Source organism: Chenopodium album, chromosome 7 (assembly GCF_948465745.1).
Source record: "Chenopodium album chromosome 7, dcCheAlbu1.1, whole genome shotgun sequence".
NCBI classification, from domain to species: domain Eukaryota; kingdom Viridiplantae; phylum Streptophyta; class Magnoliopsida; order Caryophyllales; family Amaranthaceae; genus Chenopodium; species Chenopodium album.
The window spans coordinates 59,613,611-59,685,433 of record NC_137840.1 but is presented as its reverse complement, the minus strand read 5'-3'; the positions used below and the strand labels follow the sequence as shown (position 1 = coordinate 59,685,433).

At 35.5% G+C, this 71,823-nt stretch overlaps 5 protein-coding genes and 2 non-coding genes across 11 annotated transcripts in view; 5 read left to right on the top strand and 2 right to left on the bottom strand.

Moving 5' to 3' along the window:
• Positions 1–5,277, top strand: part of LOC145639114 (type IV inositol polyphosphate 5-phosphatase 3-like) — a 19,077-nt gene extending 13,800 nt beyond the window's left edge. For all 4 annotated transcript variants that reach the window (XM_081690277.1, XM_081690275.1, XM_081690274.1 and 1 more), the window contains 5 exons: positions 1–42; positions 220–328; positions 2,398–2,540; positions 3,763–3,997; positions 4,838–5,277. The exon at positions 1–42 is cut by the window's left edge and continues 143 nt beyond it. In XM_081690277.1, coding sequence (XP_081546403.1) covers positions 1–42; positions 220–328; positions 2,398–2,540; positions 3,763–3,997; positions 4,838–4,864 — 556 coding nt within the window. In that variant the 3' untranslated portion in view covers positions 4,865–5,277. The remainder of the gene's footprint in view (positions 43–219; positions 329–2,397; positions 2,541–3,762; positions 3,998–4,837) is intronic.
• Positions 5,278–5,728: 451 nt separating this feature from the next.
• Positions 5,729–10,364, bottom strand: LOC145639116 (uncharacterized). Its single transcript, XM_081690278.1, has 10 exons — positions 10,221–10,364; positions 10,046–10,107; positions 7,807–7,926; positions 7,587–7,686; positions 7,323–7,403; positions 7,134–7,183; positions 6,889–7,039; positions 6,748–6,804; positions 6,360–6,481; positions 5,729–6,114 (listed from the first exon to the last, which is right to left on the bottom strand). The coding sequence occupies exons 1-10, from the start codon at positions 10,275–10,277 to the stop codon at positions 5,904–5,906; spliced, it is 1,011 nt and encodes a 336-aa protein (XP_081546404.1). The 5' UTR covers positions 10,278–10,364; the 3' UTR covers positions 5,729–5,903.
• Positions 10,365–17,423: 7,059 nt separating this feature from the next.
• LOC145639113 (putative choline kinase 1) lies at positions 17,424–21,351 on the top strand. The gene is made up of 8 exons (XM_081690273.1): positions 17,424–17,527; positions 18,395–18,814; positions 19,387–19,508; positions 19,641–19,836; positions 19,932–20,049; positions 20,201–20,248; positions 20,603–20,703; positions 20,847–21,351. The coding sequence occupies exons 2-8, from the start codon at positions 18,467–18,469 to the stop codon at positions 20,976–20,978; spliced, it is 1,065 nt and encodes a 354-aa protein (XP_081546399.1). The 5' UTR covers positions 17,424–17,527; positions 18,395–18,466; the 3' UTR covers positions 20,979–21,351.
• Positions 21,352–25,067: 3,716 nt separating this feature from the next.
• Positions 25,068–25,746, top strand: LOC145637996 (uncharacterized). Its single transcript, XM_081688980.1, has one exon. It carries the CDS (start codon positions 25,120–25,122, stop codon positions 25,633–25,635), a length of 516 nt encoding a protein of 171 aa, XP_081545106.1. The 5' UTR covers positions 25,068–25,119; the 3' UTR covers positions 25,636–25,746.
• Positions 25,747–27,485: 1,739 nt separating this feature from the next.
• Positions 27,486–54,750, top strand: LOC145637995 (S-adenosylmethionine carrier 1, chloroplastic/mitochondrial-like). Of its 2 annotated transcripts, XM_081688978.1 has the most exons (12): positions 27,487–27,751; positions 29,392–29,496; positions 32,204–32,290; positions 49,273–49,345; positions 49,925–50,015; positions 51,466–51,519; positions 51,603–51,698; positions 51,861–51,950; positions 52,977–53,028; positions 53,980–54,041; positions 54,149–54,229; positions 54,387–54,750. In XM_081688978.1, the coding sequence occupies exons 1-12, from the start codon at positions 27,718–27,720 to the stop codon at positions 54,489–54,491; spliced, it is 930 nt and encodes a 309-aa protein (XP_081545104.1). In that variant the 5' UTR covers positions 27,487–27,717; the 3' UTR covers positions 54,492–54,750. The 2 variants fall into 2 exon arrangements, with proteins under 2 accessions (XP_081545105.1, XP_081545104.1); XM_081688979.1 differs by lacking the exons at positions 49,273–49,345; positions 49,925–50,015 and having other exon boundaries at positions 27,486–27,751; positions 51,473–51,519.
• Positions 37,417–37,522, bottom strand: LOC145641420 (small nucleolar RNA R71). Its single transcript, XR_014115446.1, has one exon. It is a non-coding gene; the product is annotated as a small nucleolar RNA R71 (small nucleolar RNA).
• LOC145641171 (small nucleolar RNA R71) lies at positions 41,884–41,989 on the top strand. Its single transcript, XR_014115234.1, has one exon. It is a non-coding gene; the product is annotated as a small nucleolar RNA R71 (small nucleolar RNA).
• Positions 54,751–71,823: the final 17,073 nt, after the last annotated feature.

The window sequence follows — 71,823 nt, the reverse complement described above, 5'->3', positions numbered from 1 at the left end:
AGGTTCAGGTCTTGGAGTTCCTAAAAGCATTTATGATCACGAGTAAGTTCAGTTTATTCACACTTCTTGTTCTCAATTTTCTGCAAGTGAATTTTTTCATTACCTATAGTTGTATGTTGGTGCACAAATTTGGAGATCTGGGGAGTTGGGGTAAAAGTGCTGCTAAAACTATATTGCTTCATCTGATACATGGCATTTCTTATGTGTTCGTCTTTACAGAAGAATAATTTGGCTTGGGGATTTGAACTATCGCATCAGTATGTCATATGATGACACACGGAAGCTAATATCTGAAAAAGAATGGTCCAAATTGGTCGAATGTGATCAGGTATGAGCTAAGATAAATTACTCTCTGAAAAGAATCAAATAAAAATTTCTCTCAATCACTAGCAAAGTTTAATCTGTTTGAAACTTCCATATTTTTAAAATCACTTGGAATTTGAACTTAGTCTTCACCTGGCATGATTTGACATAATTGTTTTGAACTTTTCTAGCTCTAGTTTCCAGTGCTTGCATCTGCAAGAACATGATTTATGAAGTCAAGCTTTTTAATTTTTTGTATTTGCAAGTGTTTTTGATCCTGATGAGAATGTCCATGCATTGCATTGACTGTGACTCAGTGAGTGTGTCAAATGCTGACTTTATAGATTTATTTTGGGCTGGTAGGGTTCTATGTTTTAGCTTGATTTGAAGATTGGTTATGGCATCTGATAGTGCCTCATTTGTGAATGGTTTAATGCTGACCTGTTGGTAACATTAGCTATGTAAACTAATCAGCTTACAACTGTTGGAGGATTCGGATGGTTGAGCATATATTAAAAGTTAAAATGGGAACCCAATTTTCTTCAACTATCTGAATTGGTGGCATTATCATTTTGGTAATTTTGAATCTGCATAACCATAAGTTTGTAGCTTTGGCTCCAGGCAGAAGAACTTGTTCTGTCACACCATGTTACATCAGTCAAGAAGAATAATCATTGTAATTAATGTTTTTTTGTTGGTGATGTTTATCATTAGGAATATGTGAAAACATAAATGATGAGAGAACATTGGGACTACCTTGAAAAGAATGAGAGGGAAACTTAAGCTATGTAGACTTCTCTTCAGCTTCCTTTGGGGGGGGGGGGGGGGGGGGGGGGGTGGGAATTAGGCCCCATTTGGTTTGATGTAAAATGTTTTCATGGAAAATGATTTTTTCATTTTTTTTTCCCCCATTTTCCTTTGTTTGGTTTGTGAAAGGGTGGAAAACAGTTTTCCCAATGGTGGAGAATTGCGTCCTTAATGATGGAAAACATTTTCCTTTACTAAACAAGGGAAGCCACATTTTCCTCCCTCCTTAATCCTTTTTACTTCCGTCTCATCCATCCTCTCATCAAAATTCAAGTTCTTTTGACTGGCACTATAATAAAGTGAACTACTATAGCTGCTACTGTCAATCATAACATGTAATCACTCACTTTTGGAGACGTTAATGCTCACTTAATTCCAAACTAAGAAATTAGAAGAAAAAAAAAAGAGAGAAAAGGGCACAAGTATAATTTTTATAAATCCAATGAACCAATCACATTACTGCTATTCTTCTAAGTATTGGAGGTACACCTCTGAGGCTCTGATCATGATGGATGAGTGAGGGTTTGGAGCGGATTCATGCAGATTACTCCCTGTGACAATGGAGGGGATATTTTTTTTTGTTGAACCTTAGTTTGATTTTGACATGAAATGGTTGTCTGCTGCTTTGCAGGGACTGAATATTAGTTTCCTATTTGTCTGAATAATTTTCATGTGAAGTGCATGCTTATTCATGTTTTCCCAACTACAGTAGATTGTTGTAACATTTCTAGAAGAGAATTAAAGAGGGGGGAAACCCCTCTAGCAAAATGTTAAGCATTTGAGGTGCTGAAGTAATATCATCCCAATAATAAGATGCTGATAGTTGCAAATATTAGATAGGAGTAATGATTATAGATGTTAATGTTATTGTCTCATTAATTTTTGCATATGCATTTCGTGAATATGAATTCATATGCATATGCACTTCATGAATAGAGTTGTAGATTCTATCGAGTAATAGTTCGATCTTCTCTTGTTTGATAGAAGATGCGAGCTTCTAACTAAGCTAAAAATAGTTAGTCATTGCCTTTTTGTCAACTTTCACATGTTGCATACCTGTATCATCAAGAAAACGAAATATATTGAGTGGCAATTTGTAGTTCTAAGTTACAGAACCTGATTGATGTAAATTAGTATTCATCACGTAGTGTTCAAAAGAAAACACATGTAATTCCAAAGACGAAGTACTACTTAGGATAAGATAACTTTCTTCGAATAACTTATTTTGTTGACAGGTTGTTCATTATGGTCTCATTATTATTAACTTGGTGACACTTATAACTGCAGCTTGTGAAAGAGTTCAGAAAAGGTCATGTATTTGATGGATGGTCTGAAGGTATATTAAAATTTCCACCGACTTACAAATATGAGATGAATTCTGACAATTATTATGGAGAAGATCTGAAAGTGGGGAGACGTACCCCAGCATGGTACGAAATTATATCATCTTTTACTAAATAAGTTGGTGCCTTGTACAATCTTGCTGATTTTAGCTTTATATTTTCAATTCCGCTTTACTTTCTTTTTTTGTGTCTTCCCCATTTTATGCGGGTTTTTTTTTTTTTTTTCTCTCCAAATCTTCTCAGGTTCTTCTATTACCTTTCCAATTGTCTTGAATGGTCATCTAATATTGTAAAAGCTCATCCAGTACCCACCCCCCCCCCCCCCCCGGTTATTTCTTTTTTCCTTCTATATTGCTTTGTTACATGTTATCTGTTAGTGTTTGCATATGTATGTATTCTAGTGATTTGTTCAATTAGTTATTCAAGAAATCATGTCTTAACAAATTTGGAAATATAATTAGTTGAACTAATCTATACAAATTGTAAAATTACTGCTTCAAAATAGTAAAAGAAGTACAATCTAGTATGGTGCTATAATTTGTAGTCTGCACTCTGTAGGATGTATCTCAAGCAGACATATGTCAGTGTTTCTACTGTGATGTTTTAGGTCGTGGTAAAAATAAATGGTGTTTCAATTCAGACAAGAGTGCTATAAATAAATCTTACAGATTTTATTTTATAAAAGAGAAGATTGTGGTGAAGAAATATAGGGTAAAAAAACCAGTGAATAATTTACTACACATTACGTCTGCACACTCATAATGAATGTGTACCCGAATTTCTGCCTAGGCTAATGTAATATAAGTTCCTAATTTGTTACTTCGTATATTGTAGTATTTCATGATTTTTTTTTTTAAAAAAAAAAGGTTGGGTAACCAATTCTCTCAAATGAGTAATCATTCTAGGAAATGAGGAAGTAAAATTTTTCTGTTCACTTTTCATATAAGATCAAGTACCCCTCTTCCTTCAGAGTGGTTTTGAGGAGGAACTTTTCACGCAATTGTACGTGATTTGTTCTTCAGAAGATCAACGAAAATTATTTTCCATCAAGCATAACAGAGCCTAAATGTATCATTTTTTCTTAATGAAGTCATCAGTAGCATGTAGATTGTGCTACATATTGATTCTATGAATGTGTTACTATTTTCTGCACCTTTACTGTTAAACATGCGTGCCTTTAGGCAGGCTCTTAGCGGTAAGTTCTAAATGCCAACAGTGATATATCCTATATTGCCTTGCAACATCACTAGTATTGTCCAAGAAAGATACCTTAGCTTGGAAGTACTGTATTGACTTGTATGCTTTTCAGGTGTGATCGTGTCCTCTCATTCGGAAAAGGAATAAAGCAGCTCGATTATAGAAGATGTGAACTTATTTTTTCTGATCATCGACCTGTCACTGCAATATATGATATTGAGGTGGAGGTGTTCTCTCCTAGAAAGTTACAGCGGGCCCTTACATTTACTAATGCAGAAGTGGAAAATGAAGATATTGTGTTTGACCACAGAATGAATGCGGCATTGAGCCACTTGAGACCGAAAGAGGCAAGTAACAAATCTTTGTTTCTAATGTAGTGATCTTCCTTGGATATGTAGTGGCCTGATAGGTTGTCAGTGTGATTCTTAGCTCTTTGTTTTTATTGTGTGTTTCAAGTAGAGAAAAGTAGAGAAATATTCATAGCGTAGAGTTATCGCTGATGTTACACTTTAATGTTTAACAACACAGCATTCATTAAGTACCTATTTACCAAATGTTAGGTCTGTTGTGGTGGCAGCCGCACCTTGATATCAGGAGGAATAAAACTCTAATCTGTTGTATATTCTGTAACACTGGAAAATAGAAAGAAAATGCTGCATCTTCTTGAGTGTCGGAAGATGGTCAAGAGTGTGTTTTACATTGTATTGTCCACCACTCTTCACTTGCCCCTTTTCTCTTTTTTTAGATGCTCAAAGTGCATGAGAAAATTCAATGTATAGACAGGGTGATATAGTACTTTAATAGTATTTTTTCCCCTTAGTAGTTTTTTTTGGACATAGGCAAGGCAAATCAATTGATACAAATTATTAGAAAAGGAAATTGTAGTACAGCAACATCCTTTCACAACGTCATAACCCCCTCCCCCTGTTGAACTTGTGCTCAATCCACATTTAGGAGATTTGGACAGTGTGCTATTGAAGTAGCTTGGCTAGGTTATTTCCGTGATTGCACACATATATGGATGTCTCTTTTGTGCTTCCTTGCAACATATGAACTATATTGCACGAGTCCATGGAAGAAGTAGTATGTAATATCATAAAATTGAGACCCTTAATTTATGTACAGTATAAATCAACATAATAATATTTCAGATTATTAATGTTTATTATTGTTTCGATCTATTGCAGCAGGACATGCCTGGCTTGGTCCATTGACTTGGCGGGCAGCACTTGAACTGGATCCAGTGACTCGGTCTGTCTCGTGTGTACCATTCGAGTGTTCAGCAAGCCTCGATGGTATAGTACATTGCAGGTTGTTTCCTCCATCGATCTGTGATACTTGTACAGGTTTTGACAAATAGGCAAAAGCATGAATTCGAGAGCATCATCATTCATTAGACATTGATATAATTGTACATTGATGAAACAACCATATTATGTGTAAATTTTTGTCTAAATCTAGGATTCCATATATTGTAATCATAGTTCACACTATCATTATGCGGCTCTAGTTTTCTATGTTCCTTAACAGCTCAGAGTTCAGATGAAATTTGCTCTTGCAGTTGGATGAATTGTGTAACTTGTATGCCTATGATGTTCTATGAATAAGCAATAAATGCTATCTTCAACTCTTCGTTGTCCCCAAAGGTGAATCATATATCACTTTTGTTGTCAAACTGTATTAACTCGAGTTACCGGCTTTTCATTTATAATCAGGGCAATGATATGTGCATCTCTTACCCACAAATTTATTCCCTCGGTTCCTTGTTATTTGTTGTGTATACTGTTTTGGGTATTTCCATTCAGTACACAAGGAATTTGTTCTATTCATATTATAAATTTTGACAGGTATCTTCAACAAAAGTTATTAAGCCAACAATGTTCTTACTTTACTTTCAGAAAATTATACTCAAGTCATTGTTGTATTCATTTGAAAATGAAATTAATAAACCTTCCAATAAGCAATCAATGTTTGATTTTTATTTTAATGTAAAAAATGTACTGGAGAAACACAATGAGTAAAAATTTAAGGGAAATAGCATTTTTAATTATCAAAAAGTTATTGAATACAACCAAACGTAACAAATAAAAGGAACAAAGGGAGTAACATTTTCTCATTATAATTCAATATCTTTACTCCATTATTATGGTTTTAATATTTGTTAGTCTATAAACCTACACAGACCAAGCGTACAGAGAGCCAATTATGAAAAAGAGAGATGAAGGTGCATTCTCGCACGCATAATTATTTGAATTATGATGGAATTCCGGACAAAGAGCGAAGGTCCTCAACGATTGAATCAATTATAGAATGAGATCCAGCAGTAGCTGCAAATGGCAAGTGCTTAGCTGCTGCAGCTCTGTCAAAGTAGAATCCACCAGAGACCAATTTCTCTTTGGGTTGTAAAGCCAACCATATTATGGTATCAGCACCTTCTTCCCATGTTCGAAGTTTCCCAGAAAATCTAGCAATTATCAGTAAATATTACCAAGTCATTCAATCAGATGTCAAACAACTAAAATTTTCTGATGATCCACATTTATCAGGATATAGCCTTGTATAAAACATTAATGGTCTATTAAACTGGACTTTAGTTTCCCAAACATATCATTATTTTATCATAACTCATGATATATTTTAATAGGCCAACTAATCTAAAGATGAATGTGTTACCAAGGTAATCAAAATACAGCAAACTTCAGCTCTTACCTTTCTGAAAAACTTGGCAAACTTTTTGCAACTCCAGGTGTCTCGGCCCAACCTGGATGCATTGCATAGAATGCAATGTTCTTATCCTTGTACTTTTCAGCCCACTTTTCTGTTAAAGCAACCTGAGACAAACACATGGTGCACATACTGATTTAAAAATATAGCCTGTTCAAAACAAAAATGAAGAGATCTGTACGCATGAATGTATATTGTCTTAGTTGAAGGACAGGCATTTTAGAGAATCTAAGAATATGTATACGATACCCTACACCACAATGTTTTGGTATTTGACAGAAATTACTTTGATCAGTTCACTACGGTGAGGATGATTATACAAATGGTGAAATCAGAAAATAGATAAAATGTGAGCATGAATACTTTTACTGACCTGAACACGCTTGTTTCGAGCATACTGCATCACCCCATCAAATTTTCCCTCGCTGAACTTCATTAGAAAGAAACAGTCACAAATTACACCTGCCTCTTATCTATACAAATGAAGCTAATCTTTTACTCAAAGATAAGTCACCTGCAAATCTTTTGTCAAAGGAGAAGTGTACATCCCACCAGAAGAAACTGTAATTACTCGTGCATCAGGGGCAGCCTTCTCTAATAGAGGCAACATCAACTCTGTCATGGCATAAGTTCCCAATACGTTCACAGCAAAATTTAGCTCAAAGCTGAAAGGATACCAATTGAAAAAGCTCTATTAGCAATGCAACTAAAAATGAATGTTGTAGCATTTCTCTTAACCAAAAGAAGCATAATTTTTACCCTTCAGAAGTTGTGATACGATTATTTTCAAGAATGCCAGCATTGTTGACCTGTAGCAGTTAAGCAAATTAGATGAGTAGCATTTAGAGTCATATGAAGAAAGCGAAAAGGTTATAGTGCAATAAAACCCAAATGGTGTAAGATCTTAAAAACTAAAAGAGATCCTAGTTCACATGAAATTGAGCTTACCAAAACGTGAAGAAGGGTACCCTTTGAAGCAAATTTTGCACTGACCGACTTTATTTCACTCAAAGAAGATAGATCACATATCTACGCATGTAATTTAGAAGACAATTGCAATCAGCAGATTGAGCAACAACTATTGTCTTATAAACAGTTAATAATCAAGAGATCCCAAGGAGTTCATGGAAATAACAGAAAATATATCTGAAACCAGATCAATAATTGACCCTACAGTCTCTAAATAACACTTTTATAGAGAGTGACCTACACCTCCAAGTAAACATTCTGGTTTCCGGTTTCAGTTTGGATTTTAGAAAGAGCAGCTTCTCCTCTCTCTTTACTACGGCACAGCAAGTAGACAGATGCTCCTCTGTTGACAATTATAGATATAACATGACCAAAAGACCTCTTAGTTTCCATATAATCAAGAACTCGGCTTTCTGGATTAATTATTGAGATAAGCACAAAGTTCTGAAAGCATAGGGAATACCTTGAAGCAAGGTCCTGAGCAGTTGCAAACCCAATGCCAGTATTTGCTCCAGTAACAATACAGTTCTTTCCATCCAATCTCACCTTCATATCTTCGGCTTTAAAGTTTTTAGAATGTTCCCTAAATGATAAACAAGTATTTTAGAACTTTAAGAAGAACCAAATCACTAGGATGATCATAAGAATAATATTATCAATTTTAGAACATAAAGTATGAAATTTCTAAAAGTAAAAATTGATTATACAACATAAAATTTCTTTTCTTTTCATATAAGAGGAAGGAAGAACAGGAATTGAGTAAATAAGCTCAGCTATACACAGATGAAGTTCAAAAGTTCAAGAGAAACTCTAACTGCAGATAAACAATCAGATATTCAATTAGCTAAACATTAGATGAGAGTTATTTTTCAGAGTTCACACTTCACTCATCAATGCAGGCCTTTATATTAATTAACATTCTCTGATGGTAGCTAATGAAACAAATCAAAAATTGACTTGACTTTTATAGCTTAGATGGGTAATATCTCTCTACTGTGTGATCAATTTCGGTTATTATCATCTTATGAATTTCATGCTTGTAAGTTGTATTGATGATAATACTGCATTTGGGGACAGTGAGAGGTCTAATGAAACAACTTACAAGCATGAAATACATCAAATACATTCTGAAATTGATACAAATACTACTGCATTTGGGGATAGTGAGAGGTCTAATGAATCGATCAGTTAAAAAAAAAAAAGAATAACCGGAAAACCCTGTATATCGAAGTATCAAACCTTAGAATGATGATGCAAGTACACTCCCACTATCAGCCCAGGACATCCCAAAGATTAAGTGCAAATACTTCCCCCTCGTAAAATTATTATCATCTCCCTCATGCATGTATCCTTTCTTGTCCATTGCAAGTTCTTAACTACACAGCTTTTGATCGAGTATATTGGACAACAGTGAAGAACCCTCAGACACTCCCATGGATTCTTACGCCTGTCATCCCACCTTACTTCATTTTATCATTGGTTTCACGGTATAAAACAAGATTAGTGACAAAAAAATTAAATTGATCCCACAAGACTAAATAAATCATCTAGGAAGCCTGGAAACATTTGGGACATGAAGATTTCCCGTTTACGAAAACCCACTGCTTTCGTGCTAATGCAGCCTATAAATGGGCAAAGGTTGAGGTTTCCTGTTTTTTAAAACATTAATGTTACTGAAGCTCAAGTCGTTTCCATGCTACACAGTAAACATTAGGTCCGCAGTCCGCAGTCCGCACCAGATTATAGCCAACAAATTGGTGACCAATTGGTTGAACATAGGAAGTGTCATTTCTTAGAAATTCATAGGAATTTTTTTTAAGGTAGAAATTCTTAGGAATTTCAATTTGTATGGTTGATCATGATACGTCCGATTTCCCAAGGGAAGTTGCTTACCTAGGTACAGAAGTTTTACTTACCTATGGTACCTTGGTAAACAACTTCCTCCATTTTGTGGGAAGAAAAAAATTCCTATGAATATGTGAAATGAACAATTTCTCATGCTTACACTTCCTAGGGGAACTCCCACTTCCCATATTGCTATGTCAACCACATAAACAACTAAACAAGCATATAGGAAAAAAAAAAGCTTCAGCACCACTTACTGTTCAATGACAAGAAAATTCAATATGTATTTTTAATAAGATGATTGTTCATCTACAAGATAAATTAAATTATTAGCTTAGGCTAGACAACCAACGATTATATATCTAAAAACCAACAGCATTTCAAAATTAAGCTTTTATGACATCCCCAAATTACTATCAACCACACAACAAAATAACCAAAAGCTTCTATCAAAATCAAAATAAAAATAAATTATTGCTACTTAGTAGCTTAGGTAGCTAGGTCCTAAATTATCAGTCACATTTTCCTATGTAAGAACTTAAGCTCTCAAACCCATGTATTACTTCCGTTTTATATAATTTGCAATAATGAGACATTTTTTTCCTCTCTACTTTATGTCAAATCGTTGCAAGTAGCATTTAATAATATAGCATAATTTAACAAAAAGAACCTCTCCTAGTCTACCCATCCATAACTTAATAACGGCATATTAGAAAATTCAATAGATTATGACTTACATACAGTATAGCAGATCACAGTAAAAACACAATTTCTACCAATGTATGACAACTAATTCATGCAACAATATCAGGGAAACACACTGACAAATGGAGGTCAACATTTAAATTTTTACTTACATGAAACCAGCCTTGGTGAAGTTTAGGTATCCATACATCCCAAAAGCTGCTGATCTCCAAGCCTTCATTTCCCAAAAAAAAAAAAAAAAAAAACTAAACTAAATCAGTTGATTAATTAAAATTTGAACAATTAAAGCCAAATAGGAAAATAATTGCACATTTAAAAAGAAATTACCTTGAGGAGAAACATGATGCAATGCGTAAGAGAAATATGAATATGAATTTGTATCATACTCTTTTACAGTACTTTTATTTACATCAAATTGTGTACATTCATTAACTCATCAATCAATAAAAATGTACGAATTTATAAGGGGCTTGAGAAAATGCCACGTAACAAGTATTGCCACCATTATCCTATTTTGGGTTACCAAGCATATGGGCCAGTCAGGCCCGTTACTGAACACTTCAGAATTTTTGGAGCAGCCCATCATTGTTAACAAGTAGTTTTGATTATACTAAGGCCTATTTTTGATAAGGTGTCCAATAATAGGATGATAAAGGCATACGCATAGTGCACTTCAAGCATCCAATGAATATTGAGCATAAAATCAAAGAACATAAAAAAAAAAAAAAAAAAAAAGTAAGGGTCTGTTTATATTTACTGAACTGAGCTGAACTTATTGGAGCTGAATTGAATTGAAATGAATATTTTACGAGAGAAGGAAATTGGGAGCTGAACTGAACTACTGACCTAATTGAAGCTGAACTGAACTGAAATTAAGCTGAAGTGAACATACCCTAAATGGAAAGAACAAACTCTAATTAATATACCATCATCTTAGTTATAACTCTTATGTTAATTAGACTTTATATTCATGTTATTTGGTACATAGTATTAGGCTTGATATTCAACACATGCATACACTAGTAGAAAAATACAAATAGGCAACCCCCTAATGGCACCGGTTCAGGCCAAATCGGTGCCAAAAACCGGCCTAAAAATGAGTAGGTTTTTAAACGAGAAATGGCACCGGTTCAGCTCAAACCGGTGCCAAAAATAAAAAGGGCACCGGTTTGAACCGGTGCCTAACCGAACCGGTTTTTAATTATTAAAAAAAACCCGCCCATTTAAATACCCCCAAACCCTAAATGAGCCTATTCTCTCTCCTCTCCTCTCCTCTTTCTCTCTCCTCCGCCTCTTTCTCTCTCCTCTCCTCCTCTTTCCTTCTTGCTCACCAATTCACCATCGATCTTCTTCATTTCGATGTATTTCTGAAACTCCTCCTCCTTTCTATCACTCGAAGACGAAAAAGAAATCACAGACAACAACAAATCGAAGACCAAAAACCGCGGTTTTGGGGTTTTATTTTCGTTTTTCGATTTTGATGTTGTTTTCGACTTTGATGTTTTTCGATTTCAATTTCGATTTTGATTTTGTTTTTCAAGTTGCATGCGGTTTTGGGGTTTTATTTTCGTGATTTTTAGGTTTTTTTTCGATTTTCAAGTAATTTCGATTTCTGGGTTTCTTTTTTCGATTTTGTTTTTTTTTTTTTTCTATTTCTGGGTTTTGTTTTTCGATTTCAATTTTGATTGTGTTGTTTTCGATTTTGATTTTGTTTTTCGATTTCAATTTCAATTTCGATTTTGATTTTGTTTTTCAAGTTGCATGTGGTTTTGGGGTTTTATTTTCGTGATTTTTAGGTTTTTTCGATTTTCATTTTTTTTTTCAATCTCTGGGTTTATTTTATTTTTGTTTTCAAGTTTGTTTTAATCAAATTTTTAATCAATTTCGATTTTGATTTTTTTTTTCAGATTTTGATTTTTTTTCGATTACAATTTTTTTTTGTTTTCTGGGTTTTTGTTCGATTTTAATTTTTTTTTCGATTTCTAATTTTTTTTCTGGGTTTATTCGAATGTTGTTATATTTATTTTTTGGGTTTTTTTTAATCGAATTAAATTTTATTTATTTTCTAGGTTTTTTTAAATCGAATTTAATTTTATTTATTTTGTGGGTTTAATTCTTTTTAAACTGTTCTGGGTTTTTTTTTCTTTTAATTTCAACTCATTTTCTTTTTTATTTTTCTATTTTCTGGAATTTTTTTCGCAGTTTAATTAAACCATTTTTATCGATTTATTTTGGTTGTTTTAATTGGTGCAGGTACATGAATTTAGATCTTAAATTGAAGAATCAAGATGCAAGTATATTGATTTAGATGTTGTAAATTTTTATTTTGATTTATATTGTAATTTTTTTTATTTATGTTGTAATTTTTTTATTTTGATTTAAATGTTGTAGTTTTTTTTATTAATCTATACTGGAATTTTTTTTTTATTATATATTTATTGAACAGATTTGATTATATTGATTGTGATGTTCTATTTATATTTTGTATTCTCATTTAATTATAGTTTATTTAATTTTTAAGTTTAAAAAAAAAATTAATTTTTTTTGCACTTTTGGCACCGGTTAACCGGTGCCAAAAGTGGTGAATTAATTTTTTTTGGTACTTTTTGGCACCGGTTAACCGGTGCCAATTTCAAGTTTTGGCACCGGTTTGAACCGGTGCCTTTTAAAACCCCTTTTTGGCACCCCCCACTTTGGCACCGGTTCAAACCGGTGCCAAAGTCATTTTTTCACGTAGTGATAGTGAGCACTGTATATACACCTCCACCATCATACTTGCAAATAATGTCAATTCTCTTAACTTGAATTTTACCAAATAAAAAATTGTTTTAATAAATTATAATCATTTTGACAGTGTCTAATTTTACTTCATAAATTATTTTTATTTCAAATTTAAACTTATCTAAGTCCCAAAAACTTGAATAACCCTTATTTTTCTTGAACTTTATATCTTTTCCTAGACTAGAGTAGAACTTAGAGCTTACACAAACTTTTAAAAAAATCGGGCGTACAATAATTATTGTACATCCATTTTAAATCTCTCTTAAAGTGATCAAAAGTTACCCCTAAAATGAATAAAAGTTACCCTAATATGTATAAAAGTAACTCAATACAAAAAAAAATAATCTACATTTTATTGGTAAAGAATCACATTTTAAATGACTAAAATTCAATTATTAGTGATTGAAAGTAATTTTATCACCCTTATAAAACTTTTCTTGTTCGATTTATAAAAAAAAAAAAAAAAAATCATATTATGTTCAAAGTTACCCAAAAAAAGGCTTAAAGTTACCCTAAATTGGCTTAAAGTTACCCCTATACTGCTCGATGTACACTAATATTAGTGTAAACCGGATGTATACAAAATTTTTTGTAGATCTTATTGTGCACACCTTATTTCCATTTTCAAAATTGTCTAGAGTATAATAAGTAATGATGAAGGTCAAGACATACATTTGGTTTATCCATTTCAAAAATTAACATTAAGAAGAAAAACATCATGTATAAGGTTTACTTTTTAATGTTAGATTTTATTTGAGTTTAATACTACAATGTTGTTATGTTAGAGACATTCAGAGAAAATTAACAAAGACATAAAATTAAATATAAAAGACGAATTGTATGATGGTATATAATATTTTCGACATATTATATAGCAGTCGTCAAAATATAAGTTATTAAAAAAGATATTAATGGATAGAGAGAAATTAATTGGACTACCTTAAACACAGACTCTACTCTCTCTATCCTCTTCTTCTCGTCTTAACTTGATTTCTTTATTGACCATCACTACTTGTTACATGATAAGTCAAAAAGATATCCAACATTAAAGCATGAGTTTGGACTTGAGATACTCTTAGCTGTAGACTTATCATCAATTCACCAGTCAAGTTTGGTTTGCTCATTAAATTCATACCACTTTTCAAACTTAGTAGCAAGCTGTGAGCATGACACAAACATCAAGTCAAAGCACATTCTATTAAAATAAATTATCTAAAAAGAGCCTAAGAGGCTAAGAGAAATACAGTACTCAAACTTTTATTTATTTATTTTTTTTAACAAAGGGTAAAGAACAAATTAAGGATTAGAAAACGAAACTAGATTAACTCTACAGAAATTAGCTACTTGGTGTGCCTGATGGACTTGCTGTCTATCCACCTTCCTGATGCAGCAAACATCAAAGCGCTTTCCCTTACTCTTGATTCCCTGCAGAGTCCAAAAGTTGGCCATGTTAATTACCATCTGCTCTTGACACCAACTGTGTAACCAAAGCCGCACTATCTGTAAACATCTCGACCCTCTTGAAACCCTTTGTTTGAGCCCAAGTAAGAGCTCCTAGGCAAGCTCTTGCCTCTGCACAGAAAGCTGACTCCACCATTCCATAGCTTCCTCCTCCATCATATATAACATCCCTATTGTTGTGAGTAAAGGTCCAACCAATACCCATTTTCTTTGTATGTTTCTCCCACGATCCATCAATTTGGATATGAACATCATAAGTTCCATGGTTAAAATTACCCAGATTAGCAGCCAGAAAACCAGGTGGGTAAAGAGGTTCATGATTTCCCAAAACCACATTCTCTTTACTTTCAAAACATTGTAGTTGCTCCCTGCACAGTTGTATATTTCTTCTTACCATTGCAGGACCACCAGCTTCATTTCTAAAGACTCTACCATTTCTAGTAACCCATAAACTCCAAAGAGTAATAATAAGAGTCTTAATATTTACACTATTAATTCCATCCTTGCTATATAACAGCAGGATTTGGGTCTGAATCCATTCCTTTAGAGGAGTGTCATCAATTAAATTCACAGTTGGGTTAATAATACTATCACCCCATGAATCACTCAAACTTTTATGGAGCACGTAATTCTATTATCAATAAAGAATATACACACCATCCAATTGTCATATCTTACACTCATTTTAGTTATTATGTCGGGTAACAATACACGTAAAACACACCTAAATGTGTTAAACAATCTAAAAATAGTGTTTAATATATGTGTTTTTAGACACTCGGATACTAGACTTGTCCTACTTTGACACAATTATCTTTACAATAACTATACACGCCACAACAATGATGTTTCTTATATTATTTTCACATTATAAATTAAAGTTTAAATTAAAATGATATTTAAAAACCATTTTTATTTTATAATCTAATTATTAAATTGTTAATTTCTTTCCTATAATATATTTTATAATTTGTACTTTGATATATGCCCCTCAATTTTTGACCAACATCTTACAATATGTCAATATCCGTTTGTAAATTACACACTATTCTCTTTACCAAATATTTGCATGTACATAATACTAACTTTAATTGATTTAGATATGTTTTTTTTTTTTTTAACGGAATTAATTAAGACATGTTAATAATGCACTGGACTAATAAAATCAAGCATTATAAATATAAGATAAGAAAAGATATTAAAGATTTAAAATGTAATGCTCCATATTCCATAATTAAATTCAAATTAGATAAGATAGAATTAATAAATTCAAACTTAACTATTTATAAGTGCAACCGTGCAGGTGATGAAAATTGATCAGAATTGATTGTAATCGAGAAGGAAGCTTTAACCATTTGAGCTAGCCATCACTCTCTCTCAAATAACTTAACTTAAAAAAAAAAATTAAATACGGAGTATTTAATTCAATCAGTCAAAGTTTTAATCCCATAAGTGAAGCATTTAATTATTTTTAAAAACAATTCTTTATAGGGTAATGTCTAAATCTATATTTAATTTGTCAACTAACTCAACTTAAAAACAAATTAAACATAGATTTACACATTACCTTATAATGTTAGTTTCATATATTATTTTGGGTGTTTCAAAAAAATCTACCCCATATTGAATATGTTCCATTTTTAACTTATTTTTTTTGGAATTAATTGGTTGTGAATTGATCTGATGACATGACTCTAAGGGCCTGTTCCGATTTAAACAATTGAATTGAATTGAGCTGCACTGAACTGATTAGAGCTGCACTGAACTGAATTGAAATATTTGACTATGGATTAATAATTATTTACAATGGATTAGTAATGATATTAATCCACTAATAATTATGAAAAATAAAATGAAGTTCAAAATTAATCCACTAATAGTTTTTTTTTTGTTTGTTTAAATTTTTTATTTTCATGTTAATAAATGCCTTGAAATTAATCTACTGTAATAGTTTGTATGATAAAAAATGAAAAAAAAAAAACGAATAAAATATCCAAAAAAAAGACAAAAAAGGAAACAAAGACCCAAAAGTTCAAAACTACGCATTTCCATTCCAAACTATAAAAAATAAACACATCACACTTCCATTTTTTTCTTCAATTCTCACTTCGCTATTACACATCGCACTGCATGCCCTTCATCTCCGTTCTCCGACCACCCTAAACCTAAAAAAACTCCTTCATCTTCGGCTATTATATGCAGCTAACTTTTAATATAAACTAAAAACTATGAAAGTTAACTTTAATTATCATTAGCAATATCATTAGACATAATGATGAATTTAAAAACATCGGCTCAAAGGCATGCATAAACTAAATGTCATTAACAATATCATTTGCTAAATCACATAAACACAAATAAATTAGCAAAAAAACTGAACTAAACTGAACTGAACTAAAATTAAACTGAATAAAACATGCCCTAAATAAGGATTTCTCTACCTTGAATTATGCAATTATGATTTATGCTTTTCAAAAAAAATAAAAATAAAAATAAAAAAGGTAAATTAATTATGAATTATTTTATACTTTAATGTTAGATTTTAAATATTCTTTTTCTTATTTTATGTGATTGATTACATATGTGACTAAGGCCCCGTTCACTTCACCTTATTTTTGCTAAACTGAAATTATTTTTACCGAATTGAAATTATTTTTGCTGAACTTGAATTATTTTTACGGAACTAAAATTAATTTTACTGAACTGAAATTAGGTTATTGTTCTCTGTTGTACTTCTTCTTTAAAATTACTGATTTTTACTGAATTGAAATTATTTTTGCTGAATTGAAATTATTTTTACCGAACTAAAATTAATTTTATTGAATATTATTTTTTTAAGGTGAAGTGAACCGGGCATAATTTTATAAAACAGAAGAAGTATTTTTCTTTTAAAAAAAATAAAATAATACGAGTATTACAAGCTTAACGGATAAGGAAAAACTAGAAAAGGTAGACAGAACCATTTTGGTAATTCGTTAACCGACACCCTCACTGCTCTCTACCGTCATAACCGCCAACTGGGAGACAACCTACACGTGTCAATCACCCACTTGCACTATTCATTTCCATCCTTTAATTAATTTTATTATTTTTTATTTTTTTCTCTCACGTTAAGCCGAGCAGGACCTTTTCAGCTCATTTTCTCTCTCCTAGTCAGATATTAAATCCTATCAAATCCATCCACGTGTCCAAATTCCATTCGCCCCCACCTTTCACGCGTTTTAAACACGCGTGCCACAAATCTTCAATAATAAAAAAATGAAAAAAAAAATCTAAATTGGTTGATTTTCAAGAATAAATAGTCCAACTTCCCGCAATTGTTTCCTCTGTTATTGCAAGTTTGCAACTATCTAACCTGCATTTTCTCTCTCCTCTCATTTTTCTTCTTATTGGTAAGTGAAAATTTCTTCAATTTTCAGGGAAATTTTTTTAAAATTTTGGGTTTTTCTGTTTTGATTAATGGGTTCAATAAAAACCGGCTAAAATTGTCAAGAATCCTTAATTTTGTTCGTAACGTTTACATGTGAATTCATTTGTTTTTGGCGTATAAAGGGCGATGATGTAGACGGGATTTCAATCCCGAGAATTTTATAAGATAGAAGAAAGAAAAGATCTGAATGTTTGTTCTCCAACCAAAAGATTTCTCACTTTCTGGGGTTCTTATGATTTTTGGAAAACTTTTTTTAATTTTCATTTGATTTGATTATTCAATTGCCAACTTGAGAAAGAGATGGATGGATAGAAGTATTGAACATTAAAGCAACGGTTATAATTGAAAGAAAGATTTTGATTCTTTACTTTGTATTTTATTTTGGTTCAGTCAACCAATTCATCTTCCACTTTGATTGATGCAAAATTGCTTGTATTTGATGATTTTGATTAGTACAAGAATCAAATTTTTTGTTCTGATTTCTTACTTTATTATAATGATTCTCTTAAAGGCTTGCATTTTAAGTTAATTGGTCACTATTCTATGTACTTTCAGTTTTAGTAAAATATCACAGCATATTGCAAAAAGTTGATGATAATAATATCGTCCTTTCGTGTTAGAGATTGTCAGCTTTAGATTCGGTCGAATTACTTGTACAATTAGACTGAAAATAAGTCTTTGTTATACCCACTAAAGTTTGCTTGCATTATTTTTTATAGTCAAATATTAGTTGTATCCTTATAATATTAGTATAATATTCTTACACCTTTTATTTTACTTCATTTCTATATAACACCCATTCCTAATGTTCTGTTTCCCCTGTCTTAAGGTACAAGAACCTCCAAAACAAGCCTAAATACACCCTATTCTCATCACCCGAAATTCGATATCTAGTACAAGGATGGCGATCAAGACTAACGGATTCGTAGACGGTTCGCTACCCGAGGAATTGATGCAGATTTTGGTGACATTGGCATCAACATGGGAAGATGTCAATGACCCTAATTACATACAAGTAAAACGTTTAAGTGGTGCCATGACTAATGAAGTGTTTCAAATTCTTTGGCCTAACGATAAAAATGATCTTAATAGAAAAGTTTTGGTCAGAATTTACGGTGAAGGTGTTGAGGTCTTCTTCAATCGAGACGATGAAATTCGTACGTTCGAAAACTTGTCACACCACGGTCAAGGCCCTCGGCTTCTTGGCCGGTTCTCCGATGGCCGTGTTGAAGAGTTCCTCCATGCCAGGGTATGTATGGTTGTATGAACACATTCTTTGTTTTTTATTTGTTCATTTAATTCTCATGCTATAAATATTATTAAATCAAATCTTTTACAAACAATATCATAATTATTTTATTTTAGTGTGAATGTCATTATGTCAATTGTGAATGGAGTGAATGCTTGTTTAGAATTTTGTTACGTATTGTATACGCCATGGTAAACATGAACACGTTCATTTCTTAATATCCTAGCAAAGATATAATTATATTTGGATAACACCCTTTTTTTTTAAAAAAAAAAATCATATTAAGTATACATGTGGACGAACATTGAAGATAAATTATTGTTTTATGCACCCGAACATGTCCTTTTGGGATTAAAATACGATTGTTTTTTTCCATTGTTGCAAAATCGGCTAGTTGAGTTCATATCTTTTGAGTAGGTTAATGTAGCAATCATGTTTTTATTAGAAACTTATTAATGTAGATTACCTACTATTTACAATTCAATTATAACAATTAATCACATTAATTCTTAATAATTACGGAATTATTCCTTAATCTAATTATTTATTTTTCTTTATTGGGTGATTTACAGACTTTAACAGCAGAGGATTTACGTGATCCTGAAATATCATCACTGATTGCTGGCAAGATGAGAGAATTTCATGGCCTTGATATGCCTGGCACTAAAACTGTCATCCTGTGGAACAGATTAAGGTACTGAACTCGAGTTAAAAAATGATTTATCGAGTGTTAGGTGACTAACAGTTAACCAATTAGCCCCGAAAATTGAACTGATTGTTTTAGCAGCTACCTAATATTGTTCATTTTTTTCGTGGCGTTACATAGGCGTTGGCTGAGGAAGGCAAAGAGTTTATGCTCACTTGCAGACATCAAGGAGTATGGATTAGATACTTTAGACGACGAAATTCAGCTCCTAGAAAAGGAACTCACACAAGATGATCAAGAGATTGGATTTTGTCACAATGACCTTCAATATGGCAACATAATGATGGACGAACAGACTAAATTAGTCACTCTAATTGTAAATTCCAATGACTTTGTTTGATTAAAAACATCAGATTTTCTTTAGCTTATGCTCATAATTTGTTATCTGACTGAATTAATAACCTTCTGCAGGACTATGAGTACGCGAGTTATAATCCTATTGCCTATGATCTTGCTAATCACTTCTCTGAAATGGCTGCCAATTATCATACTGATCAACCTCATATTTTGGACTACACTAAATATCCAGGTAATTTGTTGGTCATGTAACTAATGTGTACTACTTTTATCCGGGTTTAGTTCAAATTATACTATTTACCTGACTATCAAATCTGAATGGATGGACTAGGGAAATACTTGTGACAGTTGAAGCTAACAATTTCTGTTGCATTTTATGACAGATGAGGAAGAACGTCGAAGATTTGTTGTTGCATATTTGAACTCATCAGGTTAGTGTTAATCAGTAAAATTTCAGTGATTTTTACCCTTTTCAAGCAGTTGAGAAATCTTTTTCAGAAATAATTTCTTTCAAAGTCTAAGCTTAATGAAATGTCGAAAAATTGGCCAGTTGTTTAGTGAGAACAAAATAAGTTATCTGGAGCTGACTCGGAATCTAATCGACTTGTATTAACTTAGATTCTTCATGTTGATATTTTATGTTTGTTTCTGCTGAGCCATCCAAATCGATATTTTGGAAATTTGCATATATTCTAATGTTGTACAACTTTCGTAATCAATTGATTCAATTTGTGTTTTCAATTCAAACAGCTTGATAATGTTTTTTTCATATGGTCCACATACAGGTGATGACATTTGTGATAGTGAAGTGGAAAATTTGCTCCAAAATGCTGAAAAATACTCACTAGCAAATCATATATTTTGGGGCTTGTGGGGAATCATCTCGGTAAGCATCTTTTGTTTACATTCGCGCTATCTCTTATCTTTGTTTCGTGATATAGGATTTGACAGTAGAATTGTAGGACATAATGTTTGGTTAAAAAAAAAAAATTCAGTTTTTGGTAACGAGTATTTAATTTGTCACGGCAGGCCTATGTGAACAATATCGACTTTGATTACAAGGAGTATGCGCGACAGAGGTTCCAGCAGTACTGGCTAAGGAAGCCTCAACTTCTCGGTCCCTTTGCAGTACCTCGTGATGACTGTGAAAATGGTTTCTGAAACTTGCAGAACATCAGAATACAGGATCGGCTTATTCATGATGCCAAAGTTTTGTAAATTAAGCGCAGTGTAAAATCGAAATGTAATGATCTTCAAAATGTTATCAGATCACTTAAGCATTGTGAATTTGTGATGCTGCTGCTGTAAATTGTAAACGGCAAGTACTTGTTTGTACCTTGTCAAGAGTTTTAGAATGTATCTTCTAATGACCCTGATTATGAGGAAACAGTACTTATCTGGTTCGCCGAAGGATCTGTGTTCTTGCATTGCTGTATACTTCCGAAATCTACTAGTTTAACAATCATATGTAATTCATTTTTAGTCTGCTATAACATAGCTACTCAAATTAATGAAGAAAACTCAAGTTATACAACATTATTGGCCTTTTACTACTATCTTGAAATATATTTACAGGCTTACAGTTAAGTAGCAGTAGTAGAACAATAGTACTCCGTAGATTTCTAACCAAAATTTTTCTAACACTATACAAAAACCTCAATACTAGTCCAATCCACAAAATTGTGTTACTTGAAATTCATAAGAAGGTAACAACTTATGAATGTTTGTACAATAAACTTCTTGAAAACCCGATCAATGCAAGAATGCTTAAGAGATAAATGCAAGAACGCTTAAGAAAGATAGGTACAGTATAATTGCCTATGAAATTAAAATCTTGTCACTACTTACACCTATAAATATCCATATACCTATAAAACCATACATATATATGAATATCAATATTTTTTCTGGTATACCTAATGACCATGCTTTACATACTTTTCTAATTTAAAATACTTTCTAAATAAAGTGTCAAGATTTCTCTTTGATTTGTTTCATACAATATTTTTAAAGGCAAGCTTACTTGGTCGTCAAAAGTCCATTAAACTCCGACTTAACCGGATTATTTAAGCCGAATTAGGCCTAAGCCAATAGAAGGGAAAGATCTCCCTAGCTACAAATGATGTTGTGTTATTATACCAAGTCACTAACTCGACACTTGGTTAAGTTAGAACAACTCTTTTACCAGCTGATCTAAGCACTTATTGGTTTGTTTCACGCTACATTATCAATAGAGGTATATAGAAAGTTAGATTCACATAGAAGTATTTCATAAAAAACTACTACCTCGTTCACTTTGTTCTACATAATATCATGGTTCAAGAATCAAGATGACTTTATGTAATCTATTAACCCATTATTAATATTCTTGTAACTTGTCTCTTTTCCATTATTTATACCCTTCTATTCAATTCACAATTAGGCTACGAAATTGCACTATATACTTTTTATGATACTCCACAAGTCTACATACATAATGCTTTGTCTAATTAATCTATTATCTTTTATGATCTATTTGGTAGCCAGTTAAAAATCACAATAGTAAAAGAGGAAATCTAAGTTCATCAGCCTGATTTACATGAGATGTAAATCAGGGGTATTAATGTCATTTCAATTATTTAATTTGGGGTATATTTGTATTTGCATCTCTTTCTTCCTCCACTCTCCAATTCCCATCCACCTACTTCCTCCAAGCCAGTAAATCTGCACACCAATGACACCACCACCTGTGGCGGTTCAAAATGCTGCTACGATGGTAAGGCTTTCCCCTAAGGGGTTGATATGGCCCTAATTTACACCGTTTGCTACTAAGGTGTCTTTTTGTAACCGCCGCGAAGCGACGTTGGGGTCGTCGTTGCAAAGAGAATCACAAGGCTGTGATGGTGATAATGGACGCGAAGAAGGTAGTGGTTGCGATGGACTGTGATGGTGATGGCGGCTGAGAAGAAGATGGTGGTGGTGGTTGTTCTGTTACTTGCCACCGTCACTAACAGGAATTTTGCATATGTTAAAAAAACCGTACAAATGAATATAATATTAATTGCAAGTACAATGTTTGGCCCACATCAGCGGCTGATTGACAAAATTTCGTCAATCAGGCTGATTGCCTGAGTGTGCCTCATAGTAAAAATAAATTAAAGTGTAATTTGAAAGCCAAATAACATCCCAGTGTCCATAGAAATGCAATCTCATCCTCATACTTTAGTTTTTCAATGTATAACTACTCTACATTAGACAATACAAAATACATTTGAAATTATTAAAAATTCAAGTATGATGTCATTGTCATCTTGCAACTATAAGAATCCAGAGGTATACAAATTCTTCAAAAAATACTAATAAACTTATCAAATAATACCTAATGATAATGACTTACACACTTTGTAACTTAGAATATCAAGATACTTTTTTTATATGTTTCACTTTATTATGGAAAGAGGTATAGGGAAAGCTTAGTCATAGTATGCTACAGCTAGTACATGTTCTTTCCATGACCCTTACTAGAATAATTTGATCATTGACCTTCTAATCTAATTCAATTGTCCCTTACTCTTTAAATTGGCTCTTGGCAAATTAAAATGTAAACGAAACCATGCATTTTGGTTCTGTTTAAAGATACTCATTTTTCAAGTGCACCATTTTTCCTTATGATAGACATGGATGAGAGATTGTTATATACACTCGGGTGTATCGTAAACCCATGGCTCCATTATGAGTATTTTATTCTCATTTTGATGATTATTTTTCATTTAATTATCAAATGATTTATCTTGGGTGTACGGTGCACCTGAGTGTATAAAATAAATTCTAGATAGGAGATGATGAACAACCTTCATGTATGAATGTTTTTTTTTTTTTTTTTTTTTTTTTTTTTTTTTTTTTTTTATTATAGGTTTGGGTTTTCCAAACCTACATGGACACTTCTTATATACTCGTATATTCTCACATAAATAAAACATTAAGATTGGGACGATTCCAGCATTATGTATCCACAAGACTATATTTTTTTCTTACATAGAAATCACTAATAAAAGTTATGATGAATTAGGTTAATAATACAAAAATTCAAAAAGTTACACTTAAAACAACCAGAGGGAGTACATACTATTTTTCCTTTTTGGTTTTGGATCGATGATTGATGACAAAATCATAAAATAGCTAGTACTTTGTAGTCTATACAAATATACTAATTAATTACTAAGGGTCGAGCCTGTTCACATTTACTAAACTGAGCTGAACTGAACTGAACTGATTGGAGGTGAATTGAATTGAACTGAACTGAATTGATTGAAGCTAAATTGAACTGAACTGAGGTAAATAGAGCTGAAATGAATATTTTATGAGTAGAAGGAACTTAAGAGTTGAACTGAATTGAACAGAACTGAAATGATTGGAGTTGAACTGAACTGATTAGAGTTGAACTGAACTGAAATTAAGCTAAAGTGAACAGATCCTAAGTATTCATTTTTATAATATAATACTCACATTCATATGAGAAAATAAAATTTGAATGATTTCAATATTTCTATAAATTTTAATTAAGAAAACAAATATTATTGTGAGGGATCATGTAAGATTCTTTTCAATTTGTATGAAGTTGAATAAAATAAATCAAGAAATTAGCAATGACAAAGTTTGTTAAACGTTGTTATACTCTCAATCATGGACTCATGGTAAATTAAACCTAACATTTAAATCATTGATTGGAATGACTCTTTGTACTTAAATCTCATGTTCACCTACTTTGTTTTCGTTTTCCACTTCACATGTAGGCTACGAAATGGCTCTATATTATACTTTGTCCAATTTATGTATATCCTTCTAATGCAATAAATGGTCACATGAGATTAATTAAGTTATGATATAACTCAATTACGTGTTTAGTTGCTCTATATAAAATTGTATTAAATTGTACAAGTTTATACAAAGTATACTATTAAGTGTACGATAATAAGTTCTTTAAAAGCACAAGTCATTTTTATTCCACAATAAGTTATATTAAGTTCTTTAAAAGCACAAGTCATTTTTATTCCACGATAAGTTATATTAAGACCGTCTCACGCGTTTTAAAAAAAAACAAAAAAACCATCTCACGCAAATACTTGCCTATTGAGAATATTAAAAAATTTTGGGAAAAGAAAAGTCATATACTCTAAGTCAAGATCACGAGGCACGTAAGTCAAATATGGATAGCCATGAGGTGAAAGTCTTTCTCCACCACTTGTAAAAAAAGTTCAGACTAATAGACTTGTAATAACTCCATAATTTTTTATTTATTTATCAAGCTTTTTAATTTTTATAGATGGATCTATCAACAATTTCCATCCGTCCATTTACACATTCGGACGTGGATGATTTCTTTAAATGGGCAAGTGATGATGAAGTAACTAGGTACCTTAGATGGAACACAATCCTCTCTAAGGAGGAAGCATTCACGTACCTTAAGAACGTTGTTATACCCCATCGTTTCCGATGGTCCGTGTGCCTCGACAACCATTCAATAGGATATGTTTCAGTCCGGCCCGGTTCGGACAATGATAATTTTAGAGCTCATTTGAGTTATGCCGTGGCCTCTGAGTACTGGGGCCACGGTATTTGCACAAGTGCTTTGCGGAAGGCTATACCCGTGATCTTTACGGAATTTCCTAATCTTGTAAGAATTGAAGCTTTGGTGGAGGTTGAGAATATTGGGTCTCAAAAAGTATTGGAAAAAGTTGGTTTTCTGAAGGAAGGATTGTTAAGGAAGTATGGGTTTAATAAAGGAGAGATTCGAGATATGTACATCTATAGTTTTTTATCTAGTGATAAGATTAATTAACTAATGTTTAAAAGTTCTATTTGGTTTTGTGTATCTTTTTTACATGCTTTCTGTGTAAGAGTTCAAATTTTATTTATGTATACAATTCAAGAAGAAACTTGTTTTGGATTATGATGGATAGCTAATTAGCTATGGCTCTGAAATGCTTTAATTTGCATATTTATTAAATTATTCAAGAAATAAGTTGGTATCTCATAATTATTGTTATTGCTCAAGTTGTCAAAGCATTGATAAATCCAGTTTCAATTATCTTCTATCTTTAGTAGCGTAGACTCTTGGGTGATGATGATGTGATAATTGGAGTACGTCGTAGGACTGATTTGACGAGTATATTTTTTTGGTGTTCCCATCTGATCTAGTATACCCTTTGTGCTAATTTAGATTTGGAGTTCAATTTTAGATGGTTAGCTTCCACTCTTCTCTCAATTGTTGTTACGAGAATCGAACACGCAATCCTCCCTATCAAATGTAGCTCCAATCACCAAATACTAATAGCCAATTGGCACGAGTATATGAGATATGCTGTATCGTTTCAATAACTACTGTACCATTAAACTTTTTTATTTTGAAATTATTTTCTTATAATTTGTTTGACTTAATATCTATAATATTTATAATACGGAGCTTCTAGTCCGGATCCGACCCTACTCCGCCCCGATCCGAAGTAAAATATCCGCTCCAAGTCCAAGAAAAAAGTAATCCAAGTTCGACTCTGTTAAAATATAATCCGACTCCGAGTCGGAGTCGGATCCTACAAAAAATCCGACTCTGACAAATGTCCGACTCTGACTCCAATAGATAGTGGATTTTTGTGTGTGTCATGTACTCATGGTGGCATTGGGTGTAGGTTGTAAAGCCCAAATAGCCCAACATCTCAAAGTATATTGAATACTGAAAAAAAAATTCGGAGTCGGGTCGGATCGGAGTCGGAGGTCGGATATTGAAGTCGGAGTCGGAGTCGGATGTCTGATTTAACCTCTGATTCCTGTCGGGTCGGAGTCGGATTTAGCATAATCCGCTCCGAGTCCGACCCGTTGCCATCCCTAATCACGCTTGCCAACGAATGTTTTTAACGATGCATATCTCTAATTATTGACATTGTAAAATTATAAAAAGTGGATATTAATAAAATATACATTAAAATGATTGATCACACATTAATATGTTTTATATCGTATTTATAAACCACAAAAGCGAGTCAAAGCGTGTTGTGTAAATATTGTAAAAGTCAAACAGTGTCAATTAAAAAAAACGGAGGAAATATTTAATAAGGTTTATCTTGCCATGTGAGTATGTCGCACTTTTTCTCAACCCACAACTAGTTCATGATGATTCTATCCAAAACAAAACAAAATCAAATAAATGTAAATTGAGAATGAAATGTTAAGCGCATGTGATAAGGTAGGTATTGCCTAAGCCCAAAACTAATTAACGATTAAAATTTAAAAACATGCAATAATAATTGTCATAAATGAATGGTCAAGTAAAGCTAAGCATGGTTTAGGTATTTAAGTTGGCACGAAAAATGATCTAACCTAGCACGAATCCACTACAGGTCCAATAAGATATGTCGGTGGACTATAAGCCGTGTATGAACATTATTTTTAAGATTTGGTACATGCCTTGCAACTTATTGGGGTAAGATTTAAGAATATTACATGATGATGTCGTAGGTGTAGCCATGTCACGTTTTGTTCCCCCGTAGTTTTCTATCTTTATTGTTTGCTTTCCGGGGCTTTGCCCCTCTTTTGCAACAAAAAAAAAAAAAACTTATTGGGGTAATTCTTTTAAACTCATTTAAAATCCTAATCAAATAGTAATAGATTGTCATGAGTCTCATGACAAGCTTTCTCAAATTCAGTCCAAACAAGGCTCACTTGAGCACGAGAAACATTTTACGAAGTATCTATAGCGGAATAGCCTGTGCATGATATTTTTCTTTCTCAATACTTGTTGAAGTGGTGAACCAAACAGTTAGAGGTTGGATAGAATTTCAATTAGAAAATTACAATTGACAACAGACCAACAGTATCCTCCTCATTTTTGGGTTAAACAGAGAAATTGCAGCAGCAGGCAGCTATAATGAAGACAGAAACCTCTACTATTGTTCCCTCAAGTAATCACTCTCTTCCTTTCTTAAAATTTCTAGGGTTCATTTTAATTTTAATTCTCGTACACCTTCATTGGTTGAAATGTTGATTGTTTAATCATAGTAATTCAATTACATTGTATTTTCCAATTGCATTGTATTATCTGTATAATTCAAATATCTTATACTTTATTGTTTACTTTAATCTGAGTGGCGTTTAAATTTTAGTATGAATTGTTAAGTATCGAACTCTCTTGTATGGTTTGGTTCAGAAATTCCTCAATTATCTTCAATTACATTGTCAAATGATTGTTGATTTGAGTTTTACTTTTATGATTTCCGATTTTGACTTCGCTGCACAATTTAGATTTCTCGATTTCGCTGGAAGTAGTTGTAAGTAAGATGATTGTAGGAATTTAAGTGAATTCAATTGTTGAATTGAACTGTATTAGACTGAAATGTACAGAAATAAGTGAATTTCAGTTGAAAAGAAGTACATCCTTGTAAGATAGTTGATGCTCAAACATAGCACTATTAAGTGTTACATGTCAAAATCTGCTTCATTCTATGTTAATTTTGAAATGTTCTGCTACACATTATCCTTAAATTGAACTTAAGCTGTTTTTGGACGCGTGTTAACCACGCGTTATTTGCCCTTTTTATTGTGAATAATGTTAAATTGTTAGTTCTAGTTGCTGCTCTATTATACTAATGGTCCGCTTCTACAATGTGTCCTATTTGTGTTTCATTAGTATATGCTCTATTCTTTCAGTCATTACTCTTTCATGCAAGTTATACTTATAGTAGGTTATATTAGAGCCTTAAAGCAACTTTTTGTGATGGAATGTTGTGCTGCTAGTTTCATTATACCAAAATTAGTTTGCTTCTCAAATCATTCACACTACCCAGTTTATGAAATGGCGCATCTGAGGCTAGGATTGGCACTGAGGTATAAGGCGATATGGGCATGCACCTTTATTGGTCAAGGAGAAGGGGTTTTGGTGTGGCACACTAAAAGGGGCAATAATGCTCACCAAAAGGCGCACAACAATATTTCCTGTTTTTTTTTTTTTTTTTTTTTTTTTTTTTTTTTTTTTTCCCACTTTTGATATGTGCACCTCACTTAAATGAGGCGCACTATTTCCATGAGCCTTTCTATGCATTGAGACTATTGTTATAAGGGAAGTGAAAAAAGAAACCAGAAGGTGCAAGTGAATTGAATGATGTCATCATATTATGTTTAGAATATAAATATTTAAGTGAGTGAATGTTATTCATGATCCAAATTGATACCTTACACATTCTCTTCAATTTTTCTTGGTTTGACTTACATCCAATTAACTTGTTGAGGTGCTTAGCATGGAGATTAAACTCTCTTTGATTTTTCTTTGTGTTGCCACTCCAATATCCCCAAAGCCGTTATGTAAAGAGATATTTTAACTTCTTTTTTGTGTTTTTTTTTGGGTGAATGATGTCTAAATGTCATTGTAATAATATCATATTCTTAAACACTATCGTCCAAGCTCTGTCCAGGTGTCATTGATTTGGGCATACCCTGTGTTTTATTACTCACTTTCTCTTACCTTATGCAACCTTTTTATTTATATACTGTTACTCTTTCTGCGCTGAGAACATTGGTTGTTTGTATGACATGTTACATCTTGCAGGTGCTTTGGATTATCAATTGCGATCTTCCAAAGATCAAGAGAAGAATTTTGCATCTGGCATTATCATGGAAGAAAATCCATTGAATTTGCTGCAATCCCTATATGGTATGTTGCTTTGTTATTATAAAAACTTTTGTTGTGATAAATGTTGTACCTTATGTTACTGAAACCACTTTTTCTTGGATGCAATAAACAGTATTTAGTAATTTTACTGACCAACATGCTATAATAAGTTAATAACTTCCTAAAGAAGGCTACTTTATGTGAGAATATTATATGTTAGTTGCATCTCTAGATGGAAACACCTTTATCGATTGTAGGAGAAAATTCAAGTGGCTAACATGCAAGCAGCCTAATACTTTCTCAAAGAGCATTAATATCTTCTCATGAATTGGTCAATTGGATATATATTCTAGAGATCTTAATTTTATTTGAAGTTCTCATTCAGATATTAATGACAAATCATTCAGTGCTTAAATAGAACGATTGCAGCATATTCTAATAGAGTAATAGACTCGTGCTTTTTTCCTTTTTCCATTGAGTAGTGGGATTAATAAAAAATCTAGGACAGGTAGTTATCTCAAAGTTGGAAGTAAGAAAGCCCACATGAATTGGAGGAAGTATATGTCAATGAAATTCTGCTTCTCAAAAGTAGGGCTGTTTTAATAAAATATTGTTCATCGATGGAAGTGATATGTTTGAATACTTAACTTTATTAAAGTATATAAAAAATAACATAATGAGTACATCAACAAAAGACCTATAACCTCTTTAGAAGTTAATGAAAACAAATGTGTTCCTTTCATGCTGATTTAGGTTGTCTCCAAGCCTAAAATGCACCATAGAGTAACATCATAACGAAACATGGTAAGAAATTCTGTATTACAAAGTTATTCAACTTGCATATCTAAGAGTCTTGTCGTTTTTTTTTTTTAGCCGTAACACCCCTACCATTGTAATTCATATTCACATGGAATTTGAAGAAAGGCCATTCCATTACATAAAGGACACTATGTTATGGATTTTCAATTTATTCCACCAAAAGTCATCTTCAAAAAGTCATAAAAATGGTATCGGTATGCTTTGTGAAATTGATTAAAGAATCCGATTTAATTGGTCAAAAGAGAATTAGTGAAGTTCAATTTGATGAAGGGGATAGGGTCATAAGGGCTTTGGATTTAGCATCAAACCCTTTATTGCGGAGATATACAAAGCTAAGTTTGATGCTAAAGGTTACAAACCAAGCAAATCATTGCTTTTTGAATTTGTGGCAAAATAAAGGGTTTTAAAAATGCATTTACAAGGTTGCCACTCATATTTTTGTATTTGGGTTGATGATGGCACATTCATTAAAGATATAGGATATTGGATTCATGTCCTAGTATGCAGGCATCAAAGTTGTACAATGTAATGATGACATTTGCATAGCCATTAATATTCTATATTAAATAGATACTAGAAAAATGTCAATCAAGTTAATATTCCAATAGAATATGGCATGGAATTGTCTAAAAAAGATACAAACCTAGAAAAATGTGAATAGTAGTATGCCTATACTTGAGTTATAAGAGGCCTCAGGCACTGTGCTCTTCCACTGAATTTCATTTATTTTATTTTATTAGCTTACAATTTATTTTATTCGAACTTGTATACTTATGAACCATGATCTTATATAAACTTGTTAGCCCTTATTTATCTAAATTTATAAATCCTTATCTTTTTTGAACTTATTAGCCGTTATCTTATTTGAGCTTATTAGTCTTTATTGAATTTGAACTTATTAGATCTTATCATGGACCTTATTTGACTAAATGGTAAGTCTTGTATGTGGCTAGCCACACGATGTGGCCACATTAGTTTATAAGAGTAATCTTCATTTATATGTATGGGTAACCTCAATTTTTCATAAGAGTAACCTCATGTTTTCCATAAAAGCAACCCAAATTCATTATACAAGCGATTTCAAGTAATTTAGAAATAAGTAACTCCATTTGTTCATTCGAGTAACCTCCATTCTTTTGTTTAAAAAAAATGAAAGAATAATTCCACTTATTTAAGAGAGTAACCCCTATTTCTCATTTAAGTAACCTGCATACACGTTAAAGTAAACCCTATTTACTCATCACCGTAACCCTCTATTACTTAATTAATTGTCTTGTATGTGATTATGTGAAGTGGCCACACCATGTGGCTAGCCACATATAAGATTTTGTGTTGACTAAATCAGAACTTATTAACCCTTATTTTATCGTTTTTAAAATTATCAAACCTTATTTTAACTTATCCGAAATTAATGGCCCTTATATTATCTTATCTGAACTTAATATACCTTATCTTATATGAACTTATTAGACATGAAATAAAGGAGCTTATTATACCTTATTTGAACTATTTTATCTTATTATCTTAACCGATTTGAATTTATTGGCCCTTATCTTATCTCATCTCATCTTATTTTATCTAAAATTGTTAGACATGAAATAAGTGAAATAAGGTAGTGGAACCTAAGTTGTTTCAAGAAGAACCCATCTACATTATGTTCTTGGGCCTTTGGGCGGCGGATCTCTTGTTTGAATATTCATTTTTCAATCTTTCACTTTCATCTCCCTTCTCTGAATTTGAAATCTAAAAGTCTGATAGGGAGTATATTTTGAGGAGGTTGCGTAATGCTCTGTTGCTATTTTTTTTTCTTCTAAAACTTTTATATTTTTCTAAGGTTATTCCTAAATCATCATAGTTGATCATACTATTTGGCATTATGCTATGGCAAGAAAGTAACTTATCATAGATAATTACAAAATGTCTTTCACAGATGGTGCTATAGCTGGAGCTGTTGCAGGTGGTGTGGTTGAAGCAGCCTTATATCCGATAGATACAGTTAAAACTCGGCTGCAGGCAGGTCTACAATCTTCAACTTCTTATTGTTGTCTGTGTCTGTGATTTGTTTTATATCAGTTAAAGCTTAAATATTATACTTTGTCTAATCTACTGAAATCTGATAAATTATTATGAGTATGTATAGAGCCTTCAATATCTTCATGCAGCATATCATCAATTGAATATATAGGTGGTGTCATACCACTAAGTCAAGGTTGATATTCTTCATGATAATGAGAAACATAATTCTATTATTGTTGCCTAATGGACTGGCTATTTCATTTCATGGACCTTTTGGCATGCTTGAAGTTCATAAATTCAGTTTGGCTAAAATGGATGCTGTACATTCTGCCAAGAAATTTTAGCTATTTTTTTTTAAAGAGAGTCAGGATAGGAGACTGCCCTCATATTGTGGGGAAAAAAACAACTGTTGAGAGTGAAATATGTGCATCCGTTTCAAAAGAGGCTGGATGAATCATTGGTTGAACTTGAAATCAATTTGTAGATATGAAACTTTGAAGCTCAAATCGAGAAGAGTAATGAGTGACTTTCACTAATCTACTACTCCCTCCGTTCCTAAATGCTTTTTACGTTTCCATTTAGGGTGTTCCTTTTTATTCTTTACATTTAGTATGTTTCCTGTTTTTGTCATAAATTTTGGATTAAATTACCCTTGTTTTACAATTTTTTTACTCAAAAGTCATTACTTTTCCATGTGCTATTGTACTTTTTGTACTATTTTATTAGTTTTTCAACACTTATTATTACTTTCTCTCTCCTTTCTCCTCTAATTTCTTCACCCCACATGCTCAACATTGTATTTTTCAATAAAATTGTACTTTCAATCATTGAAATATTCCAATATACCTCAACTTTACACAATTTCTTAATAACCGCGCATAATTCCAAACGTAAAAAACATTAGGGAACAGAGGGAGTACCTTTGTTTTTTTCTCTCTCTCATTTTATTTTATTTTTTATTTTTTTACAGCAATACTTCCGTTTCTTTTTAGTTGCAAATAAGGGGTATTATTTATGACTCATCAAATATCCTTTATTGCGACTAAAAAGAAAAGGAGGTAGTATTATTAATTCAAAGATGACATATAAATAGAAGTTACTATTTGTTAGGATTATTTCATAAGCCTAATAATTCCTTTAAGAAAAGCGTTTTAAGTAAACCGTATTGATTTAATTAAGATTGGAGTCTTATCTAATAATGAAACACTTTATACTTTTTTTTTTCTTTTTAATTTTAATAAGTGAAACTAATCAATAATTATTTCATATAAGTATCTTTTTTGCTCACTTTAATCATGTTTTACAAGTTTAGCCCAAAGTCTTAAGACTTGGATGTGACATTGTTTTTGTTGGTTGATGGGCGTTAGAATGGTCGCACATTCCATATTTAATCTAACACACTTATAAACAAATATCCTACAAACTAAGCATAATGACAAGTAAGAGTTTGGTCAACCAGGAATGGGATATGGTTGCTAGAGATCTTAACACTTAAGCTAATTCGAAGTCTTTGGTGAATTGGGGGTTCGTCAAGTACACAAACAAACTATGGTTCTAAAGCGATGGATTAAAGACACTAGGGAATGGGATCCACACAACCAAGACAATTAGGCAAAGGAGGAGTAAAATAGACAAAATATAGCAAGGACTATATGTAAGATCAACCTCATGCAATTAGAAAACAACTCACACTATTAAACTTAGATTCCTCATTAGTTTAGCAATAGAAGATACAAAATCAAATTGCAATAAGTAATGCCATGCTCAATTCACATTTCCATGTCAAACTAAGCATATCATGCTATCAAGCTCCTAAGTCAAGGGTAGCTAATCCTATCATGAAAACTAACAAGCAATCTCATACAATCAATTTAATTGTAATACAAACATCAATGCTCCTCCCACATTTGCATAACTAACCCAAAAGGTTGAACTTCACCCAACCCCTAGCAAAAAGACTACTCACAACTCATATTAATCAACATGCAAACAAGTATTAGGGTTCTAACTACTTCAATAATTGGGGAAAAGTGGTTAACCATTGAATTCACTATTATCCAACAAGAAATTATCAAGAACTAAAAGGATTCAAGTAACATGCAAATACCAAATAAAATATGAAATTAAGTAGAAAAAGGTTGAAGAAATTACTAATTGAAGCTTTAAATGTTGATTACAAAGTGCCAAATCTTGAGAATGATTCTTGAATTTCACTAATACAATGATTGGATTAATGAAAACTAAGCTAAATTAACTAAGAGGAATGTTTCAAACTAAGAGGAATTTCTAAAAACTAGGCTACTGCTGTCCAAAATACAAATGAGCTAAAGGGGAAGTATTTATACTTCCCGAAACACATAGGTAAATCCGTCAAAATAAAACGGATTGCCAGCGAGGAGCGCCCGCTCTTGCTGGCTTAAGAAGAAGGCAGATTCGAAGCTGCCTAGGCACAGGGTGCACACCCGCTCCCCTGCTCCGCAGCATATGGCAGAATCGAACTTCAATGGGAGGAGCGCCCGCTCCAAAGAGGGTGCACGCCCGCTCCTCCCTACTTCAGTGTTGTGGCCGAATGTGGCTTAAGTCGAGGAGCGCCCGCTGCAGGAGAGGTGCACGCCCGCTCCTCCTTGAGCGGGCTCTCCTTCCTCTTGCTCCTTGCCTTGAATGCATTCCACGCTTTGAAGTACAACATTTTCAATCAAGAACGGGTTAGAAAGAGGGGAAAAGATTGCAAAACCGGGTTTAAATTAACACAATAAGTGGTCAAATAAACCACTTATCAAATCCTCCCAAGCTAGCCAAATGCTTGTCCTCCATCAATTCACATTGTTAAAAAACAAAACAAAAGATCAATTTGCTCAAAGAAAAGCACATGCATAGATACAAGAATCCTTAAGTAATAAAACTCGAGCATGAGGTATATGCCTAAGATCAACCACGGTCATGACTAGCCAAGGCCTTGCTAACCCTCCCGAAAATGCTCAACTTAGGCCCATTCAACTCATCTTACCGCGTCCCCATCACAAAGTTCAAATTCCCCTAATGGTAGTGTCTCGTGACTCCTCGAAGGAGCCGGAAAACATAGATAAAGCGGGTTATAAGACACTCGACATCTCAATGAAAAAGTACCCTCTCCATATGCTTGTGAATCAACTCCCTCCACCGACAATGGCTTCCACTACTCTTTTAACATTACAAGTCTCAAGGATTTCGACACAAAATTTAGGCATAGAAAGAACTAGAAGTGTTTTGCAATTTAAGCCAAACTAAAACGTATATCATTAAGAACAAACCTAAAGAGGTTTTTAACTTTGACCCATATTACAAACCATGAATGAATCAAAACAAAAACACACCCCCAAGCTTGTTTAATTTCTAGGGTGGTGGCTAATCATCACTTTTTTTTTTTTTTTTTTCCCCCATTCATTTTTTGTTTTCATTCATTTTTTTTAAGTAACATTTCACAACACACTACTAATTACAAAAGATTAAAGATTCAATCAATCAATCAATCAAAGCCTTAATCCCAAAAGTGGGGTCGGCTAACATGAACCAAATTTGATTATTCCGTGTAGTCATCAACATAAATCTTTCTCCTCCATCCCTTACGATCCAAAACTTCATCCTCACGTAAATCCATGCACTTCATATCCTTCCCCACTCCTTCCAACCAAGTCATCTTTGGTCTCCCTCTTCCTCGTTTAATCCCTCTATGGTCCCACTCTTCCACTCTTCGCACCGGTGCACCCTCGGGTCTCCGTCTTACATGTCCAAACCAACGCAGACGATTTTCCCTTAATTTATCTACAATGCCCGCCACACCTACTTTCTTGCGAATAACCTCATTTCTGATTCTATCTCTTAAAGTGTTTCCACACATCCACCTTAACATGCGCATTTCCGTAACCTCCATCTTTTTAATATGCTCTTTCTTAGAAGCCCAACATTCTGTACCATAGAGCAACACTGGTCTTATGGCAGTCCTGTAGAATTTTCCCTTCAACTTTAAGGGAATGCTGCGGTCGCATAGCACTCCCGTGGCCGCTCTCCATTTAAGCCACCCTGACTTAATCCTGTGGGTCACGTCTTGATCAATGTCACCATTCTTCTGGATGATCGACCCTAGGTACTTAAAACATTCACTCATGGTCAAATCCTTTCCATCCAAACTCACCACTTCATTGCTTGTCCCCCTCTGAGTGCCAAAACGACATACCAAATATTCAGTCTTACTCCGACTTAGCTTAAACCCTCTAGATTAAAGATTAAACTAAGGAAAAAAAAAATGATATGCCTTAACTTTTGTGAATAACAAATACATAACAACCTTCATCAACACTAAGAGTAGTTTAGGCTGCGGTCTTGGGAGTTGAGACTCAAGTTCTCGATCTAGGTACTAAATCAAAGAGGATCTTTACCACTCATAAAAAATGTCGTAGGCTTGAAAAATATTAAAACCTCACTTTTGGGGACAATGCGGGATCAAATACTATCTTTCGGGGTTCAAATTCCTTTGAAATAGGCGACACCATCTTACCACAAGCCTAGACTTTAAGTTTCGTACATTCGGTAAGGTTATTCTCACACTAGCCTAAACTAGCCAATTCTATGTTCAACCAAGGGCATCTAAACCATATTTGAAATTTTATTACAAAAAGAAAACAAGTATTCACCACATATAATCCAATATCATCATTGCAAACCAATAAAAAACAAAACAACTTTTTTTTTTTTTTTTTTGTTTTTCTAAGCTTTTTTTCTCCTTTTATTTATTTTTATTTTTTAAGAAGGAAGGAGATAAGAAAACTAAATAAGGAATGTGGATATTAGGGATTTTTGAAGGAGAGGGATACGAAAACCAATTAAACAATTTGTAAATTAGGGATTTGGATGTTAGGGAATTTGGATGTTAGAGGGGTAAGAAGATAAGAAGAAGAAATTTGGATATTAGGGAAAACCAACATCATCAATCATCATCAAGAATTTGTGAGACTAAAGCTATTTCCTTTTTATTGATAGGAAGGGCTCTTAAATTGCTTGAGAAGGAGGTAAGGCCTAACTCCTTAAGAACTTGGGACGAGGTCACCACGGCCTTCTTAGGGAGTATCTACTCTCAAAATAACACGACCGAGGCAAGGGCTTTGATCTAAGGTTTCCGTCAAAAGGCTAGTGAAACCATATACGAGGCATGGGAAAGATATTAAGAATATCAAAGGGAGTGTCCTCATCATGGCATTCCGACATACCAATTGCTTCAAATTTTCTATGGGGGCTTGAGCCTACAAGGAAAGACTAACTTAGATGCAGGAGCGGGTGGCCCGATCATGAACAAAACGGAGGAGCAAATCATTGAAATAATTGAGGATGTGGTGAGGCACCACATAGATTGGCAAGAAGGAGAGAGGGAGTCTCTAAGCAAAGGAGGAAATGCGGTTTATTCCGTCGATCACCTCAACGCCAAAATTAATTTGCATCTCAAATCGCCAAGGCAAGGAGATGACATCTATCAAGGCGAAACTTGAGACCTTCACTTCACAACAAGAGCATCCCTCCCAATCTAAGGGGAGAGGTATGAATTCTAACTCTTCCCCTTCTACATCTAATAACATGCCACAAGGGTGTTTACTTTGTGAAAATTGTGGGTCACATGACCATGATATCTCTTCTTGTAATTATGATTCCCAACCTCAACCCCAATATGAAGATGGTAATGATAATGAAAACAAACAAGTCAATGCCTTGTCTTATGATAATAGACTTAGGAATGACAATCAAAGATACTTACTGCCTAATCAAAGAGAATAAGGAGGAAATTCCTATAATAAAAAAGGAAATGATTATAATTACCATAACCAACACCAATGGGGAAATAGGAACCAAAGGGATCAAAAACCCCAAGATAACTACAACCAACAAGGTGGTTATGGTAACCATAACCATAATAACCAAGGGAACTATGGAAATCAAGGCCAATATCACCAAGGGGGGAACTCTAATAATAGGAATAATTGGAACAACAATAACAATAGAGGTTCTTCTAATCAAAATGCTTACAATTCAAATGTGATAGGTAATAAAGCTCCCCAAGATAACTACTATGCACAAGCACCACCTAGTAGGTCTAACTCAGAGGAAATGATGGAGAGTCAAACCAAAATGTTCAATACTTTCATGGTCTCTAGTGATAAGAAATTTAGTAAAGTCATGACCCAAAACAAAATGCTTGAAACACAAATTTCTCAATTAGTCAATGCTTTAAAGGAAGGGACTAACACTTCCAAACTTCGACCCCAAGGACTAGATGCCAAGTGGCCCGTTTATGCCATATCAACTAGGAGTGGTAAGGTGTTGGAAGAGATTGTCCCTAAGAGAAGCAATGAGAAAGTGAACATGAATGAGCCTCCCCTTGAGAGTGATTTTGAACAAGAAGAAGGGGGATGAGAAAACAAATTAAACAATTTGGATATTAGGGGTTTGGATGTTAGTAAATTTGGATGTTAGAGGGGTAAGAAGATAAGAAGAACAAGAAATTTGGATATTAGGGAAAACCAACATCATCAAGCATCATCAAAAGAGACCAAGAGCAAACCAACCATACCATGCAATCAACCATCACACAAACCAACAAAAATATGTAAATACCAAAGCTAATCATAAGAATAAGATGCTCCAAAGCACACATATAAGGAGAAGTGAGACAAAAAACATTAATATGCAATCATTCTAGCCTAGGCATGCCATATCATCATGAAAAGAGCAACAACCAACCTAAAATAGGCATGCAATTAAGAACATAATACCACATGAATCCTACCATAAGTTCCAATGGCTAAGTTAAACTTTTCATGCCAAACATTCCACATTCAAACTCAAACTTCTCTAACATAGCACAAAACCATCTCATGAAAGCACATATCCTATTAAAACCGAAACTAAACTAGACACAAAGACCACAAGACTTCCCCCAAGCTAGACATTTGTTTACCGTTCCCGCGATAAATGGATACAATGAGAATTATCTCCCCCCAAGCTAGAACTCGACATCGGCCGCAGTGTTACACATGACGGGAAGGAAAAGAAGGGAATAGTAAAAACAAATGTCTAAAGGCTACTCCCGATCATCCTCCCTAGGCGGCGATGACCTGTAGTTATAGTTTGGGTCTACATCGCTGGGGTAGGAAGGTTGATCCACGTATGGATGAAGATCACAGTTGGGACTACTTTGATAGTGACCGTAGTCCGGTGCACTACTAGTACCCCAACCACCATCATACCCGTGTGGAAACCCGAAGTATCCCCTTAAGGGGGTGGTTATCGATCTCTTTGGGAGCCATATTACCACATGTCTCGGGGATGAGACCATCATACCCGGGTGGAAACCCGAAGTATCCCCTTAAGGGGTGGTTATCGATCTCCTCGGGAGCCATATTACCACATGTCTCGAAGCCGTACAAGAGGGGCCATTCTTATTACCTCGTCCCCGAGACATATGGTAATATGGCTCCCGAGGAGATCGATAACCACCCCTTAAGGGGATACTTCGGGTTTCCACTCGGGTATGATGGTGGTTGGGGTACTAGTAGTGCACCGGACTACAGTCACTATCGAAGTAGTCCCAACTATGATCTTCATCCATACGTGGATCAACCTTTCTACTCCGGCGATGTAGACCCAAACTATAACTACATGCCATCGCCGCATAGGGAGGATGATCGGGAGTAGCCTTTAGACATTTGTTTTTACCGTTCCCTTCTCTTCCTTCCCGTCATGTGTAACACCGAGGCTGGTGTCGAGTTCTAGCTTGGGGGGGGGGGGGGTGGAGATGTTTCTCATTGTGTCCATTTATCGCGGAAACGGTAATCAAATGTCTAGCTTGGGGGAAGTCTTGTGGTCTTTGTGTCTAGTGTAGTTTCGATGTGCTTTCATGTGATGCTTTTGTGCTATGTATGGAGAAGTTTGAGTTTGTATGTGGAATGTTTGGCATGAAAAGTTTAATTTAGCCTTTGGGACTTATGGTAGGATTCATGTGGTATTATGTTCTTGATTGCATGCCTATTTTAGGTTGGTTGCTGCTCTTTTCATGATGATATGGCATGCCTAGGCTAGAATGATTGCATATTAATGTTTTTGTCTCACTTCTCCTTATATGTGTGCTTTGGAGCATCTTATTCTTATGATTAGCTTTGGTATTTACATAATTTTTGTTGGTTTGTGTGATGGTTGATTGCATGGTATGGTTGGTTTGCTCTTGGTCTCTTTTGAAGATGCTTTGATGATGTTGGTTTTCCCTAATATCCAAATTTCTTGTTCTTCTTATCTTCTTACCCCTCTAACATCCAAATTTCCTAACATCCAAACCCCTAATATCCAAATTGTTTAATTTGCTTTCTTATCCCCTTTCTTCTTGTTCAAAATCACTTTTAAGGGGGGGCTCATTCATGTTCACTTTCTCATTGCTTCTCTTAGGGACAATCTCTTCCAACACCTTACCACCCCTAGTTGATATGGCATTAACGGGCCACTTGGCATCTAGTCCTCGGGGTCGAAGTTTGGAAGTGCTAGTCCCTTCCTTTAAAGCATTGACTAATTGAGAAATTTGTGTTTCAAGCATTTTGTTTTGGGTCATGACTTTACTAAATTTCTTATCACTAGAGGCCATGAAAGTATTGAACATTTTGGTTTGACTCTCCATCATTTCCTCTAAGTTAGACCTACTAGGTGGTGCTTATGCATAGTAGTTATCTTGGGGAGCTCTATTACCTCTCACATTTGAATTGTAAGCATTTTGATTAGAAGAACCTCTATTGTTATTGTTGTTCCAATTTTTCCTATTATTAGAGTTCCCCCCTTGGTGATATTGGCCTTGATTTCCATAGTTCTCTTGGTTATTATGGTTATGACTTATGGTTACCATAACCACCTTGTTGGTTGTAGTTATCTTGGAGTTTTTGGTTCCTATTTCCCCATTGGTTTTGGTTATGGTAATCATAATCATTTCCTTTTTGGTTATAGGAATTTCCCCCTTGTTCTCATTGATTAGGTAGTAAGTATCTTTAATTGTCATTCCTAGGTATATTATCATAAGACAAGGCATTGACTTGTTTGTTTTCATTATCGTTACCATCTTCATATTGGGGTTGAGATTGGGAATCATAATTACTAGAAGAGGTATCGTGGTTATATAACCCACAATTTTCACAAAATAAACACCCATGTGGCATGTTATTAGATGTAGAAGGAGAAGAGTTAGAATTCATACCTCTCCCCTTAGATTAGGAGGGATGCTCTTGTTGTGAAGTGGAGGTCTCAAGTTTTGCCTTGATAGATGTCATCTCCTTGCCAAGGTTGGCGATTTGAGACGTCAAATTATTGATGGCGTTCAGGTGATCGACGGAGTGGACCACATTTCCTCTTTTTCTTAGAGACTCCCTCTCTCCTTCTTGCCAATCCATGTGGTGCCTCACCACATCCTCAATTATTTCAATGACCTGCTCCTTCGTTTTATTCATGATTGGGACACCCGCTCCCACATCTAAGCTAGTCTTTCCTTGTGGGCTCAAGCCCCCATAGAAAATTTGAAGAACTTGGTATGTCGGAATGCCATGATGAGGATACTCCCTTTGATATTCTTAATATCTTTCCCATGCCTCGTATATGGTTTCACTAGCCTTTTGACGGAAACCTTGGATCAAAGCCCTTGCCTCGGCCGTGTTCTTTTGAGAGTAGAATCTCCCTAAGAAGGCCATGGTGACCTCGTCCCAAGTTCTCAAGGAGTTAGGCCTTACCTCCTTCTCAAGCCATTCAAGAGCCCTTCCTATCAAGGAGAAAGGAAATAGCTTTAGTCTTACAAATTCTTGAGTTACTCCATTTACCTTGATCGTGTTGCAATATTTCTCAAACTCGTCCAAGTGTGCAAGAGGGCTCTCATGTTTTGCTCCACTAAATTGCCTCATTTCAATCAAATTTATCATTACGGGCCGAATTTCGAAATCATTGGCTTGAGTAACGGGCGGAGCAATGCCACTTGAAACTCTATAAGCTCCCGAAGTTCCATACTCCTTTAAAGGTCTTTGAGGTGGTGGATCCGTGTCACCCATTTGATCTTGTTCCTCCTCGAAATCAACCTCCCTAGTTAGGGAAGTAGTTAATGGCCTAGAATCGGCTCTTCTTCTCCTCCTATAGGTTTGCTCAATCTCGGGATCGTAAGGCACCAAAATCCTATTATGAGTTCTGCGCATACACTCTCAAGTCTCAACAATTGCAATTAGTAACAAAGCTACAAGTGTAGCCAAAAAGAAACACTATTTTTGAAATTTTGATGTTTTATGGTGAACTGGACTCAAGTAATCAATTAGCAATCAATGACACCGCTCCCCGGCAACGGCGCCATTTTGATGGGCGTTAGAACGGTCGCACATTCTAGACTCAATGAAATACACTTATAAACAAACATCCTCCAAACCAAGCATAATGACAAGTAAGAGTTCGGACCACAAGGAACGGGATATGGTTGCTAAACATCTTAACACTTAAGCTAATTTAAAGTCTTTGGTGAATTGAGGGTTCGTCAAGTACACAAACAAACTATGGTTCTAAAGTGATGGATTAAAGACACTGGGGAATGGGATCCACCCAATCAAGGCAATTAGGCAAAGGGGGAGTAAAAAGACAAGATATAGCAAGGACTATATTAAGATCAACCTCATGCAATTAAAAAATAACTCACACTACTAACTTAGATTCCTCATTAGTTTAGTAATAGAATATACATAATCAAATTGCAGTAAGTAATGCCATGCTCAATTCACATTTCCATGTCAAACTAAGCACATCATGCTATCAAGCTCCTAAGTCAAAGGTAGCTAATCCTATCATGAAGAACTAACAAGCAATCTCATACAATCAATTTAATTGCAATACAAACATCAATGCTCCTCCCACATTTCCATAACTAACCCAAAAGGTTGAACTTCACTAAACCCCTAGCAAGAAGACTACTCAAAACTCATATTAATCAACATGCAAACAAGTGTTAGGGTTCTAACTATTTCAATAATTGGGGAAAAGTGGTTAACAATTGAATTCACTATTATCCTCAAGAACTAAAAGGATTAAAGTAACATGCAAATACCAAATAAAATATGAAATTAAGTAGAAAAAGGTTGAAGAAATTACTAATTGAAGCTTCAAATGTTGATTACAAAGTGCCAAATCTTGAGAATGATTCTTGAATTTCACTAATACAATGATTGGATTGATGAAAACTAAGCTAAATTAACTAAGAGGAATGTTTCAAACTAAGAGGAATTTCTAAAAACTAGGCTACTGCTGTCCAAAATACAAATGAGCCAAAGGGGAAGTATTTATACTCCCTGAAATACATAGGTAAATCCGTCAAAATAAAACGGATTCCTAGCGAGGAGCGCCCGCTCCATAATGAGGAGCGCCTCAGCTACCCGCTCCTGAGTGATGTGTTCCCTCTCTTGCTGGCTTTAGAAGAGCTGCCTAGGAGAAGCGCCCGCCCCTCACAGGGTGCACGCCCGCTCCCCTGCTCCACAGCATATGGCAGAATTGAACTTCAATGGGAAGAGCGCCCGCTCCTCCCTGCTTCAACTTAAGTCAGATTTGATCTTCAATGGGAGGAGCGCCCACTTCTCCCTGCTTCAGTGTTGTGGCAGAATGTGGCTTAAGTTGAGGAGTGCCCACTCCAGGAGAGGTGCACGCCTGCACCTCCTGGAGCGGGCTTTCCTTCCTCTTGCTCCTTGCCTTGAATGCATTCCACGCTTTGAAAGCTTGTCAAAATGAGTCATAAGACCTGCAAAACAAGGACAAACACAAACAAAGAGGGGGCAAAGCCGAGATACAACATTTTCAATCAAAAACGGGTTAGAAAGAGGGGAATAGATTGCAAAATCGGGTTTAAATTAACACAATAATTGGTCAAATAAACCACTTATTATTGGTCCCTATTGAAAATGATGTCATTAAAATTCTTGTTAAGATTCACTAAGACTTGTCCAAATTTATCTCTTTAGTCCTAAGACTTAAATATATTAATTTTTTTTTATCTCTTTATATGAGTAATTATATGTAGAAAAGTGTAAAAAAAAAGGATAATAAAAATAAGAATGAGGTGGGTCCCAATCTCAAGTCTTAAGTTAGAGTCTTGGAATTTTAAGACTCAACTTGAGCCGTATTTGAGATTTAAAAAGAAAAATGGGGGAAGTTTTGAACATAAGTCTTAAGACTCAAGAAAAAGAAAAAAAAATGATGATGTCACCCTAGGCTAAACTTGCTCAAATGATACTCTTTCTTTTGCTCACTTTGCTCACATTATTTTTTTCCCCAAACTCTTTCAAATGATTATCTTGTTTTACTCGCCTTTTTTTTCCAAATTATTTTGAATGATTAATATCTCTAAGTCTTTATAAGGATGACTCAACCCTTTCCCAATTTACAACTCACTAATTCTAACTATGTGTTTAGATGATCTTACAAATAGTTGGAACAAAGGATCACTTTCACTGGCACAAAATATATTTCTTACTAAAATATTGTACGTTGTTAGGATGCTTAAAAACTGAAACTTAATTCCCTTTTTATAATGGTACAACATCACAACTAACTTCCACACTTTCTCCATTATTCGAGCTAGTGTTCCTAAAAGGCAGGAACCAACCCCAGTACTAGAGAAAAGGAAGAACGTTCAACTTAACATGGAATAGAGGTGTTGAAAAAATCTTTTTCTTGAAGAGTAATTCAAGGAGTTAGTTAAAGTACTTTTTGAAAAAAGATATTTATTTTGTCAAAAAGGCAATGTCTAATGTTGTATTTTTCCAAAACAAATCTTTATAATTTAACTGAGATCAAATGTTCGATAAAATTATCATTAAATAAATATCCAATTTTATAAAAAAAAACGAGTGTTTTAATTGTTAACATTAATTAATTCTCATTTTCCTTTTGTTCCAACCAATCATAAAATGCTACACACTTCAATAAGCCTAAAAATAATTAATCATTCTTCTTAGTCTTCATGTAATACTCATTGCATTATACGATATATCAATCAGACCTTGATAACTTCTGTCCTTCCTAATAGAACATCAAAGCTTCAAACCTTCTTTGTTTTCTTTACTTCAAATGTCAATGGTGTATGCCATATGGAGATTAAGGTCTTCTCTTTGTTCCAATCCTGAAACTTAGTTCTTAACATAGAAATTGCCTAAACAACCTGCACACTTAATACGCCTTTATCAAATTGAGTTTTCTTGTCGTCACCATAACTAGTCGAGGTCAACAATATTCCCCATTTTTGTGATGACAAACCTTGCAAACTAGTTTAATTAAAGAGACAACATATTAGTGAAGAAAAGCAAATACAAGCTTCTAATTAACTTAATAGATAACATTATTTATTAATAGTAATTTTTATGAAAGTTGAAAATAAAAAGTACTACTTTATAACTGCTTGTAAGAAACATGGTATGAGAATTGGTAAGGAACTCGGGTGACTTGCAATTCACTATTTGCATTTCTTTCCCCCTTTTGACATCAACAAAATCAATAGAACTAGCATAATAAATCCACACATAGCACCCATTGTTGAGTTTTTATAGATAAGCAAAGGATTTAATAAGAGTTGTTTACCTAGTAAAATTACAATCACGTAGGGTTTTAGATACTCTAAGAGGAATTTCATGAATCTCACTCATACGCACCTAAATAGGATCTCATGCATATACAAATAAAGGATCACATAATAGTTTAGAATTAACCTTTGAAGCGTGAATCCTCTTAGCATGAAATAGCCTCAAGCGTGACTCCTTTATTCGGTCCACCGGCTTGAATTAACACTCCACCAATGCTAGTTGGACGGGAAAATCTTTCACCTTTCTTGGAGTAGAGAACCAGTCTAGAGAGAAGAGAAAATATTGAGAGGAAAAAGTTACGTTGTTTTTAGAAATTAAAACTGAATACTGTGTCTCTTATTTTCTAAAACCTTTAATTAATAATAATCACATTATCATTAATTAGGTTAGGGTTTTTCTCTCCCCTTTCCCTTTTGGCCGGTCACCTATGTTACTTGGACTCAGATGAGGTGTCAAATTAGACACGGGTGTCCAAGCGTCGGACTCGCCCATTTTCTTGAAAAAAGTTGTGCTTTTAGTTAAAAATGAAGTGTCCAAGTGTCGGTGTCCCACACGGACACGTGAGGTAAATGAAAGAGTCCGAATAACATAGCCGGTCACCCTAAGGCCAACTTTGGGCTTCAGGTTTCTTTATTGATCCAAACCTTATGTGTGACCTTGCAGGATCCATTTAGGTGGGCTTTGGGTTTGTTACTCACTAACCCAAAGTTCTATAGCATTCTCAGCAAGACGTATAGACGACCCAAATAAACGAATTACTATCTCCATAATACGATCCGTAATTATACTTACTAATTACACTAAAGTCGAGGACACATTTCCTTCAATCTCCCACTTGTCCGAGACAAGTGTGCAATATTCAAATTCCTTAAGTCTCTTAGTGTTTAATTTGATTGTATGATTACATCTCTATGCTATCCATACTAGCGATCAAATTATTTCTTGAAATCCGAGTTTGAATTGCTAAGCACATGATCATCTTATGATCCATTTGAGCACGACCATGCATTTTCAATTCTTACTCTTCAAGAGGCCAAGACACCCATCCTATATAACATTGGACCTATTCAATCTTGTGGCAACCAAAACTCCCACTCAACTTTTAGCACAACCCGAGTGTTGCCTTTATAGTCCCCTTTTACGGCATGACGTTTCACAACATCAAAGTTACACTAATCATTGAGTTAAGTAGTGTTCCACTCATGTCTTAGGAATCCACTAATACAATTGCGAAGTTTTAAAACTTCTAAGTAGGTCTGTTCGATCATGTATCAACTATACATATCCATATGATTGACTAAACATCTCCATGTTCCCATAGCTCATGAAACGGCGCTATCAATCAATCTTATATGCTAATCCTTTTATTAAGTTATTTATGTCCAATTTAACAACTTAGATTAGGAACCTAAATATTCTATGAATTTAGTCCACTTATGGGGTTTCATTTATCAAATCACGTATTTGACAAACCCATTAAATTCAATAAAATATAATGGACATTTTACTAAATACTAAACCAAAATGAAATAAGAGAAAAAAAATTTCATTCCATAAAAACATAAATTAGCAAAATAAATTGTAACAAGTTTCTCTAAACATAAAACAATCTAAAGCCATTCTAACACTTGCTTCAAACCTATAGCCCTAGCGTGACTTTCATGCTTGGGTTGAGGTAAAGGTTTAGTAAGTGGAGCAGAACATTCTCATCCGTGTGAACAATCTTGACATCCTTCCTGTCTACAATCTCGTGAATGAGGTAATATCTCCTCATTACATGCTTGGATTTGTCATTCGATCTTGGCTCTTTTTCTTGTGCAATAGCGCCATTATTATCACAAAACAACTCAATCCCTTCTAGAACACTAGGTACGATGCCTAGCTCTGTTAGGAACTTCTTTATCCAAAAAACTTCCTTAGCTGCTTCAAATGCCGCTAAATATTCTGATTCCGTCGTAGAGTCTGCTATAGTGCCTTGCTTTGAACTCTTCAAGCTCACTGTCTTTCATTCAGACAGAAGTGTGTGTCCAATTACTAACTAGGAGGCGGTGTTCATCAAGCCCTCTCTCCGGACTTAACCTAGACCTTTGTCTGGCCTAAAAACCCTTTCTATTTAAGCTGGAGTTCCATGGCTCCTCACTTAGAGAGCACCCCAATCCCATTTCCGTTCGGGTGATAAAATAATAGAATATTCACCGACATATCCGACTTAGATAAACTGTGCCGACGTACCCTGATTGTGAGCGGTAATCATCACTGTCGGTGTGGAAGCTTGCATCAGTATAACCTTTAACAACCAACTCATCTACTCCTTCATAGACCAAAAACATTCCTTTAATCCTTCTCGGGTGTTCTTAGCTGCTATCCAGCGTGCTTCACTTGGATTTGCTTGGAACGTGCTACATAAGCTCAGAGCATCAATGATAGAACCTATAGCCAAGGTGTAAGGTATGCTACTCATTCGCTTTAACTCATCAGGCTCCGTTGGGCGTTGGGCGCGGACTCTTGCTAAGCGAAATGCCATGTGACATGGGAATGAACCTCTCTTAGAGTTTTCCATGCTAAACCTCGCAAGAACCTTATCGATATAAGTCTCTTGGTTTAGTCCAATCATCCTTCGAGACCTATCTCTATGGATTTTGATTCCCAATATGTACTCAGCTTCTCCAAGGTCTTTCATGGAAAAACAACTTCTCAACCATTCCTTCAAGGTTCTTCTTCACTCCTGAGAAAACCAAAATGTTTGATTGTCTCATCAAAACGAGATTCCAACTTTAAGACGCTTGCTTCAATCCATAAAAGGATCTCTGAAGCTTGCAAATTTTCTAAATCCTCAAAACCCTCAGGTTATGTCATGTACACATCCTCCATTAAGAACCCATTCAAGAAGGCGGTTTTGACATCAATCTGCCAAATTTCATAATCGTAATGTGCAGCAATTGCCAAAAGTATCTGAATCGATTTAAGCTTTGCCACTGGAGAAAAGGTTTCATCATAGTCTATATCATGAATTTGCTTGAATCCTTTTGCAACCAGTCTTGCTTTATAGATATAGACGTTTCCATTTTTGTCTGTTTTTATTTTGAACACCCACTTGCATCCAATAGGTTTGACCCCATCAGGCAAGTCGACTAGGGTCCAAACTTTATTCAATTACAATAAGTTTAATAGGGACAAAGGGAGTATTTCATTTAATGTGTCAATTTTGGCTGCATTAAAGTTCTAACAGAATGGAACTGCTATAACCATTATATTTTTTTTTATTGTAAATCACGTATATGTTAAGTTGTCTTTTGACTTAATGTCTAAATTTAACTCTTCCAACTCTAGGCAGCTCATGGTGGTGGAAAAATCATTTTAAAAGGCCTCTACTCCGGATTGTTTGGAAATTTGGTTGGTGTTTTACCGTAAGTGTTATCTATTTTAATAGTACTTTCTGCCTGGGTTCATGCAAATTTGTTCCATTCCAATTCAGTCCCTCTTGGTTATGTATGTGTGACTAGTGTGAGTGTGCACCCCTTGATGGTCTGTGCCTGGCCATACATAGCTATGTACACAATTATGATGCCTATTTTTGTAAGCAACTTCAGGATTTTGGACAGATTAATGACGGCTTTCAGGGTCCCTCAACATTTCATTCATTTCTTATTCCATTGTTTTGCAATGGTTAGGCTGAAACAACAACCGGTAATTGCCTTTTTGATCAAGGAACAAGCACATGCAGTTTTTTTTTTTATTTGAAAGGGGTAAGGCTGAAAGAGCCTCTTTGCCATTGTCAGAATAATACTCTGTTTATAAATCCTCCCTAACCCTGCTTTAGGCAAGAGTCTTACTGTTGCCACTGTAATAATATTACAGTCATTATATCTTGCCAGCCCATGTATAGTTGTTAACTGTATTGTATGTCAGTTGTTATATCTTTCCTTTTGCATGTATTAGCGACATTTCAAAGTTATATGAAGATGAAATTCTTTGTTTTCTTCCAGGGCTTCTGCGATATTTTTGGGTGTGTACGAGCCAGTAAAGCAGAAATTGTTAAAGGCTATTCCTGAGAACCTCAGTTCTCTGGCTCATCTTGTAAGTTGTATAAATAAGTAAAATGGGTAAACCAACTGAGAATTTTATTGAAGATGCAATTTGAAACTTTTGTGTTAGACAGATGCTAATTTGTGCAATTTGAAGATGCTAATGTGTAGTTCTGTTTATCTTTATTTTCTAGGGACATTGTGTCCTCTTCATGTATTTTCACTGTTAAAAACAAATCATTAAGTACTTAACTTGTGCTGAAGCTGTTTTTGAGGTTTTCTATTTGCGATTCTATTATTAATCAACTGTTTTTTTCATTTTTTTTTTTTTGGGGGGGGGGGGGGGGGGGGGTGGGGAGAGTGACTACTCGTCAATACTAACGTTGGATTCTGGCAGATGTAACCAAACCTCTATCTAATTTTTTTCCTGTACTTATTTACTTCCTGTGTTTCTTTTAGTTGCATCATTTACAAAAACACGGATTCCTAGTTAGTCTTTGGAGATGAGAGACATATAGAGAAAAAAAGAGGACCCATGTAATATGAGAGAGAAAGAACTCATCAACTAAAAAGGAAAATGATTCATCTAATTTGAAACTTCCTTATTTAGAAAGTGATGCATCTAAAAAGAAATGGATAGCAAGCTATAGTTTTCCAATGGGTGTCTTGCGGGAATGACCTCGTCACACTGCAATCTGATCCTACTTACTTTGCCCTTATTGCTAGCCTAATCTATCACATACTTTTAGAGTTTGGAGTTTGAGGAAAAGGATTTGGATTTTTTCCCTTCATTATGCACTGTGTAGAGGAAGTTTCAAGTTGATGGACTGATATTGTGAGTATTTAACCATCTTTTAATAAATAAAAAAGGGTTTTTCTAAGTTATGCCCCTAAACTTCTTCGGTTTCTAAGTTGTGTCCGTGCTTTTTCAAACGTCTAAGCTGTGCCCTCAACCTCACTAATTTTTATTAACAATAACCTTTGACGTTAACAATAATTTTTATTTTCTGATTTTTTAAATTTGTTTAAAGTGTTAAACCAATTAGAGCGAGACACATGTCAAATTAATAATGCCACGACACCATTGTTGATAAAATAACTTAATTTTCGTTAACGGATATGGCTGTCAAAGGGTATTGTTGATAAAATATCGTGAGGTGAAGGGCACGGCTTATAACTTTGAAAAAGCATGGGTACAGCTTAGAAACCGAAGAACTTGGGGGCATATCTTAGAAAAACCCATAATTTAGCATCTAACCATAGCATAGGTCTTTCTATTATGATTTTCATTGTACACTGAGGTGGAAGCCTTCTTGTAGCCTATTTTTTTGTCCCTCTTCTTTCTTTTTGGTAGAAAGGGTGTTGGGGTTGAATGTGTCCATGGCATGTCTCTTATTGCCAATTTACTGTAAATCAATTAGTCCATGATAATAGCTTTTGTGTAACAACTTAGTTCATTGTTGAGCTGTATGCAGCCAGTTTTAGTTTTAAACTTCATTCAGTCTGCAGGTGCCATTGCAGGAGCTGCCTCTTCTATTGTCAGAGTCCCAACGGAGGTATTAAGATTTATACCATTTGTCATTCTCGGTTTACAAGTGTATGCGGCTTAAAATATACTGTCTCCTAAACAATAATATAGGTTGTAAAACAAAGGATGCAGACGGGTCAATTTGCAACAGCCCCTAATGCCGTGCGTATGATTGTTTCTAAAGAGGGCTTCAGAGGACTTTATGCGGTAAGTGAGATCTTCTGTCGTGCAGTAAAGATAGAAATTTTTTTTTGTTTGTCAAGTTGGTTAGTAGGTTATGTGCTCCATGCTTTCTTAATTGTAGCTTTGTGAGGAATGCTGTCTATTGGCTGATGCATTTCAATCCTAAAATTTTGGTTTCTGTTGCAGGGTTATGGATCTTTTCTACTTCGCGATTTGCCTTTCGATGCCATCCAATTTTGTATCTATGAGCAAATAAGGATTGGTTATAAACTAGCAGTGAGCTGATATATATTCTCTTGATAAGAGCATTATGTTCATTAAGATATTTCATCTTGTCTATTTTGTGAGCTAAATTTATTGGTATTATCAAATATTGTAGGCTTATGAGGGTAAAAGATAAAATTATTACCCTTATACTTCATAACCTGTAAAAGGCTGTTTTTATATTTTTCACCGTCAGAGTTCCGAAAGCTACATAAGTAGCAATTAATGTTACTTCCAGTTATTCTTTTGTAGAATACCCTTGCGAATTCCTGTGTTAAATGTTTGACAAAGTTCTTGATATATTTCACATCAACATAGGTCTATGTAATTATGTGGGATTCTCTATCTTCCATAAGCTCATGGTTTAAAAAAAAAACTTAGTCCATTTTGGGATGAGAAATATGAAGGAGATATGCAACTATGTTAGGGTATCTTGTGATATTTGCTAAACTGTAGGATTATTCAGATTGCCCCATCTTTTAGACATATTCTCCATTTCAATATAATTTTTACTTTCTAATTTTTATGTCACAAAATAAAACTCATCGTAATTCAATTAAAAAAAAAAATACATATTGTTTATCACTCTTCTAATTTCATCACATCAATAATTTTTCTTTTTCTATCCTACACAATTATTCTCTCTACAAAGTACTATTTTTACTTTTGACCTGTGCCAAATCAAATTTTTAAGAGGGAGTCATCTTTTTGATGTTCTATGATTCTTAAAATATTCATGTTCTGTAAGCTGTAACTGGTTGTCGTTCATCTTTTTGATGTTTCACTTGTGAGATTTTAAAGCTTGAGAATACTTTTCATGATTGCTGTCATATGCTCATAGTGCAAACAGACACTTACAACCTCTTTGTGAATCTTCAAATAGATTCTTAGCTTTGTCTGTTTTAGGTTTACCAGTTTCAGCATATGTTGGTGAAAGCCTGCTTATTTTCTAACATTTTTGAAGTAGAACGTTTGATGGTTAGTAACATATTTGGTTAACATGTCCATTGATCAAATACAACTTTTTTTTTTTGGCAGGCTAAGAGGGAATTAAATGACCCTGAAAATGCTTTGATTGGTGCTTTTGCAGGTAATAAAGAACTCTTCTTATTTTCCCCGTAAAAAAAAAAAGCTTAAAACTACTTGATAAACAAAAAATTTCAAACGGCTGCTTGCTGCAGACTTCTGTGCTTTGATCATGACTGATATTTGCCAGCAATTCCAATTTTCTACCTATTCTAATCATAATCATTTTTCTTCATTTACTACCTCCGTAAACTTTTGAGTTGCAACTTTGGAATTTTTTTACTTCACAAATAATAGCCCAAAGTTGCAACTAAAAGTTAACGGAGGTAGTACTTTTGTTAGGGAGGATAAGTTGTTGGGGGAAGTGAGGAACTTATGATTGTATACCCTTTGTAAAATACTGGTCTATCTAAATTACAGATTCTTGTGAATTGAGCTGTTAAGATGAAACAGGGATATTTCTGTGTAATATTATGAGCTTATGATACAAAATACTTCGTATCAGACTGGATAAAGAATTGAGATAGCGATACAAAAATAAAATCTTGACCTGCTACAGTAAATTTATGACCTGTCTTTGGTGTCAATTAGGGTGCAGTGTATTTTTTTGGTTGGTTTACGATCTTGAGTTGGCCCTTTATAAGGGCCCAAACCCATGCCCGGATACAAACTCTCCACTATCCCAATGAACTTTTAGGGCTTGAACCTTAGCCATGGTGTTCATGCCTAAAACCTCCAACGATCCTATTCCGGAGAAAGAGTAATGATATAATCAAGATTAAGTTGTTGGGATAGTTTGTTTTGTGTTGACCACTTGACCGTGTAGTATGTTTCCAAATATAATAAAAATGCAATATAGGCTGAGCTCTATGGATTAGGCTGATCAATCGGTTTAAGGATATTCAAAAACATAACGCATGCAATATATTGAGAATACATTTTGAGGAAAGAAATTTAGACAAAACGGATTTGTCTATTTATTACTTGCTGGACTTAATTTTCATTGCTTGAACAGGAGCTATAACAGGAGCTATAACGACCCCTCTTGATGTTATCAAGACACGACTGATGATTCAGGTATATAGTAATCCATTTTTTTCTGCCTCAAGTTTTCTTTCATTTGAAGTTTAGCGTGCTAATTTTGTTGCCTGTCCTCGTGTGAAACAATGGTCTTAATTCTACAGGGGTCGTCACAGCAGTACAAGGGTATATATGACTGTGTGAGGACCATACTGAGAGAAGAAGGAGGCCATGTCTTTGTGAAGGTTTGTCCTCATCTTATACGAGTATTCGCTTTTTTTTTCGTTTTCTTTTTTTAGTGGGGGATTGTGTATTAGGTTGTACTATTATCAAATTGATTGTGAAGATTAGGGAAAGAACAGGCGAAAGGAATTTCAAAGCTGTATTTGTTGTGTACTGCAGGGCATTGGACCAAGAGTTTTATGGATTGGAATTGGAGGCTCCATATTTTTTGGTGTCTTGGAGAAGACAAAACAGGTTTTATCCCAAGGCCAACCCAATAATTGATCAGCTAAACTGCAAATGAGCGTCCCTCTCTCTCTCTCTCTCTCTTCTTTTTTTCTTTTTCTTCTTTTATTTACTTAATTTTGGAAATTTTGTTTCTCTTTGTGAACATCAATTGGAATTTACAAATTCTTATTTTCTAGTGAATTTCATCTAGCTGGTAGTCTTAGCAATTGTATCATGACTTGAGATCAAAGCTTGTTCAATTCGCACTTCATAGCATTTTATAAAATAAAATCATTACATGCATAAAAAATTGTCATTTTCTTACTGTACTTTATTGTCATGACCTGTTATTTGGAGAGCAATCATTAAAGTTTTGTTTTTAACTGGCCTCGTGGTGGTGTTGATTGTCGTTCATTTATGACTTAGGGCATGTTCACATTTACTTAATTTCAGTTCACTTTTAGTTCAGTTCAGTTCAGCTCCTAATTTCCTTCTTTCATAAAATATTCATTTCACTTCACTTCAGTTCAGTTCAGGTCCAATAAGTTCAGTTTAGCTCCGATTAGTTCAGTTCAAAAAATGTGAACAGGTCCTTAGGACTATGACAACAGTCTCCATTTGCGAGTATGGTATTAATTTCTTCATTCAGAGACTTATCCAATTTGTTGCGGGGGAGAATCACATTTTCTTTTGAGAAGGTATTGTGTCAATCTGGACTAACTAAATGCGGATTTTTGATATCCTTAATTAGCGGATGATATCCTGTATTGACTGGATGATATCCTCTATTGAATGGATGATATCCAATACTAACTTAATGATATCTTTTATTGGCGATATGATATCCTTTATTAACAGGATGATATTTCTATTGGCTGGATGATATCCTCTATTAGGTGGATGATATCCTTTATTGGCTGGATAATGTCCTCTACTAAGTGGATGATATTCTTTATTGGCTATATGATATTCTTTATTGGATGGATATCATCCAACAAACTAATAGAGGATATCATCTAACCTACAAATGATGTCATATAGCCCATTAAAAGATTTAAGTAGTATATATCATCTAGCCTATAAATGATATAGTACATATCATAGAACTAGTAGAGGATATCATAGAACCAATAGAGGACATCATGAAACCTATATAATAAAAGATATCATTGAACTAAGGAAAAATTCATTTTATAATTCCCAACTTTAGGCGGTTTACTATTGAAAATCCCAACTTTTAGGGGTATTTTCTTTCAAAGGACCTAAATGACCGGTTACCCGAAGAAAAGGTTAACTTTTTAATTTTTTAAATTGCCACTTGTCACGCAGTTAGTGGCTCAAAAAATAAAAAAATAATTGTTTTTTAAAAAAAAATCTGATTTATATATAAAAAAACCCAACTACCCAACCAAGCCCCCTACCCCCAAACCAGTAGCCCCCATCCCGGCAAACACCCCCGCCCTAACCCCGCTGGTAATTCGTCCCCCACCCCCCGTAAACACCTCCCGTCGCGCTGGAATATAGCGCCCAGCCCTCCCCCGCCCTCGAAACCCACCCCTTTCCCTTCCCCCACCCTCAAAACCCCCTCCCCGTAAAACCACCCCTCCCCTCAAAAGCGCACCCCTCCCTTCCCCCACCCTTGAAATCGACAGTGGGCGTTTTTAGGGGAGGGTGGTTTTACGGGATAGATTTATGGAAGGGGGAGGGTTTTGCGACAATGGGGGTTGTTTTCCAGCAATTAAAGAAGGCGGGGAGGTCGAGGAAGGCAATTCCGGGAGGGGGGAATTCTGGCAGGGGAGGGGTTTTTTTCCGGGGGTGGTGGTACTGGGGGTGGGAGCTGCTGGTTTTTTTTTGTAATTTATTTATTTATTTTTTAGATTTTTTTTTTAAATTTTCTGTTTTTTTTTCCTGATTTTGTTTTTAACTTTCCGATTTTTTTTTTAAAATTTTTAAAAATGTTCTGATTTTTTTTTAAAATTTTCTGATTTTTTATAATTGTTTTGGACCAATTATAGTGTGACACGTTGCCTATAAACCTAAAGTAGTAGGTTTGGTGACCTGATGGGTCATCTAAAAGAAAATAGGTATGAAAGTTGGGGTTTTTCCAAGATAACGCATAGTTGGGATTTTTTAAAGTCAACCGCCTAAAGTTGGGATTTATAAAATGAATTTTTCCTCGAACTAACAGAGGATATCATGGAACTAGTACATGATATCATCTGGACAATGGATGATATCATCCAACTTATGGATGATATCATCCAACTTATGGATGATATCATCCAACTTATTATAGATGATATAATCAAGAAAATAGAATTTATTCTATAAAAATAATTAAAAGGTCAATAATGGTGGAATCACCATTGAAGGTCCTGTACTAAGCTCATGTGTATAACATAACATGCTCATTTCTCAACCAAAATACATGCATTTGTTATCAAAACGCTCATAATTCAACATACAATCATATAGAACAATCAATTTCAACAATTATACATCACACAAGAAAGCCCCAAATCGATTTTTTGGGCTATTTTCGAAAAATCCGAGAATCTTAATCAATTATCAAGCCAATTCAAGCATAAATCATGGAAAAATATAATAAAAAATATTTATTTTCACTAACCCTACCATCCTCTTCAATTTCAAGTATGAATTATGAACAAATAAAATGGAGTAATTTAGCAGAAAGTTGAGGAGAGAGAAAATAGAGGTGGGTTAAAGGTGAAGGAGGAGAGAGAAAGTGAAGTAGGATTGAGTGGGAGTATTGTTGGTGGTGGTGAGTGAAAATGAGGGTGTGAGAAATTTGTAATGTCGTACAAAAATCAATAGCTGGACTGACAAACTACTTGGTCAGCTGGACAGACCCAATAGTTTGTGTTTTCTCTTATGACCAACTTGTTACCTGCATTCAAATTATTTGGGTTAGAACTCGAGAAAGAGACATCCTTACACCAATCCAATCTTCTTGGTTTAGTTAGTTGAAGACTTGAAGATGACATTTGTTTGAGAACTCAATACTGAATACTTTCCTTCCTAGCTTGCTCTTGGCCTTAATATGAGTGCGAGGATGACAACATTTTTTTTTTGTAGGCTTGCTCTAGGCCTTGATAGGAGTGTGAGATGCCGACAACTTTTTTTTGTGAGAAATAAAGGCACAAATCCTTGGTACATCAATGTCCATGCTCCACTTTGCTATAATGGGCTCGATTAGCTGTATGGGTGAGCCTTCAATTGACAAGTTCTCTTTCCTAGAGTTTGAACTAGTAAGATGATTCGGGATTCCAACCATAATTGTATTAATTGCTTTTTGGGTAGGCTAATTGCTCAATGGAAGAAAAATTTGTTATACTAATAAGCAATAAAACAGAAATTACTTATCTCTTGATGCGTGAACAAAAATAACAGTAGTCGTGTCGTAGAGAACCACTGACCTAAAAGACAATTCCGCGCTACCTCTCGGTGTAGTAGACTAGAAACGGTTTCCCTCCAGGATAAGCACGGCGCTGGAGTTTATGTGCACTCACAAACCCGACTGGAATTCAGAACACTTGCTTAGAAAACAGAAGAACATAAATCGTGTTTAGATGTTTTAGAGAAGAGAGAATATTGGAATTGTTTGTGTATTTTTGCTGAAGAAAAAACCCAGTATATATATAGGCAGCAAATGAAAACGGCTAGCATAAAACGAGGGAAGAACCTAGCCAAGAGACTGTTCAGATGAACTCGGTCAGTCAAGAAACAGTCAGCTATAGCCAAGGGATTAATGGCTGATTAATTTCCCAACAGTCAAAAAGGAATATTCTGTCAACAAGGAAAGAAAATAAAAATTTCTCCAAAAAAGTAAGAGGGGCCCATGTCTGCGCATCGCATTAGACCCCAAGTCCCGAGGCCCCAGCCCGACCTGACCCGGCTTGACTTGGCGCACGTGTGTGTGTGTGTGGGGTATAACACCCACCTCTCACTCACTCAACTAATAAGTGCTAAAGCACTACAATATAAAAACAAGGGAAAACACTCTTCCCCAACCAATGTGGGATTTTATCCTTTCATTTGTTTTCTCTCTCTATTTATCTTTTCCCAACTCTCTTGTTTTATATCAAGAACTTCCAACAATCCCCATAGGTTCGAAGATATGAAAAAGAAAGGAAGGAAAAATGAATTCTGGGCAAAACAAAACAATTGCATAAGTGTCAATGTCTCGCGACTTGAATTAACACATTGTGGACATCAAGCTATGACCCCTCACCTACCAAGTGACCTTCGTCTTGAACTTAATAGGGAGTTAGGGACCCGTCACTTTGAGCCACAGAATTGAACATGTATAATATTATGAAATTTCGCGAATACAGGTGACGCATTATACTAGCCATACATCCAACCTGGATGCTCATAGGTGCTATAGAGAATAAGCCCACAAAATACTCATAGGAAGCGCTCACACTTCCACAACTAAGTAGGGAATCCCATCAAGTGTGAGCTACAACACACCTCTAAAAGTACGGATATGGGTTCATTAAGAGCCATATGCTCAACCTCTTTCTCATTTGTTAGCGAAGCACAAAACATCTAGAGATAGACAAATCAATTAAAAATTGTGCTTCCGAATTATTACATAATGTTTCCTTTTGAACTCATGAAGAGTAGGAGTTCACTACTTTACAATTCATATAACGGGCTTTAGCCCCATCTCTTCCGATGTTTCCAAAACTAGTTTTCTTTATAGGCCTTTAGTCAACGGATCCACAATGTTCTTTTTGGACTTAACATAGTCCAGTGATATCACCCCTTCAGACAACAAATTTCTGACTACTTTTTCCTTAGACGAATGTGTCTCTTCTTCCTATTATAGGCATGGTTGTGTGCAACAGCAATTGCAGCTTGCAAATAACAATGAAGTGCAACTTAAGGAGCTGGCTTCCCCCATATTGGAATATCTACAAGCATGTGAAGGAATTCTGTCTTTGATAAGTGCAATTACTAGATATATCAAGGATCACAATTATGAAGATAATTAGTTCATTCTATAGGGTCGCCAATGTTTGGTGCTAGATATGACAATCGATCTTTGGGTTAGTTAAGTAGTCCAAAGCCTTATAGAATGGATCCTATGAGGTCAGACACAAGAGTATTGGGTCAAACAAGTTAGAGGCCCATTATTGGGCCTCATGAGTTTATGACATGCTACATTGATTGTTGGGCTAGAATAGTTAGAAGAGCTTAATTAATGTGTTTTGGGCTTGACATGGATTTATTTAGAGATGTGATCCATAAATATAATCCATGCCTAGGGTTGTATAATATAACAATTAACAGTTAATTGTGAATCAAGCAACTAACTCCCAAAACCCTAACTCTCTCTCTCCACTCGACCCTCTCTCTCTCCTCCCTGTCCGTACGACCCTCCTCCTTGGGTGGCGCGTGGGGTGGTGTCGTGGGGGTTTGTGGTGTGCTCGTGACTCACATCTCCGTCAAAGGTTGATTGAAGTGTTCGATCACAACTAACTAGCATTATTGGAGGTTTGATCCGTGCTCGTGGACTTAGTAGAGGAATCACACGTAGGGTTCTTATTCTCCTTATTGTTCTTGCTCGATCTACGTGGAATCACGCTTCAAAGGTATTAATTCTAATTCTTTATGTGTTATGCATGATCTTGGGATTAGGTGCGATATGAATGTGATTCATGTTTCCGCAATTCGTACCTATAAACTCCTACAGTGGTATCAGTTAGCCTATGCATGTACATATATTGAATAGTACTATATGAATGTGATCCATGTTTCCGCAATTCGTACCTATAAACTCCTGCAGTGGTATCAGCTAGCCTATGCATGTACATATATTGAATATTAATTCGTTGATAGTCCACCATTTTAATTCAATTAGGAGGGAGAATATTTTAATTATGGGCCAATTATTATTTTAAATGTGATTTAACAATATAGAATCATTAAAAGTTGTTTAATTTGCTCCAATTTAGCCATCAAAGATCCGATTTTTTGCCCTAAACAACTCAAAAAAATTCGAACCCCTACCCTAATATTCGAAAATTTTGAAACCCTAAACCCTAATTTGTGAAATTTTGTGTTTTGGTTTTGATTTAATTCGATAGTTATGTGTTTAAAGAATTTAATTTATTTGATTTCATGTTAAATTATGAATTTTTCATGATCAAATTATTAATTTAAGAAATTAAATTGGGGATTATTTTCATGAAGAACCCTAATATCAAGATTGAATATGATTTAATTTTGAAATTAATTGGACCACATTAAGATTAATTTATTTTAACATAATATGTTTTGTTTTTATTTAAATTAAAAATCGAAAAAAAGGAAAAATACACTTTATTAATCCCAACTATTGCCGATTTACCTACAACAATCCCAACTAAGGTTTATTTTTTAACAATCCTAACTATGCACCCATTTTTCCTCCAACAGACCCATCCGGTCAACACCAAGTCAATGACTTGCTGTAACAGGTAACCAATACACATGTCAGCATGTGATTGGTCTTAATTATAAATTAAAGAATAAATAAAAAAACCTCACAGCCACCACCCCTTCCCTTGTGCCATCGCAAAACACCAGGGCCAACCTTTAGCCCCTCGGAAAATGGCCGGCCGTCACCCCTTACCCTCGAAAATTGCCGGCCAGCCTTTCCCAACCATATAATTGACAGGGTAAAGTCGTATCCCCTCATCAAAAGTAAATACCTAAGTCCTCTAACTAAAGTAGATAGGGAAGTAGGGTCGAACTCCACAGGAAAACAAGTCTTTTTACTCCTAATTAATTATTATAATCTAAATTATCTAAGTAACCAATATTTTTGGGAATAAATTCTATACTACGAAGAATATGTTTAGGGAGAAAAACAATAATAAGAAGGCCTAGGGTCACAGGTTCACCAATAATTAATATTCCGGGATAAAACATAATAATTAATAATTAACATTGCACAAATAACATGATTAACATGCTCTCGCAATTTATTAATCAACATAGATCTAACAGGCTCTCGCAATTTACTAGATCTAAGTTCCTATTAAAAATAGCCTTTAATATTAAATTAACATCTGCTCGATTCATCAATTCAATATTGCTAAACATTCACAATCAAATTACATATGCTCGATTCATAATCTAATTGCAAAGAATTAAAACAATTCAATAAGAAATTATCATGCAATACCAAGAAATAATCAATAATAACAAATTGTCCCTTCATATTAATTATGGATCCCCATAAACCCTAGAATTAAACTACTCAGACATAATCATAACTAAACTAATCAAATAAATAAATAAAAACATAATCAAAGAAGTAAATGAAATAGCTGAAATTAAAAGAGAAGAAATTGTTACCAAAAGAAATCTGGATTAATGAAAGTAATTAAGAACAAAAGTTGAGAGAGAATTTAAGAGAGAGAAATATACTAAGTAGAGAGAGAAAATCTAAAAAAGTAGGTAATCTAAAATTACGTACATAATTCGTACTTAAACATTCCTCAAAACAAAAATTAAAACAAATCTAATCAGCTCTGAGAAAAACACGCGCCCAATCGGGCTAGAGGCCGCCCGATCGGGCGCGCCTTTTTCCTCGTGCGTCTTCTCAGCAGCAACGCTCGATCGAGCTAAATGCTCGCACGATCGGGCTTAGGCCACGCACCAACACCAAAGTTGCACGCCGCGCCCGATCGAGCTAATGCTTGCCCGATCGGGCCCTTGCTTCTCTTCGAGGCTTGGACTTCGATTGGGCTTGATTCCTTGGCCCAATCCGGATTTCCTCTTCGGGTCTTGAATACTCGGTCCAAATACCTCGGTATCCCGATTACCGAGCCCTTAATCACCAGGTCGATTACTCTAACTGGCCTTGGGCTTCAAAGATGGTCGTGCTCTTCTAGTTTCCGTAGTCGCTCCATAAAAAACCCGAGAAAATGCTCCAAAGGTGCAATTTCCTACAAAACTCAACAAAGACTACGAAAACACTAGAAAACATCAATTAGCAATAAAAGTGGCTCGAAAGAGCCAAAAACACTACTAATTATGACCAAGGGACGGGGGTAAATTACTATATAAAATGGACATAGCAATAATCCACCTTTGCCAGCCCATTCCCATTCCCAAACCACCGAATTCGACCTTTAAAAACTTCCACTCTCAAACCACTAAAACCCTCGAATAAAAAACAACCCTCCTTCCTTCCTTCCCCAACCCTCGAATTCTCCCCCATGGACGGTTTTGAGGGTGTAGGAAGGGAGGAGGAGCGACAATGATTGAATTTTTTGTTTGAATAGATTTTCCGGTGAAGGGGTAGGAAGGGAGGAGACATGAGAGTGGTTTTAGGGGGTTGGGGTCGATTGGGGGTGTGTGTTTCGAGGGTATGGAGGGCCAACGACCATATTCGGAAGGTTAGGGAGATGGTCGGCGGGTTCCGATTGGCTGTGAGTGGCCGGGAACGGTGGCGGTTGGCTGGGTTGGCTGATTCAATTTCTCTCTCTTTTTTTTCTTTTGTTTTTTTCTTAATTTTTTTTTAAAAATTAAGGCAATCATGTGATGACATGTGGCAATTAAAACAAAAAAAAATTTACTCTTTCAGCAGGTAACCAGTTTTTGGGACTGCTAGAGGAAAACTGGGTGCATAGTTAGGATTGTTAAAAAATAAACCTTAGTTGGGATTGTTGTAGGTAAATCGACAATAGTTGAGATTATTAAAGTATATTTTTCCAAAAAAAAGGGGGTTTTTAGCAGCGGCAACCATGGCTGGGTGGTGCAGCCACGGCGGCTGCCGTTGCAGGTGGTTCAGAGGGAGGTCGAGGCGGGGGCAGCAGTCGGGTCAGGGAGGTGCAGCAACAGCAGCACCGTGCAAGAGTTGCACGACACTACTGCTGCTGTTGTACACCGCTGCTGAGCAGCGTACACCTTACGGTATACGACCACCGTGGCCGACTTCGGTTGGCCACGCCACGGTGGCTGGTGCACGGTTTTAAAAAAATAAATTATTTTATTTTAATAAGAATCCGATTTCGAAATTAAAATTTAAAAGATAAGTTTTGATTTTGAAAAGATAATTAACAAAGTTAAAGTGGTTAGTTTTGTTAAGTTTGGATAATTATGGAGCAAAAGATTCTATTTGGATAATAATTGATTTCATGAGATTGTCCCATAATTATTTTGGATAGTAATTGATTTAAAATTATGTGATTGGCTAGGCAATAAGGATAAAACCTCCTAAATTAGATATGATAATCATGGAAAATCAATATGATTTATTTTTCCATAATTAAAATATGATTTGATTCTATCTCTTACCTAAAATAAAATATATGATATTTTATGGTTGGTTAGAAATAATATATGATATTATCTTATTGCAGTAATTAATTAAAATATGAGATATTTTTGAGCCATGTTTCCTTAATTGTGAACATTTGATGTTGTAGTTTAGGAAAGCATAGTGAGTGATTTATTATGTGGCACTTTATAATATATGATATTATTTATTGCTATATATAGACTAGTATGGCCCATAGATTCTAAATATGATCTGTGCATCGTTTCGTATTTTTGTAATCTAAATACGGTCTGCCTACCGTTAAGTATTTTTGTAATTTATTTTATTTCATTTAAGTAGTAGATAGAATAGAATAATATTACAGGTTGCAGTTGATCCAAGAAGCTAATGGAGTGGGGGCCCAAAGGAATAAGATGGATGGGATCCATGAAGATTCAAGTGGGAGCATTTTCTTCTTTATTAGTTTTCTTAGGATTAAGGGGCCATACTATGTCATGTTTTATTTATGCATTGGTAGATTATGCATGTTAGATTTATTCTATGTTTATTAATGATGTGTTAGAATTCACTAAATAATCACAACATAAATGAATCTAGGTCCCAGTAATATTGAGGTTGCTTTTCCAATTGAATACCCAACAATCCTTAGATCATGAGTGATGAGTGACAGGCTCAAGTCGTATTCACCTAATAAAAAATAAAACCTAAATCCACTAACTATGTAAATAGGGAAGAAGGGTCGAACCACAGGGAAACAAGTCAATTTATTCCTAATTAATTAAAAGCAATCTAAATTATCAAGTAACCAAATTATTATTAAAAGGCCGGGTAATTAAACTACCAAAGGTAAGAATAGGAAGGAAATAAAATAAGAGGTAAATCAATGAAAGAAAAGCTAGGGCATAGGTTCACCAATAAACAATATTCCACGTTAAAACATAACAATCAATCATCAATGCATCAATTAATCAGATTGTAAAGGGCTTTCGCTACGTATTACAATCACAAAGTTAATTTACCGGTATTAAATCCCATCTCTCGAATCTCGACTTAACCATTTATAAATTAGTCTGCCTATTTAAACTAAGCCTAAACATCAATTCTCGTCTCTCGAATCTCGAATCAATATTGCTAAACTCATACAATTAAATCAGGCCAAACCTAATTGCATAGCATTAAATCAATCAATAGGAAAATAATAAAGTATTGACAATCAACAATCACAAATTACCCCTTCATATTATTTATTGGATCCCCATAAACCCTAGAAATAAAACTAATCACGCATAATTAAATCTAAACTAATCAAAGCAATAAAATAAGACATGATGAAAGAATTAAAGAAAATAACTGAAATTAATAGAGAAGAAATCGTTACTAAAAGTAATCTGAATTAAGGAGTTGAATTAAGAACAAAGTTGAGAGAATTCTAGAGAGAGAAAATATTCTAAATAGAGAGAGAAAGTCTAAAAGAGAAGGTAAACAAAATTTCCGTACTAAAATCGTACTTAAACAACTCAAAAAACAATCCTAATTAAAAACTAAGATTTCGGCAATCAGATGCCTCCAAAAACACGCGCTCGATCGGGCGAAGGGCCGCCCGATCGGGCCCGCCTTTTTCTTCAAACTTCTCCTGGGCAACCGTGCCCGATCGAGCTAACGCTCACCCGATCGGGCGCTGTAGGTGTCGTTTGAAGTGCGCCTACGCTAAAAGCATGTTGTGAATATGCTTGGCACTCATAGGAAGTGGGAATTGACATTACGATTAGGGACAAATAAAGTAGGGAGCCGCCAACAAGTTTTTAAGGAACTTGTAAACCATTCACGGATCATACAAAGGCAACCACGATAAGGGACAACGATAGGCAACAACGATTGACCCGTGAAGGTTACATCCCATTCATAATCCATGAGATTACTAACTCCATATGGTTCGGAACCACGAAAGGAGGATCGGGGATGATGGTACGAAGTGAGTCATGGAGTCACATTCGCCCGTATTGGCCTCTACTCGATTCTTATAGTGAAAAGCATTCCTGTGATCTCAAAGGCATACAAACAATAATTCAATTCGCTCCAAACTATTATTTAACTAAATTGGTTTAAAATTAATACACACATAATTCTAAAAATTTGGTGATCACTTGATTAAACAACAAGATTAAAAAGGAACCTAAACCGGTTGTCCAAATTATCTTATTAGGCGTGATTTTCAATTACATATTCCCTTTAAACATGCAATATAGTGATCAAAATAAATAATAGAATCAATATCAACATAAAAACCAATTTAATCATAATTCCAACAACATAAAAATCGTTAGAAAAACAATAATAATAAAAAGAGCATGATCCTTACTTTGAATCTGTTTGTTTGCAACTACAAAATAATAAACGAGTTAGTAACTTCAAGGAAATAACAAAACAATAACTAAATTACATTAAATAAAATAAGGTTGATTTTGGGGCCAAACCCTCAAACGATTCTACCTTTCACGTCTTGGCTTAAGGACAGAACCTCGAGTAAAATATGGACTCCTTTGAGTGCTTGAAGAAGGAATTTTTGAAGTGAAAAGGGTAGGCTAGTGTTTACGTTAAGAGCATAAAAGAGAGAAAAATAAGAATAATCGAATTCTCGTTGCCCCGTACATCAGAAATGAGGGGGTATTTATAGGGAAATGTGCTGAGGGAGCACACGGAACCCTAAAATGATAAAAACCCTAAAAATGCATCCCGTGACACGGTCAGACTGTACCGTGACACGGTTAGACTGTACCGTCAGACGGTACAAGTTCCCGTGACACGGTCAGTTTTGGAGTGTCGCGGGAAATTTTTAGAAAACGGAACGGAAAACGCGTTAAGGGTTTACGCGGAAAGGACACGGAACTCCCCGTGTCACGGCAGACCTCCCGTGTCACGGGAAGTCCCACCGTCAGACGGGAAGAGTTCCCGTGACACGGTTAAGCTTGACCGTGACACGGTCAGTTTCAGTCCACTTTTCCGTCTAAATTCATTTTTAACCCTAATTTCTTTCGGCTTTTTTAAGTGCCGATTGATAATTTCGGGCTTTTTTCTGACTTTTATTATTCGGGCTAAAATAAGAAAATAATAAAAATAAATAAAATATTTGGGCCAAAATAAATAATAAAATAATAAAATAAAAAGGTTTGGGCTTAAAATTAATTAACAAATTAAAACTATGCTTTTACCAAACACCAAGACTGATCCATAGACCTTTCAAAAATATGAATTTAATAAAATACGATTTTTTAAGCACTCTCGGGATTAAATACTAAACCCGACCAATAGTGGCGGTGAAAGGTTATTTATCATCGGGTTTGGTTTTGGGGAGACATTTTTAGGTGTCTACAGAAGCCCCCACTTTGACTGAGTTTGTAGAAACGTCAGTTTCGAAAACGATAGTCAAAGTAGTCGATAGGGACGGAGAATGATTTAAGACGTTCTGCGATTCTAAATCATTCTGTATACGCCGATACCTGCAAAAAATGTTAATTCCACAGATAAAAGAGTAAAGGAATAGAACGCTTATCTGACACCAGTGTATCGGTGGCAAATGAGCTTGGTAGCTTCCTATGCTTGAAGGAATCCACCGAATGATGTTTGTTGAAATGCTTTCCATGCTTGAGGAAAGCCGACAGATGAGTTTGGTAGCTTTCTAAGCCTGAAGAAACTTACCGGATGACACTTTCCATGCTTGAGGAAAGTCGACGTATGAATTTGGTGTCATTCTATGTTTGAAGAATTCCACCGATAATGCCTTCCATACTTGAGGAAAGCTGACAAAGGAATTTTGTGGTTTTCTATACTTGAAGAAAAAATCCACTGATGATGCTTTCCATGCCTGAGGAAAGCCGACTTGGCGATTTTCTATACTTGAAGAAAAATCCACCGGTAACGCTTTCCAAGCCTGAGGAAAGCCGACTGTTATGAAAATTGATAAGTGTATGGTGGTTCGATTATCCCCGAACGTGGGTCGCAGATGATTCACAATTTTAAGCCAATTATCCGACCATATTAAATGTTTAAAATGCCGAAAAATAGGCTTTGACGCTTGCCAGAGATAAAATGGTAATTTAAGCCCCCCCTTAAATATCAGTTGGGATTTTCTGCGTAACCGTAGCGAAAATTCATCGCCCAATAAACTCGGAAAGTCAACCAAACTGGTCAAAAAGCTAAGAATATTCCCTGACCAGGCTCAGATTTTCCGCGCCACGTCAGCAGGTTCCCGTGACACGGTCAGGGATTCCCGTCTGACGGGACTAGTATCCCGTGTCACGGGACACCTATTTTTCTCTCTTTTTTTTTTTTTTTTTTTTTTTTTCTTTTTTTGTTGTTGTTTGAATCAGTCAACAACGGCTCCTTTTTGTCTTTTTCTGCCTTTAAATCCGCGTGCACCATTCCTCCATTTCACATTTCACATTTTTCTTGCTTTCACCATTTTAGCTTCTCTCTCCCAAAAAGCTGCCGCGCCACGCCTGGGGTTAACCGCCGGCCGTCCGAAACTCGCCGTGACACGGTAACGGCGACCGTGACACGGCTAGTCTCTCTCTTTTTTTTTTATTGTTTTGTTGCGGTTTTCCTGCTACTGTTCTGCGCTGCTGCTGTCTGTCGTTGCTGCTTCTGCTTCTGTCCCGGAGCTGCCGCCCAGTTCGCCGGAGCTCCGTCAGCCTTGAAGGTCGCCGTGACACGGTTTTGCTTCTTCGTGTCACGGTTAGTCTTGACCGTGTCGCGGCAGCTGCGCTGGTGGCCGAAAATCTTTTCGAGTTTTGCAGTTCGAATTTCACCCATTTTGCTGTAATTTCTCGATCTTCTCCTCATTTTCAACCCTCTACAAACATTCATGTAAGTTTCCATTGATTTTTGCTTCGAATTTGCTTCACATAAACAATTTCATGACGAACCCTAAAAAAATCAATTTGGGGTTTTTGATTTTGACGCTTTATGTTGAAATTCTTGCCATGATTTTACTTGTATATGTGTACATGTGTGTTTGTGAGAAATTTGAGACACAAAAATTGCATGATTTGATGGAGAATTGAGCAAATCACCATTTTTGGGTGCTACTTTGTGAAATAATGTTCATGCTTTGAAATGGTGAATTTTTGTGAAACGATGTGTTGATTCATATTTTGCATATGTACTATATTGTCATGGAGAACATAGTATCATGCGGCTAGGAGAACTGTAGTATTAGTTTGTCGTGGAAAAACTAAATACCATAATTTTGCCAATTTTTAGCCTTGAGGTAAAAATTTAGCATATAATTCAATAACCAACTAAATAATTCAGGAAATGATGCTAAGTTTTTAGATTATTATTTTGCAATTTTAAAATATTTAGGAAATGATGCTAAACATTTATAATTCAATAAACAACTAAATAACTTAGGAAATGATGCTAAGTATTTAGATTTTTATTATAAAGATGCAACTTGAATTGAATGTTTAGGAAATGATGCTAAACATTTAGATTTTGACAATAGCATGCCTAGACGACGAGACTGCGACCTTTCCACCCGCGGCCGGCGTCGGGCTTTTCGGGAGGACACTCCCACGGTCCCTGAGGACATGGAAGACGACGTCTTGGAGTCCGAGCCTCGGACATCTACGAGTAGGAATAGGTGGGTTCCACCTTCATGGACCCCGGACCAGCTGGTTTTCTATCGTGAAAACCACGTCTCTCACCGCGCACTCTCTGGCATAGTCGATGGCACACTTCGCCAGCACGGTTCCGAAGCCGGTGATTTGATCCCTCGGCTTCACCAGGTTATTACGAGGGATCCTGCTACGCGTGCTTTATGGGAGTCGTCCGGCTTGGTCGATTTTTACTCGGCAGTTGTAGGGTTTCGCAGCCCCCGGGGTTGCGGTGCGACGGTCATTCGCGCATTGTTGGAGTATTTCTGGGATACTACCAACACGTTTCACCTTGCTTGGGGGGAGATGACGGTGACCCCCTTAGACTTCAGCATGATCAGCGGGCTGCGCTTTACTGACCGGGCAGTAGGCCAGATGTCCGATCTATCTTGGGCATCGGCTGAGGTAGCTGATTTGTTGGGTCCGATTGTTCAGCACATCAGGACTCGACCAGTATCTCGAGGTGGTCCTAGGAGTGGACGATCAGAGTCGGCTTCAGTTCTTGCCCGTGGCTTTGATATGGAGGATACGACGGCCGAGCAGCGGGTGCGGATCTTCATCTTGATCCTTATCTCTATGACTCTTTCTCCTGATAGGAGTTCACGCGTGCTCCTCTGCTACCTCCCCTATTTGGCCAGGATTTCCGAGATAGGATCCTACAGCTGGGCCAGTCTTGGGTACGCGGATCTTCTTCTATCTCTACGTCATGGCTGCCGTCAGCTGAATGATGAGTCCCCTATCACCGTTTACGGCCTGTGGAGAGTCGTAGAGGTGATGATCTTTTCCCTTCTTGTTTCATTTCGGCTTGTTCGGTTCGTGTACTAAGTATCACTTTGTTGCAGATATGGTTCTACGAGTGTTTCCCAGGCTTGGATCCTCGCCGGCGTCGAGGAGCGGTCCACGACTTTCCTGTCGGGGCCAGCTGGCGCGACCGAGGAGAGTCGCGGGTGGAGTCTGTTCCGGCACTTCGCGGGCTACTACGCCGTGGCACCTCTTCTGTTGGCGTAAGGATTAGTTTTGTCACATTCTTTCCTTCTGATATTGTTTCCGTTGTTCACGCCTAACTTTTTATGATTTCCAGGTCCCCATCGATGTCCAGTACCGTCCTTGGGCCGGGATGACTGACCTACCCGAGGCCCTACGTCTTTCAGTGTACCGTACCATCTTGGTTGGTACTGGGCGCTTCGTCTGGTATTTGGGGGAGCGAGTCGTCCGTCAGCATAGCGGCGATCGCTTTGTGGTGCCTTCTTCTCCGCCAGAGTCGATGCTGGACTCCCGCTTGATCAGAGGGTTGATCAACAGGGGAGAGCGCTACACTATTCCGTGGCAGGAGCTCGTTCGCATGGAGAGCGACTACGCGCGGGATTTGCTTCCCTCTCTGGCTCCTCCACCCTGTCTTCCGGAGGTATGATTTCTTTCGAGAATCTTCTTTGCTAGTCTCTGTTTCAAATAGTCGAATAACCTGATTATTTGATCATATTTTCAGACGACCATTCACCCTGTGGGGAGGATTCAGATTCCTCCTCAGTCTGTCCGCTACCCTGGGCCGATCGGTATCATGGAGGATCATATTGCCGACGCGCCGGAGGGTTATAGACAGGCGCAGGAGTCAGTGCCCGAGGTTTTTGAGCCGGTGAGTTTTCTTTGACGCATCATCTACTCCTTTAATGTTGCTTATTACTGATTTTTCTTTGTTTTTATCCTTAGCCTAACTGCCCAGAGGTGATGGGAGTCATGAAGCTGGTGGACGCGCTGAAGTATTGCATCATCAAGCTTCGGCGTGGTGCGAGTTGTCGGAGCTCTAGCGACGTCCTTGAGGTATCATTTATTATTTTTTTATTTCTACCGTTTGTTTTATTTTGCATCATTGACACCTTTTGATTTTGTGTTTTTCAGGAGCGACGGAGGTCCCGCTCGCGCTCGAGGCCCAGAGGCTCGGACGAGGAGGAGCTTGGTCGTGGTAGACGATCTCCCGAGGCTCGCCAGCGTTCTCAGCGAGAGCCACAGACTACTCAGCCGTTCCAGGAGGCTCAGTGGCAGCAGGGTCAGTCTTCTCAGCGTCCGTCATTTTCACAGCCTCCAGTTCCTGAGTTTGGGTCTCCTTTGGATCCTGGTTCATTCTCGGCCCCATTATCCGAGATTCCTCCACCAGTGTCGGGTTTGTTCTCGGTTCCGCTGTATGGGACGATGCCTTTGCCGACGATTCCAGTATCTTTGGGCCAGTCTACTCCGTTCTCCGGCTGGACAGGTCCTGCTTTGAGCTTGACTACTACTGGGCCTACGGGGACTAGTAGGGACGCTACTCCCCGTACTCGGATGGTCGAGGGACTCTTTGGTTCGCCGTTCCCATATACCCAGGGCGAACCACCTACCCAGGGTGGAGACGCGACTGATTCTGATTCTAGAGATTTTTGACCGAGGGTTTTTGTATTAT

Coding starts and splice junctions, on each gene's coding strand:
- LOC145639116 (XM_081690278.1), bottom strand. CDS start 10,277: ATGATACAAATTCATATTCATATTTCTCTTACGCATTGCATCATGTTT. Junction 7,184..7,322: donor GTACCCTTCTTCACGTTTTG/GTAAGCTCAATT, acceptor TAACTGCTACAG/GTCAACAATGCTGGCATTCT. Junction 6,115..6,359: donor TTGCCAAGTTTTTCAGAAAG/GTAAGAGCTGAA, acceptor GATAATTGCTAG/ATTTTCTGGGAAACTTCGAA.
- LOC145639113 (XM_081690273.1), top strand. CDS start 18,467: ATGGCGATCAAGACTAACGGATTCGTAGACGGTTCGCTACCCGAGGAA. Junction 18,815..19,386: donor AAGAGTTCCTCCATGCCAGG/GTATGTATGGTT, acceptor GGTGATTTACAG/ACTTTAACAGCAGAGGATTT. Junction 20,249..20,602: donor TGCATATTTGAACTCATCAG/GTTAGTGTTAAT, acceptor GTCCACATACAG/GTGATGACATTTGTGATAGT.
- LOC145637996 (XM_081688980.1), top strand. CDS start 25,120: ATGGATCTATCAACAATTTCCATCCGTCCATTTACACATTCGGACGTG.
- LOC145637995 (XM_081688978.1), top strand. CDS start 27,718: ATGAAGACAGAAACCTCTACTATTGTTCCCTCAA. Junction 51,699..51,860: donor GCTTCAGAGGACTTTATGCG/GTAAGTGAGATC, acceptor TTTCTGTTGCAG/GGTTATGGATCTTTTCTACT. Junction 51,951..52,976: donor GGATTGGTTATAAACTAGCA/GTGAGCTGATAT, acceptor TTTTTTTGGCAG/GCTAAGAGGGAATTAAATGA.